General features: G+C 39.2%; 6 protein-coding genes across 6 annotated transcripts in view; 3 read left to right on the forward strand and 3 right to left on the reverse strand.

Annotated features, from left to right (window-relative positions):
* Nucleotides 1-776: 776 nt before the first annotated feature.
* On the reverse strand, nt 777-5,816 carry pcdh8.1 (protocadherin 8, tandem duplication 1). The gene is made up of 6 exons (XM_078262895.1): nt 5,768-5,816; nt 4,297-4,301; nt 1,888-4,167; nt 1,687-1,757; nt 1,310-1,443; nt 777-1,144 (listed from the first exon to the last, which is right to left on the reverse strand). Exons 1-6 carry the CDS (start codon nt 5,814-5,816, stop codon nt 777-779), a joined length of 2,907 nt encoding a protein of 968 aa, XP_078119021.1.
* Nucleotides 5,817-6,271: 455 nt separating this feature from the next.
* Nucleotides 6,272-38,618, forward strand: pcdh8.2 (protocadherin 8, tandem duplication 2). Its single transcript, XM_078262896.1, has 6 exons — nt 6,272-6,299; nt 6,532-6,639; nt 33,387-33,412; nt 35,342-37,557; nt 37,779-37,981; nt 38,305-38,618. Exons 1-6 carry the CDS (start codon nt 6,272-6,274, stop codon nt 38,616-38,618), a joined length of 2,895 nt encoding a protein of 964 aa, XP_078119022.1.
* A 317-nt stretch (nt 38,619-38,935) lies between these two features.
* cnmd (chondromodulin) lies at nt 38,936-43,096 on the forward strand. The gene is made up of 9 exons (XM_078262898.1): nt 38,936-38,944; nt 39,948-39,983; nt 40,089-40,199; nt 40,365-40,502; nt 41,073-41,213; nt 41,331-41,444; nt 41,575-41,728; nt 42,166-42,356; nt 42,869-43,096. Exons 1-9 carry the CDS (start codon nt 38,936-38,938, stop codon nt 43,094-43,096), a joined length of 1,122 nt encoding a protein of 373 aa, XP_078119024.1.
* A 6,810-nt stretch (nt 43,097-49,906) lies between these two features.
* Nucleotides 49,907-52,829, reverse strand: ednrbb (endothelin receptor type Bb). The gene is made up of 7 exons (XM_078262812.1): nt 52,413-52,829; nt 52,148-52,260; nt 51,762-51,966; nt 51,309-51,449; nt 51,079-51,212; nt 50,875-50,983; nt 49,907-50,002 (listed from the first exon to the last, which is right to left on the reverse strand). Exons 1-7 carry the CDS (start codon nt 52,827-52,829, stop codon nt 49,907-49,909), a joined length of 1,215 nt encoding a protein of 404 aa, XP_078118938.1.
* Nucleotides 52,830-53,716: 887 nt separating this feature from the next.
* LOC144525706 (glutamate-rich protein 6-like) lies at nt 53,717-60,324 on the forward strand. The gene is made up of 13 exons (XM_078262762.1): nt 53,717-53,978; nt 54,083-54,134; nt 55,153-55,274; nt 55,386-55,429; nt 57,254-57,364; nt 57,518-57,634; nt 57,798-57,958; nt 58,205-58,263; nt 58,393-58,538; nt 58,664-58,728; nt 58,853-59,008; nt 59,660-59,888; nt 60,070-60,324. The coding sequence occupies exons 1-13, from the start codon at nt 53,717-53,719 to the stop codon at nt 60,322-60,324; spliced, it is 1,779 nt and encodes a 592-aa protein (XP_078118888.1).
* An 8,229-nt stretch (nt 60,325-68,553) lies between these two features.
* Nucleotides 68,554-71,568, reverse strand: part of cog3 (component of oligomeric golgi complex 3) — a 12,555-nt gene continuing 9,540 nt past the window's right edge. Inside the window, exons 20-23 of the mRNA XM_078261979.1 lie at nt 71,070-71,145; nt 70,807-70,934; nt 70,061-70,159; nt 68,554-69,874 (exon numbers count right to left, since the gene is read on the reverse strand). Of these exons, the coding sequence (XP_078118105.1) occupies nt 69,845-69,874; nt 70,061-70,159; nt 70,807-70,934; nt 71,070-71,145 (333 nt within the window). The 3' untranslated portion in view covers nt 68,554-69,844. The remainder of the gene's footprint in view (nt 69,875-70,060; nt 70,160-70,806; nt 70,935-71,069; nt 71,146-71,568) is intronic.

Below are 71,568 nucleotides of genomic sequence, written 5' to 3' on the forward strand. Positions count from 1 at the left end.
GTCACAGTATTCAGAGAAAGTTACATGACAAAACTGTATTTCATCTTGTGTATATTTTGTCCCATTTCACAGTTATGTCAATATAGAAGAGCTAAACATTTGCCCCTCATAGCAACAAATGACAGTCAGTAATTTGTCAAGCAACCTAATATGTGCTGTACTGTGTTGTGTAAATGTTTGTAAATTATTTAGAAGAGTCGAAAGCAGCTGTGACAGCATTCAGCATGATTTTGTAGGAATAATGGTTTATACTTTATTTTCCACTTGAGTACCAGCTCTACTCTCTCATTTGCATGCAAGAAACTCAACCGCAAAACCTAGTCTTCAAAGCCAGTCTCCCAGGTAATGCAGCAGCTTGAGATTTTACATCTGATCATCACTGACTGGAGTCTAGATCATGTAGATTCAAACTGGAGGGATAGTTAGAAGACTGGAGTTTCAATCAGCAAGGGAATGGTATTTCATCTTCAAAATGGAGTATTTCTCAGTTAGACTGATGTATTGTCTGATCTAGCTATATTAGTCAAATCATTATATTTGAGAACATTGTTGAATAAATGACCTGTTTTATAATTTCAATTACATTTTTATTGGAAAAATGAACACCAGTGTGCATCATAGAATACAGTGAAATAATGTAACATGAATAAACATAATCAATTTGATAATAATTCCTTCCAACAAACAATATGTACACCTGTTGACAGTATAGTAATAACCAGTTTTACAAATATTTACATCTTCCAGGTACATCTTAATTAGTTTATCACACAGTTTTAAAAGATAGTTGCAACCTCTAATGCCGTAGCCACAGTTACAATTTTTGGACTGTGGCAGTGGATTTCAGCTCCTCCAACACTCGCCTCACGCTGCTGCTGCTGCTGCTGCTGCTGCTGAGGGAAGTAAGGAGGGAGGGTCCCGGCCCTGGAGAAGGTCTGTATGCTGCTCTTCGATTTTGGGCGATTCGTGCCATAACCAGAGTCCTTCCAAAAGTGGAGATACCCATGAGGATTGTTGAAGACTGGTACTGGGGAGAAGCCTATTGTGTATGCATTGTCTCTGGGGCCTCTGAAGCTCTGCGGTGGTACTGCACAGTATGTGCCTTGGCAATCCTCAGACAAGCTGTTAGCAGCGCTGGATGAACCTGAAATAAAAATGAAATAGATTTTAAAAAAATATATAAGGATTACAAAATGTCAATGCAGGTACATTACCGCTATTTGTCATTTATGTCATTCTGGTGAATAGTAATGTTTAATTCAGTAGTGTGTGCTGTCAAAACTTCAAAACTTAAGAGAGGAAAACTCACTTTTCATCCTTGGCTGGAAGGTGCTGAAGTTCTTTTTGCCTCCGTCTCCACTGATATCAGAGTCACTGTCGTTAAAGTCACTGTCCCCTTTGCCACTGTCCTTCACGCTCAGCTGGTCGCTGTTGCCAATGCCACTGCACATACAATCAACAAAAACAGTATGAGCCCCCACTGAACCACATTAGCTTGATTATTGATGTATTTTTTCACATACAAGGCATGTCTCTATCCTACCCATCTAACCTCATTCCACAGAAAAGCCACAAGCAGAAAAATGCATGCATGGTGCATGTTAAGTACCATCTGTATTCAGCTAGATTTGCCTGTGAATAAAGTATATTCTATCTGAGAAAAGAAATTACATGTAGTTGTCTTACCTCACTTGCAAGCAGTATTTGTCACCTTGCCACACAGATTTTGCTTGGAAATGCTTGGAGGGTAGGAACATCTAAGGAAATAGACAAAATGACAGCAGAGAGCTTAGTTCCCATTTCTGGCATAAAGATCAAGGCAGCACTTAGAAACATCACATCACAAAATAAAATGTGAAAAAAGAAATAATCTTTTAGTTTACTCACCTTTGTCTCAGAGTCTCCACTCCTCTCCTCATACAGGCAGGGGTCATCCAGAGACGAAGAGGTTCTCTCGTGGAAGAAGCCTTGTTGGCCTGTGTAAATGTTTGGTTCTGTTGAGCTGAGCATGGGCCTGCCATCAAACAGGCTGTGACACACTTCTCTCTTGGAGCCACCGTTTCGGCTGAGTTTGCATGTCACAACAACAACCACTATTGCAATCAGCAACAATGCACAGCCCCCGCTGAGCATAATAATGACAATTAGCGAGCCATCCAAGCCAAAGCCTTCTTCATCATTTGACCGCAACACAATAACGACTTGGTCTTCAGAGGGCTGTGTGTCTGAGACGATAAACCTAATGGTGGCACTGCTGGAGAGCGGGGACCTGCCATTGTCACTCACAGCGATTTTCATTTCCAGCACGTCTCCAATTTCAGATGTCAGCCATTGCTTTAAAGCAATCTCTCCAGTGTCTTTGTTCATTGTGAAAAGCTGTGGGTCACCTTGTACAATTTGGTAATAGAGCTCGCTATTCACTGCCTCGTCGTTGTCTTCAGCCGAGACGCAAATGGCAAGATAGCCAGCAGGTGCATTGAAAGGCAGAGGGATGTCAGCAGAGTCGTTCACAAGGACGGGGAAGGTGAAGTATGGATAATTGTCATTCAGATCCACAACTTTAATCCTTATTGTTGATGTGCTTGAAAGAGAGGGGGAACCTCTGTCTTCAGCTTGAATGACCAGTTCAATCTGCTGAAGAGTCTCATAATCAAAGGACCTCAAAGTGTACAAAGACCCTGAGAGTGAATCCACAGAAACATAAGTGGACATTAGAGATCCTCCCGGCACCTCTGAATCTATGAGTTTGTAAGAGACTTTGGCATTCTTTCCCACATCAGGATCTCGGGCCACAACTGTGGTAACATATGAACCTGGGATGTTATTTTCCAGGACAGAAACTTCAAATAGTGACTTACTGAAGAGGGGGGCGTTGTCATTCTCATCTGTTACACGGATGGTGTACTGTCTGACAGTTTTGAAGGGTGGGCTTCCAAGGTCCTCTGCAATCACAGTCAGGTTATACTCTGGGATCTTCTCTCTGTCTAAAGTAGTGCTGGTGATAATCATGAAAGAGTCCCCATATGCCTGCTGGAGGGTGAAATGCTCGTGCCCGAGCAGACTGATGCGCACGTACCCGTTGGAGCCAGAGTCTCTGTCCGAGGTGCTGATCAGAGCCACGAAGCTCTCCGCAGCTGCAGCTTCCGTGATGTAGGCGACTCCATCACTGCTGGAAGTCATCGGTTTGATGCTGATTTCAGGCGCATTGTCATTCACGTCCACGATATCTATCACAACTTTGCAGCTGGATGGGACAGAGTTCGCGCCCGAATCTGAGGCTTTGATGTTCAACTCGTATGACCTCCTTTTCTCAAAATCAACCAGCGCCTTCAAGTTCACGTCCCCGGAAAAAGGGTCGATGTGGAAAAGGCGTCCAGCTTCCGGTGATAGCCCGTCAGCAAACGCGTACGTCACCTCGCCGTTAACACCGTCGTCGGGGTCAAAAGCATGAACTTTGAGAACTCTGTGACCCACCGGGGAGTCTTCATTCAGCTCAACTTTCAGCGAGCTGTGTTCAAACGTCGGGCTGTTGTCATTGAAGTCCAGCACGCTGATATTTACAATCATTGACCCGGACTTTGCAGGCACTCCTCCGTCAGTTGCAGTGACTTCGAATGTGTAAGAGTCCTCCACCTCCCTATCGAGCTCCCTCACCAGCACCAGCTCAGCAAACCTCACTCCATCTTCCCGATCGCGCACTTCAATGGCAAAATTACTAGAGGGGGAAATGTTGTAGCTCTGAATGTAGTTTTCACCCACGTCCTGGTCGAGAGCAATCTGCAGTGGGAATCTTGAGTCCAGCGGGACATTCTCCACTATCTTCAGGTGTGTCTGGTTGCGCGGAAAATGAGGAGAGTGGTCGTTGATGTCTTTTACCTCGATCTCCACGTGAATGAGTTGAAACTTTTCTTTGGAGAAGGCCACAACGTCGAAGGTGATGAAGCAGCGCGGAGACCTGGGGCAGAGCTGCTCTCTGTCAATCATTTCTGCAACACTCAGAAGTCCGTCAATCTCCCTCATTTCAATCACAGAAGAGTTGTTTTCTTGCATGAAGCGGAACGATGTGTCGGGGTCATCAGCTGGATCAATCTTCAAATCTTGGGACAGATTTCCTATCTCCGTCCCCGGGGCATCCTCTTCATAGGTGAAATACCTTGTAGTTGTACACTGAACAGAGTATAAAAATAAAGAAAGCACCATGCACAGCCCAACTCCTGCAATCTTGCAAAATCCCATGTTGAGTGGTTACAAAGTGCTGCTAAAAAAAAGTCATAAATGATGCAAACAATCCACTACTTGTGCTATGTCAGGTCAAAGCACAGCTGTGTTAAACTCTGACTTTGCTGTGGGACTATAAGACCCGGTATATGCAAATAGCCTGCCCCATCGACCAATAGCCTTCCAGTGGTCCGCCAACAGGGGAACGTTTGGCTCTGCAGCAAACTGCTGTCCACTTTTGTGGGAGCAAATGGTTTATTAGATAAACTGATTGTGGAGCTTTAATCGAGCTGATAATAGTGTGACTTGAATAAATCTGCACAGGCAATTAATTAACTGACTAAATCACTTAGAGGACTGTATTAAATAGGACCATGTGCCATCAGAGAAAGAAGAAGTCTACTTTTGAAAGTAAAGTATTGATTAGGTGTTAGTCAGTTAGGAAATCATGCAGAAGCTGGGGTGAAAAAATCCACATACCAATTAAATTAAAACAAGCTGATAATTGCTGCAAAAGTAAATAAGTGCTATCGTGAGCACCGTTAGTACCCTAAATGTAGTTTTGCTTTGCTGTACTTCTAAAAATGAATGTAGGCTTCTTAAAACGGTATAAGTAGTTAAAGCACTGGTGGAGGAAGTTCTGATGTTATTTTCTGTTTAGTTTTCTTTCGTCTTTCGTTATTTCTTTCTTTGTTGTAGAAATTCTCAGTTACAAGGAAAACTCCTGCATTCAAAAGTGTACTTCAAGTACATGGATTATCAGCAAAATGTACTAAAGTATCTAAATAAAAGCACTGTAAATGCAGAATGACTGCTTTCAGAGTGCTGTATGTTACATAAATGTATTTAGTGTACAATAAGAACAAAAACTTTCCATTGCTGGATAGGAAATGCAAAATTGGAAACTGGAGAAAACATCTAATAATGGAGGATCTCAGAGCCTGATGACTTTCATTGTTATTCATAAACAATTATGTGTTATAATCACACATCTACATCAAAATCCTTACCCTGAGATTTAGGCTTAATAAAACCCAAACTATGAATCCATAAATATTTATTTATTTAGTTGTTGTTTTATCCCCACACAATCATATCTATCAATATAAACATTGCCCATAAATAATTTGCATAATAAAGGACAAGCAGAAATCTCTCTTTCTGTGCAGCTGTAGAAACTGTCTCATCTGTTCTAATGGTGGAGGAGGAATGTAAGTAGCTATATTCCGGTAAAGAAAACCCACAAAGCCAAGTGTCATTTGATTAGTATTGTGTTTTGGACACCCACACTGTTAATTACACATAGAATATCAGTGTGGCTCCATGTTAGAGGGAAATCCTGCCTGTGTAATCAAGACCATCTGTATTATAATAAACACTCAAATGCACTCAATTTACCCTTTTCAACAACAGTTCTTAAACAAGAGCCTTGGAAGTCAGAAAAACAAAGAAGTCAGGAGAATAAACTACATTGGATGATTCTCCCTGACACCTCAAACACACACAATAACACACACACACACACACACACACACACACACACACACACACACACACACACACACACACACACATGCAATCAAAAAAACAGCTCCCATAGTGATAACAAAAGAGCATGAGTCAACCAGACCTTTGTCAACCATATGGGTGATTAGCTTGTGCTGATTAAAAGGCGTCTATGGCCCTTCAAAGGGCTCTTCACACCTCACAAAAGTTTGAGTTAAATCTGTCTGAGCCCCCCCAAGAGGGCACATACAGGGAGGTGTGAAAAAGCACACAGAGCCACGCAGACCAGAGATACTTGTGACTTTGTCAGTGTGAGAGGTGATAAGGAGCTCTGTGACACACATGGATGGATTCACAGCCGGCAAAGGAAGGTATTCCAGATGTGTCTCTCCCCAGCAACGCTTTCCAGCTCCTGCTGGGTGATCCCAAGGTGTTCCCAAACCAGATGAGATAAATAATCTCTCAATGCCCAAAAAACCTCCAAAGAAAGACATCTTGATCAGATGCCCAAACCACTTCAACTGCCTCTACTCCAAGCTCCCTCAGGATGTCTGAGCTCCAGACCATCTCTAAGGGTGAGCCCAGCCAACCTACAGAGGAAACTCATTTAGGCTGCTCTCATTCTTTCTGTCTCTACCCAAAGCTCATAACCATAGATGAGGGTTGGAACGTAGACTGACTGGTAAATCAAAAGCTTTTAGCTCACATTACTGCTGACACCGCACAGATTCTCCTGTCAATCTCACGCTCCATTTTACCAAAAGCCACAGCCCTTCTAGCCTCCTGGTACCTGTTTGCTGCTTTAAGAGACTCCCTACGCCATCCAGTCCTCCGTCATCAGCATGACCATCTCCTTAGCAGGTTGTCAGGTTGCTGCCACCACAGGCACAAACCTTCTGACCACAACTCTGAGCAGTCAGTATTTCAGTAATTCCATTCAAAAAGTGAAACTTGTATAATGTATACAGTCATTCCACACAGACTGATATATTTCAAGTGTTTATTTCTTTTACTTTTGATGATTAGAACTGACAACTAATGAAAACCCCAAATTCAGTATCTCAGAAAATTAGAATATTGTGACAAGGTTCAATATTGAAGACACCTGGTGCCACACTCTAATCAGCAAATTAACTCAAAACACCTGCAAAGGCCTTTAAATGGTCCCTCAGTCTAGTTCTGTAGGCTACACAATCATGGGGAAGACTGCTGACTTGACAGCTGTCCAAAAGATGACCATTGACACCTTGCACAAGGAGGGTATGACACAAAAGGCCATTGCTAAAGAGGCTGGCTGTTCACAGAGCTCTGTGTCCAAGCACATTAATAGAGAGGCGAAGGGAAGGAAATGTGGTAGAAAAAAGTGTACAAGCAATAGGGATAACTGCACCCTGGAGAGGATTGTGAAACAAAACCCATTCAAAAATGTGGGGGAGATTCACAAAGAGTGGACTGCAGCTGGAGTCAGTGCTTCAAGAACCACCACGCACAGAAGTATGCAAGACATGGGTTTCAGCTGTCTCATTCCTTGTGTCAAGCCACTCCTGAACAAGACACAGCATCAGAAGCGTCTCGCCTGAGCTAAAGACAAAAAGGACTGGACTGCTGCTGAGTGGTACAAAGTTATGTTCTCTGATGAAAGTAAATTTTAGCATTTCCTTTGGAAATCAATGTCCTAGAGTCTGGAGGAAGAGAGGAGAGGCACAGAATCCACGTTGCTTGAAGTCCAGTGTAAATTTTCCATAGTCAGTGATGGTTTGGGGTGCCATGTCATCTGCTGGTGTTGGTCCACTGTGTTTTCTGAGGTCCAGGGTCAACGCAGCCGTCTACCAGAAAGTTTTAGAGCACTTCATGCTTCCTGCTGCTGACCAACTTTATGGAGATGCAGATTTCATTTTCCAACAGGACTTGGCACCTGCACACAGTGTCAAAGCTACCAGTACCTGGTTTAAGGACCATGGTATCCCTGTTCTTAATTGGCCAGCAAACTCGCCTGACCTTAACCCTATAGAAAATCTATGGGGTATTGTGAAGAGGAAGATGTGATGCGCCAGACCCAACAATGCAGAAGAGCTGAAGGCCACTATCAGAGCAACCTGGGCTCTCATAACACCTGAGCAGTGCCACAGACTGATCGACTCCATGCCATGCCGCATTGCTGCAGTAATTCAGGCAAAAAGAGCCAACTAAGTATTGAGTGCTGTACATGCTCATACTTTTCATGTTCGTACATTTCAGTTGTCCTACATTTCTAAAATCCTTTTTTTGTATTGGTCTTAAGTAATATTCTAATTTTCTGAGATACTGAATTTGGGGTTTTCATTAGTTGTCAATTATAATCATCGAAATTAAAAGAAATAAACACTTGAAATATATCAGTCTGTGTGGAATGACTGTATACATTATACAAGTTTCACTTTTTGAATGGAATTACTGAAATAAATCAACTTTTTCATGATATTCTAATTATATGACCAGCACGGATTATGTTGCCTGCTTTATCCTTGGCAAGACTACTAGGCAGTGTGAACAAAAACCAACAACAAATTGTTTAAACACTTTGCAGCAAGAGTAGTCCAGTTCATAATGTATGCCTTTGAAAGCTGCAGTGTTTACATATTGAACATGGAACGTGCTTCAGTCGCATCAGCAGAGGTGTAAAGTGTTTGTTCTCAAATCCACAAGGCATCAAACCAACAAGTTTTCTTTTTTTCCCCAAATGCTGAAGCTTGTATTATGTCACAAATCATTTAATCAAGTGTTATTCTGACTATACGCTAAACAGACCAATAGAACTTAAACCGTTAATCTTGGAAGTGCAACAGCATTGCATCATCACTAGTGGTTTTCAACATCAAGTGAGAAATCTTCTCATGTTGAGTTAAGTGTAAACCAGAAATGTAGCCTCTATCACTCATTAGTTCTTGGTTGTTGTTTTTTTCATTCTCTATCTCTATTTTATTAAAAACAAGATCACACTGAACATATGAACACTGAGCCAGAGTGGGATCAAACATAAGATACTTTTCTGCCATTACCAGACATACAAAGCCTTCAGCACAACAGTCCCATGCTGGCTGGGTGTTGAAATCCAGGATTTGGTGGCTACAAGGAGTCAGAAGGTAATGCAAAATTATTGGCCAAATTAGTTGTTTGCCACTAAGAGGATTACGCTTTAATCTTATCACGCACTTACCACTTTGTGTTGCCACGGTTTAAAAGGTAACAGCTGAGCAGCTGTAGATGAAAATATTTCAGTCTAAAATGAATGGGCAGACATAATGATTAAAACAGCTGCACAGGTAGTGATGACTTGTTCACTTGTGAGTTTCTTGTGTGTCTTATTGTGTTTGAGCTAACAGCCTCAATATAAAACCCCACCTTATCATGTCCAAAGTATTTCTCTGATCAATACATCACTACAAGGTCACCAGAGGCCTTAACCACAAACAAAGCCTGACTAACACAGGAGTGATACTTGTTTGTCACTTAAATCAGGTGATTAATGCAGATCACGGCTTCATTAAGACGTGTGTGGTGACAGTAAGATCATTACAGCAGATTAATGGGTTTGGCCATCTGTTCTCTCACAGAGGTGATTTTAATTAATGGTAAGAATATTGTTAATCTTTCCTTCAACATTACAGTCAACATTACAGTAATCACAATGATGGTCAGAAATCAGTCCAATGTCAGTCAGGCTTTGACATCATTTGAAGGCTGTTTGAAGATTCTCCACCCCATGCCACCAGGTAGGAAGGCAGGAAAAGCATTTGGTGACGACTGGGAGCAGTAATCCTGGCATATGCCACTGGGAACAAATGTCTCAAATGCCCACCTTTTGGATAACAGCCACCATGTTACCCACTGCTAGAAAATTGTCAGCCATTTAAGATGCTAAAAAGGCTTTTTGACATGTTTATTGTTTTATATTTTGCAAGTTTTACAGTCAGAAAAGTCAGTACAGGAATTTCTAACAATGTTAACATATACAATTATAATGATCAACAGGTGAACTCGGAACATTAGAGTTGTATCTATGAGTTTTGGTTTGTCTGGAGTTATTTTGTCATAAAACTATATAAATCATTTACCTGTTAATATATACACAACACACCTAAAGGCAGAGTGACACAGATACAGGGAACCATATACATACATACAGGTATGCACATAAACAAAATAGAAAATGAGCATGCAGCACAATCAAGCTATTATGCAGAAAACATGACAGAATAAAAACACTAATCAGCTTTGTTTCCTAAGTTCTGGCTCGAGTTTGAGACAACAACAGATACTGCTGTGTGTCATGTAACACCATCTACTTTAATGCATGCTACTTCACAGATACTGCATGCAAGATGTACAGTAGTGTGAACATTAAAACAATGCATACATCTTGGGTCATTCCATTTGCATGATTTAAAAGTTTTTTACACTGACAGAATCTGAAAATCAGCATTACATCATTCTGTTAGCTATTCCAAAACGTACCCCTATAATTAAAAATGTTCCAATTTCTGCTGCTAAATACTTAAATGGGCTCTTTTGATAAAAAAACTATAACATTGAGAGATAGACTTAAATTCACGACACTGAGTTTATTGAATTTATAGATAGGCACATACTTTTTTGCTAAGGCTGGATAGCCATTTTCAGGCCAGCACCCTATCAGTTTCCCCATCTCACTTTAACCTTAGATGCTCTAATAAACTGGGGGTATACATGTCACTACTCTGGCCGTGAGGGTCATGTGGAGGGTTTAATCTCAGCCATTTGGGCTGTCTGAAAGGCAGATAAAACAAGATTATCCTGGGCTTGGTATTGGCCTTTGGTGAAACGAGAGGGTGGAAGCATGTGAGTAGCAGCAGCTGTGGAGGTGCCAAATGCTCAGACTGGCTATGGTTCTCTGTTGCTTTTGGCACCTCCTGCAGCGCTACAGGCACAGATAACCCCCCAACCACAGCTCATCCTCACAGCTCTCCAACCGATTACAACTGGCCAAATGTTTAACATACTGTCCCTAATCACACTTCACATTCTGTCACAATATGCTCCTAAATAGCTTTAAGGGCCATATAAATTGCATAGGTACATGTAGCCTTGATGTTATTAGGTCTAATTGCGTTTTCTTTCTGTTAGTTTCCTGTTTTGCCTCAGCTCTGTAATTAATGCATTCAGATCAGTACAGGAGGGATGAAATCTCTTTTGCACACCAGCTACTGAATTTAGGTCATGTGAGGAGCAACGTAAAAATATATGTTTGTAAAACAAAGATCAATTATGGAAATAAATGCATAACATAAGAAAATCATAAAACTGCCTTACTATTTTATGATAAATTAATTAGACTATTAGGGCCAAACATGAATAATACAGGGTTTCCCTGTAATAAGATCTCAGTGGACTCGACATGTTTTAAACAAATGCAGAACATTAATATGGATGTTGTGTAAACATATTTCTAGGTTTTTTTCATGTTGGCCACAAAAGGTCTATTTATAAGAGTCTATTAAGAAATTTTGGAAGACAGATTTTGTTGTTTAAATCTCCTAAAAGCCGAGGCAGATCAAAAGAGGCATTAGTATTCACAGACAAATCATGTTTGGCTGAGGTTCCTCTACCCCCACTCAACTCCAACCATTCCCCACTGTGTAACTAATGCTCGCTGCCTGAAACGATTGGAACAACAGTTGCTAGCTTCACTTCATTATGCAAAAGCATTTTTTGAATGCGCTTTGGCCATATGTACCATCAGGTATGCTACTGCTGCACACAAGAATATTTGTCATTAGAATGTAAGCACTGAGAGAAAAAACAAAATCCTGCTGTTAACAAAATACCTGCTAAAGGATCATAACGACAAACAAAGCAAAACAGGTTTCTGGAATTGAGGCCAGTCGTTTCAAAATGGGGAGTCGACCCTAAAGGTTTGGATTAAAACCAGGGATGAGAGTGCCATCTACAGGTGGAAACTTTGCCTTGTTAACATCAGATGACTTGCAAGCAATAGGAAATCCTTAAAGCATGTAAACGTTTTCACAAAATACTTTTAACACACACACAGATCATTAACTCTCTCCCTTATGAATGGTAAATGAATGTTTGAACCACCTGTTTAAGGGAACACGCTGACATAGGATCTAACAGGCCAATTAGAGCAGAGACTAGCAACCTCAAAATAGTTCATCCAAACAATTATATTCTACTAGAAATCCACTCTCCTCCTCTGAGTGTGAAGTGGCCTTGGTGTGCTATATACTTTCTATTGGTAAAGGACTCTGGGTTTCAATCCAATTATGATGACTACTTCATATTTCATGCTTCCTATTACATTTTACTGCCTGCACATTAACTTCCAGTGATATTCTGTGTGTGATGTTTGCAGGCACATATTTGACTTGACATATCCCTATCCAACTTTCACTTTGATTTATATTTTCCACGTCACCATTGAAATGGTCATTGTGGTTACTGCTAAAGAATCTCCTTTGTTTCAGTGTGTCCGCAGCAAGGATGTCCACGCTTGTAATCCATATTTCCGTGGCATGTTGGCTGTTACTATATCAGGTGAGGTAAATAAGAATTTGCTTCTTAGTCCAGGCTGTGAATAAATTTAATTCTCTCTTGGACGGTTATATTATTCAAAGCAGGGAAGATTAAGTATAGCCTTCTCACTTGTGTGTGTGTATGCGTGCATGACTATATTTATATGTGCCTCCATGTGTGTGTGTGTGTGTGTGTGTGTGTGTGTGTGTGTGTGTGTGTGTGTGTGTGTGTGTGTGTGCAGGTGTATGTCAATGCTAATTTGTGCTTTTCAAGGACCAGGTCCCTCTCCTCGTCTTCCTTGAATATGTTTCACATCTCCATATTGCCATCCTAGGATGTCACCTCCTTGAAGCAATTTCCTCTCCCCCATTATCTGATGGGTGAGAACTGTTTCCCATTGGCAGGTGCAGCAGACACTTCGGCTGGGCAGGAGCTGGCTGTTAAACATGGGACTGGCTTCTTACCAAGCTCCAGTCTGCCTGGTCCTGACAGCCCCCACAGGGCTGGCCACTGGGGGCGGACTGTTGGGCCAACTGGCCACTGAGGGGTGTAATCACTCCCTCTGACATATTTGGCACAAGCTATCCATTTGCTCCACAACAGAAAGACTTATGTGAGCGTAATGCTTAATCCTGTTAGGCCAGGAGATGGCAACATTGAGGTGAGAGATAAACTTTTGAAACACATCAACCCTGTAATGGATCATATCATATGAGAGGCTAAAGAAAGCAAATAAGGATTAAAGAGTCATGACAATATATGAAAAACCTTATGAAATAACCAAATCCAATAGCAGAGTAGAGTATTTGCAAGGAATAGTCCTCTATTATTTTGCTTTAATGTAGATGATAAATGTTCACCTTGTGGAGAAAATTGTGTATAAGTTGTTTACATAAATTTATTACATTATATTACAACAGGACATACAATATAGTATACAATGTGATATAATAAAATATGTCTCACAAATTACAGCTGTAAGTAAAATTGACACTTTATAAGCTTCACAAATATTGTATAAAGCCTGTTGCAGGGCTATTACATTTAATTGCATTATATTTAACAGCAAGTGGACACATACACTGTGTATACTGTAAGGGTACACATTCACAGACAAAAGCGTTTTTAAATGGAAATGGTTGAAGATGCAGAATAGAGACACTCCTTTATTTTCAGCCTTTACTGGTAAGAATTTACAATTAGGAATGCACAATTGCAACAAAGGCACTGAAAAGGATGCCTATGGTGTATAATGTGTACGCATGCGTGGAGCAGAGAGATAGATTAACATTGAGGGGCATCAGCTTAGAGGATGTTTTGTTTCCCTACTGTGTGCCGAGTGCAGAGGGGAGTTAAGGGATTCCAATCTGGTCGTCTAGTCCTGCGGTGCGAAGAATGTTTGGAGTGTGCTTGGTGATAGCGGACTCCATTACGGGGCTGAGTCTCAGGGTAGCCTGCCATTGTGCTGGCAAGCAAGGAGGTTAATCAGATCCCAGCTCCATTATGAATGCTTGCTATTTCTAAGGGTTCTATGAATAGAATAGTGTAAGCTCTCGTAAAAGTGAATCTGGGCTCTGTGCTTTTACAGAACAAGGCCTGATAAAGAATAGTGTTGGTTTACATTTGAAGAGCGTCCACATTCTCTAGAAAACCAAAATGAGTGTTTTATGGGGGCCTAGTTACTAATTATCTGAGATTAAGAAATAGTCTTTCCAGCTCTGCAACGATGTTTCACATGTCTGCTTTTGTTTGCTGTAAAGGGCAGATTATCGTAATTGATTTTTTAAGTAATAAATTAATTTCATATTGTTAGTCAATGACATCTGCTCGCACAAATTGGCTAGTATGTTATCAGTTTCTCCTCCTTACACGAGACACATTGCTAAATGTACTTTTTAGGCTTTCTTTTGTTTAACTAATGGTTTTATTTTTTCGCAAGTTATCCTGTCCTTTCTGTCTTGTAGTAGCTCAATTAATAGCTTTGCTAACTTTTTAACCCTATTCCTACTTTTAACCCTTGGCACATAAACGGAAACACGTGGTCAGCAAAGTGTCATTGGATACAGTCGTGTTTTGTTCCAGGATACTGGAATGCACATGATTAGCACTTACATTTGGTTTTCTTGAGCCACTTAGAGCCAAACTCAACAAAACATCAGTAAAGGAAAGCACCTACTTGATAACACCACTGCCATGCCTCTAATCAAACACTCAGCTCTAAATCTTTTAGATTAGGAGGTTGGTGAATGGTGCTGTCCTGCAGATTTATGACAGTGTACCTGATGTCCTGTATGCACCTGAGCTTTCGAGCCACTGACGATCGCCAAGGACTATGGTTAGACTTTCTATTGTTTTATTGCTTTTACTACTTTGTTCATGTGTTTTTGGCCATTTTTCCATGTCTAAAATACAATTTGAAGAGTGCATTATAAATAAAAGGGCATTAAAAAAGCCTACAATTACATAATGTGCTTTTGGGATGGAAAATATTTACCATGAATCACAATTCAACTCACAATGTAGCATGTCTGAGTAGAAAATTGAATGAAGACGACAATAAGACATGACTTGAGGGAATAATACAAACAGGAGATTCAGCAGTCTGCCATCAAGACAACATGCGCAAACTGTGATTTAGAGAGCAATAAATGTACGCCTAATAGGACAATTTCACATTTCACACAATTTGTAGAAAATCTAATTTCTTTGTGAAGGCACAGAAGCTAAAATCCAAGCTTTGCAAAACAACAGAGCTCTTATATGGGAGGAAATGTTAGGCTAGACAGTCCTATTCTCAGCAAAGAGGTATTTAAGTAGTGAAGATGAAGTGAGATGGAAAATCTCATTTCCATAACAGAACAGGGAAAACAGTCTGGCAGAAGGTGTTTTTTTTTTTTACTGTTGAATTGTCAGCGCAATCATGGTTGAACCAGGGCAGCAGACTAAAAGGAGTGGGGGTGGGGGGAGGGAGGGGAGGGGGTCGAGCCCTCTTTCCTAAAACACATACAAATGAACTTGAACAATCTCATGCTTGCACATGCACACACACACACACACACACACACACACACACACACACACACACACACACACACACACACACACACACACACAGCAGTAGATGAACGTAGATTCAGGGATGCACAAACAGTTCTTAGTCTCAGAGGAGCAGACAGTGAGCACATTATGCAAACAGAGGCTTTGTGTGTATGGCGCTGAACGTGCCTGTATGTTGGAGAGAGAAATTAGACTGATTAAAAATCAGGGGAAAATCACAAACTGTTAGATGGATCTCCTAGGGGCTAATTATCATGTTGAATTTTGAGCCCAAAACACAATGTTTAACAAATCTGGAAATGTAGGTGCATTCATGATTTGTTTTCTGAACTCTGTTTTAAACGTCAGACATGTTTACATTTGAAATGCAAACCTTCGCTGCATAAGAGTAATAGAAATGTGCAATGCATTTCAGCGCCATCACTTTTTGTTTTCCACACACAATCAATTTGTGTTGCAGTATACGGAAGCTGAATGTGTAATGCAATGCTCCTTTGTTCCTTTGGACTATGAGTTTTAGGCATATGGAGTGAGGCAGAGAGTATGGACAAAGAGCAGGAGTCCGTCTGCAAGAATGAGATCAACTTTCATGTTAAAACCCCGGTAACAGTGAGATTACATTTTGGTGCTTCAGCAGCAGGCAAGGAACAATTGTTAGCGTTTCCATTGTGAGTTATGTAATAGAACGACTAGAGGAGCCTGCAGAAGCAAAATTTAAATGACCCTCCTCACAAAACAGAATAAATATTTAATTCAAGCCGAAGAATGGACTGTCCCACAATGTTTTGTCCTTGACCATAAGCTAAGCCCTGAAGATATTAGTTCAAGGCAGAGAACAATAGTCAGCGCATGATTCGCTCAATTCTGTTCACCTTATAAAAGGAAAATCTGAACAGCTCCCTACTTTTCAATCTATCATTTATAAACTTTTGCTTTTTAGTGCACTTACTATCAACACAGTCAGCCAGCCCATATGAATATATTCAACAACACACAGAGATAGTCACCAGGGAGAGAGCTGTTTTATGTTTGGAATACAGGCGGAATTCTGGTTTAAGATTTAAACCTTTTCCACAGTCTGGAGCTTTCAGTGCTCCTCGGTGGGACTTGTCAATCCCTCCTTGTACTCCTCATGTTAACAGAGCAATGGTGACCAGTAGCTTGAATAGCCATGACATGACAATCCATTGCACAGACATATAAACCCCAGATGAGAAAGGCTATCGACTTCCAAACATAATACATTCAAATTTTGTTTCAATTATCCAGTGTTTTAGACTAGAAATTGAATGCATTTACGGTAGCATTAATAATAATATGCATTCATTCTAGTTTTGCTGCAACAGATACAGTGCAGATTTCATTCCTGAGAACCCAGCTGTAGTTTGCAAGTCTACAGCAGTATGCATTGCAGAATAACAGTATACTGTGTGTTTTAGAGCACTATTAATTCTCTGGTGATGTGGTAGAATACTTGGTTTGTATTTCCAGTGAAAATCTGATGTTTGCAGTGTGGGATTTATTCGCTGGGAGCTGGTGTCTCTAGTTAAAGCTGTATGGCCAACAGGGCTCACATTGTGTGGGGCGCCAAATGTAAACATTTAGATACAATTTTATAGCTGATATATTTTGATTATTTAGCTCACTTTCCTCACATTTAGATATTTGTTTCTCACATTAAAACATGTTATATGCAATTTTCAACAATATGTTTATGAACATAAAAATGTTAAATGTTAAATCTAAATCTAAATGTTGAATTAGATTTAGATTTAACAATTAGATTTAGATTTAATCTTTAGAATTGACATTTAGATTTAGATTTACCATTTTGATTCAGATTTAACATATAGGTTTAGGGATTGTATCTGAATTTTTACATTCGGCGCCCCATACACATTGAGCTTCAGAAAGAGCCACGAGCAATCCAGCAGCTCAGCGAAGCACACCTGTTCCTAATCAACCTTTTTTGTGTGTGTGTGTGTGTGTGTGTGTGTGTGTGTGCGTGTGCGTGTACGTGTGCATGTCTGTGTGTGAGTCAGAGTAGAGAGAGGGCTAAGGTCCAAACCAGGGACAAATGCTGGTACATAAGGCTGCTACAACAAAATGTTAGACTAGTTAAAAAAGAATTGAGGTAGAGGAGCAGTGATTGAAACATCAGTAGCATTAGCCTAATACCCCTTGATCCAATATATCTAAAAATATAGTCGACTGAAGTGTTGTTACAAGCAATTTTATTGATTAGATGAAGATAATCTGCAGGTTCTGCAAGAAAAGAGGCAAGAAAAGGGAAGACAAGCAGGAAGTGTACCACAATGAATCAAAACCTCACACCTCTCCTCAGTAAATGCCATGTGCCACACATGAATGGAAACTGTCCCCAGTGCATCCGCAGTCACCACCAGGAAAGACAACAGAAGAACCAGTCTTAAAATATTAAAAACCCACAGTGCTAAAAAACAATCTAGCAGATAATAATCTGCGTTTGACTGGGAATAAAAGACAATGACATTTAGACAGGCGTACAGCATAAAAGTAAATTATTTCACAAGCCCTCTGGCTTGTACATACTGTCTGTTTCACAGATATTCACCCAGTCCAGGCAGCCACAGGTCTGCATGTCCTCAAAACAATTCATAAATCGCACACAAGAAACAAAACAATCAGCCAATCCATGCTTTACATTTGCAACATATTAGGAGAATATTTCATGTTTTACCTCCACAAAACACCACATGACTTAGATACCGACCTGTACAGCTTTTTTTTTACAGATTTTAAATTGTTGCTACATATCACTCAAAGCCTCCCAGCAAATAGTTTTTATCAGTGTAAAATAAATGTTTACCAAGCTCTCATGAGGCTCCATTAAACAACGACTTACCTACTAAGCTATGTGCATTGTGTAAACCCAGCTTTCTTACGGGAAGTACAAAGGTTTGGGTTCACTATTCAAACTTTGCATTTTGGATTTATGAAACATCCTGCAAAACATTTCCCTTCCCACAGTGAGTGTCCTTCACAAATTTCTTAAATTGCATGAAAAGAGGTCTGCTTTGTGTTGGCTTTATCTTAGTCTATATCCACGAAGTTCCACTTCCGGGATTGCTCCGGTGCGGCCGAAAATTCTGCCGGATCACCCTCTTTTTGCCCGGATGTCCGTTACCTTACGCTTTCTTTGTGTTCGAATTTTAAACTCTAACTATGGTTAACTGCTCCTCAGATCTCTACAGGGTAAATCCAGACAGCTAGTTGCCAGATTCAACTAGACTATCTGTTGAATCTGAGTTTTCTGTTGCATGACTAAAACTACTTTAGAATGTACACATGTGTGACTGTGTGAATGTGACAGGTCGTCGTTGCAAATGAGAAGTTGTTCTCAATTGACTTATCTGGATAAATAAAGGTTAAAAAAAAAGTTCCGCTAAAACAAGTTCCTTCCCGAAGCTTGTTTTTATCCCATCCCGGAATGCTGTGTGACTAGCTTTATCCTAACCTGGCCTTTACACTAGATCTTGTGTCAGTATACCCAACATATACAATTAACATATTTTCTCATGTCCCAATAGTGGTATTCAGACATAAAGATAGTTTTTTTGGACATATTATCCAGAGTAACATAGGCATCTGGAAATTTCTTATTATATCATTATATATAGATATATTGTTTTTATTTGTATTGTCTGTGTTGTCAAAAGCCTGTTAATGCTAATTCCTCTGTGCCATTTTCTTCCACTTTTGTGTTTTTATGTTCCCTTATTAGAATACATTGATACTTTTTTTTGAGTCAATCCTACATACAGGTACACCGCCCTGGTGCCCCAAATACTTGCTAGCGCACCAAAGATGTGGATGAAAATAACCCCCAAAAAATCCACCATTGACTGTGGTTTGAATTAAAGTTTGCTAAAAACTACCATGCCCAGCTGTTTTTGTGTCATTTTTGAGTGATCCAAGCCTTTAAAGTGCCACACAATCCTTTCAGTTCATGTTTGGCAACACGTTTACTTTGTACAAATACTCATGGCAAATTTCCCCACTGTTGTTTCCTACCTGAGCACTGTCAGAGCCTGTCACCACAAAAATCAAGCAGAGAACTCTCTTGCCAGCCTAAATCACTTTATCTGATGCTCCCTCATGTTCAGCGTCTCTCTCTCTCTCTCGCTCTCTCTCTCTCTCTCTCTCTCTCTCTCTCTCTCTCTCTCTCTCTCTCTTGGTTGTATGTTTCCATAAAAACTGCTGGACACCATGTCATCTGTGTGATTTGGACACACTGTCAAAAGTGCTGTGTTAAATAAAACAATTCAACCAAACAAAGTAATGACAATTCAGACTTACAAAAAATACGAATAAGAATAAGATAAGATTTTGTTGATAAAGGACTGATCATCTTCAAATCCTTGTTGGTGTATGTGTTGATACACTGAAAAAAGTGATTCTGAGCATTTGTAGATATAACATAAATTAAATCTGTGAAATTAACAATACAAATCTCAGTTTGTATCTTTACATGAAAATGTATCGTTTGAAATTCATCTGGATTTGTTCATAATACAATAAAATTGTGTTTTTTTTTTTCATTTACATGCGTTATTTAGTTATCCCAGTCGATTTTCTCAAGTACAAACACTCAACAAACAATAAGCTTGTTTCATTTACGCTGTTCCGTAATACCGCGAACTGGCACGCAGTCACGCACACCCGTTCCCTCCTGATTGAACAGCAGACCGCATTTCCAGAGGCTGAGTTTATGGTTGAGTCGGCTGAACGTTAAGGTAAGAATAAAGTTTGCCAAGTACCTGGTTAGATTCTAATCTAACCATGTACTTGACAGTAGGCCTGATATCTATATCAGGTCTACTGTCATCATCTTTTCGTTTAATTTGAAGATTAGCAAGTGGCTTTCCTTGAGGCCTGCTAGCGTATTAGCAGCTAGCCAACTAGCTGCTAATACACATCAAAATCGTAATTTTTAAAATACTAAGTAGGCTCGACACAACATGACACGTTGCCTGTAGTATTATTAGGGTCCCTACACATGAACATGTGTTGTATGTGTACCCTGGATTTATTTAAAATGATGTAAAGATAACGTATGTTTGACGGCAAACAAACCATGTAGCTAAACAGGCTAGAAAAGTTAGCCTATCGTTATCAGCTAACAGGTCAGGGTAGCCATTTGCTGTTATTGAGACAGCAAACAATTCAAACGAAACATTAATATCAAGTTTTGTCTTATCTAAGACTACAGGCTGTTAATAAGTTTGTTGTACTTGGAAGTAGCCTACCACAGCAACAGCTAGTTTGAGAAGCTAAGAGCAGGAAAAATATTCAGTGCAACTTTTGAGATGTTAAAATCTTAAAAGCCACTCTTCAGATCATAATGGTTTGGAGGTATTATGCAGAATGTGACCCATAATGTATAAATTACTCACTAATGTTTATATAAATTTCCTGAAGTTGTTTAATAAGATAAGGAAAGTCCAGAAATTTACATGTAAGTCTATGAAAGGTAACGTCTTTCTGCAACCAGTTCTGCAACCAGCAGACTAATTTATTCTAACAACAGAATAAATGTACAATGTGCTTCAGAAAAGGTGTGAATGCATGCAAAAACAGAAATAATCTGGAAAGAAATACAATTAACATCAGATAAATGATAAATGTGGAAGACTTAAAATAAAGAAGTTATTTTGGCCTTTTTATATTATAGTGTAGTTTTGGTTAATTGCAGTGGTTAGTAACTAACTATGACGTATCTTTACCAGCTGTCTCTACAACCACACTGGATGATGGTATCCTTACCAGGTGACTCTACAAGTTTGTTTTTATCTCTTACACTCTTACAAGGTGAAACTGATGCAACGCTTGAAAAGGAGAGAGTGGAGCTTCTCTATGAGTACCAGAAGAGAGACAATAACAAACTCATTAATGAGAAGATGGGAAAAACCATCTCACTGCGTCGAAATTATGTAATCCTTTAACCACCTGTGATCGACCTTAAAGCTCGATGGCCTGCCTTGTTTGAGTGTTCCCAGGTATGTTGAACATTTTGATCATGTCTTCTCCAATACAGGGTGTTTTTTGGCAATGTTTCAAAGTGAATACAGCTATTTTGAATTAATCATTATTTCATTGTTTGATAGTATCACTGCCATTATCCTGTAACCTATGTGACACTTTCTGAAGTGAAAGATATATTTACCTGATGAAGCTGCCAGAATGAAAGCTATTCTTACCTGATTACCTGTGGAAAAAATTATTCAGTATTCTTAAACTTCTAATTTCATATTTTTGTAGGACAGCAACATTGAGTCCCGAAGAGAAGTTGTGACCAGAGGCCTCAAACTCTACCTTGGTGGAAACACTGGAGAGTTACTGTTACTGTTACTGTTTGCTGATAATTTGACAAGATTTTTAGGAGATTTTAAATAATGTGCCTATGTAGAAATGGGATTTTATTTGATTCATTTAATTGTATTAAAATGCCTTGCACATGAAGGACACTAAGTACATTGTTACTAAATTACTAAAAATGCTGCAGTAAAACATGGAAACTCATCACAGATATCTAGAGACATGTACAAGAATATCCTAGGGTTTGATTCACAATTGGATTTGATTATTTTTATGGAATTTAGAAGATTGGAATATATTGGAATATGATTTTGCTTTGCTATATGATTATTAAAAATGCTGTAGTGAAAGAACAAGAAAGTAATGACAGATGTATAACCATTTATATAAGTATGTAGCTAAAAGAACCAAATATATGATACTCTTTATATAAAGCTGCATTGCTTAATTGAATGAGCGAAAGATGATTTCTCCAACAATAGGTCTTAAATTGACTTAAAATGGCCTTAAATGGCATATAATTGTGTGATACCTGTAGACACCCTTGCTAAGCTACAATACTACTCAAAACTACCACATAACAATCGGATCCTTTGTTTGGAGAGAGAACAAAGAGTTATGCATCCTTCACATTACTATACCATAAATATGTTTTATTCTCTCTGGTGTATTTCACAGGTTTTCAATGACGACGATGCTGCTGCCGTCCAAGAAGCTCTTACTACATTTGTCCTCGGCATCTTTGTTGTCAGCAATCCCAGGGATGGTCTCCCCAAGCAAGCTGGAATAGCCGTTGAGGGAGCAGAAGTCTTTTTGGTATCCCAGATGTGGCACATGCTTGCACCTATATGATGGGCCTTATCTATGCCTTGGAACTAAGGTACCCTAATAAACTGAAATACACATTTGAGGTCTTTCAGAAGATCTTCCTAGAGCTGGAGGATGCAAACAAAAAAATGTCCTCAAGTCCTTGATCTCAAGGTCTGTTTGCATGCTTAAAAGCTATACAGATGGTGTTGAAGGTGTAGGATTTGAGTGAGCTGACTCTTATCAAGTTTTACACAGTTCTTCTGAGGTTGTCCCAATGCACTCTCTCAGGTTACACTGCTCCTTTTTTTATTCTATGATGTTGGGAAATAATTAATTTGATAGTGTAATGTGCTGGCGCATGCTTTATTATGTTACAGTGATGCTCATAAGTTTATGAACCCATGCTAAAGTTGACTAAAAAGAGGAATAAAAAATCATCTTTTGGAAATTGATCTTAATGCCTTAATTTAAAAAATGAGGGAAAATCCAACCTTTAAGGAAACCAATTTTTTTTTAATGAATAATGTGTCTAAATAAATTAAATAAATGTTCTTCCTTAAAATACAGGGGGCATAAGTCAGTACACCTCTATGTTAAATTCCCATAGAGGCAGGCAGGTTTTTATTTTTAAAGGCCAATTATTTCATGGATCCAGGATACTATGCATCCTGATAAAGTTCCCTTGGCCTTTGGAATTAAAATAGCCCCACATCATCACATCATCACATCCCCTTCACCATACCTAGAGATTGGCATGGGGTACTTTCCATAAGATAATCTCTCAATGCAAATCAAGCCAGCTATTAGGCTAACTGAAATAAAACCATGCCAATCTCTAGGTATGGTGAAGGGTATCTTCAAGTCAACTTTAGCATGGGTTCATAAAGTTAAGAGCACAACTGTATATGTATTGTGAATTTTATGTTCTTTGCACTTTAAATGGTGCACATAATTCAGCTCCAGCTGGAGTAAAGCATTTAAAGTAACCTGGACTCTATTTTTCAGTTTTTCATGTACTGCCACAAGAGGCAGAGAAACCATGTAGAACTGTACATTTCTTCACTACAGTTTTGAATTTTGTAAGATGCTGGATTTTGGTGTGTTTTTTTTGCTTCATCAATGTATCTGAATGTAGCTGTGGATTTGAATGTAGCTGTTTAAAAGTTAGGATTTAATTTTGTTATGGTGTTCTAACCTCTAAGAAAGATATTGTCAAATAAATTTGTTTATTTGAGCTAAACGACTTCCAAGTCTTGTTTTGGGTTAAGATGCATAATTATACCTGAGATTGTTTGACTCATGTGGGTGTTGTTCATAGTATCCAATGTTGGGGCTGCAACCCATGATTTAATCTGTCGATTTTCTTGATAAATCGTATTTGTAGTTTGGTCCATACAATGTAAGACAATGGTTAAAAATCAATCACTCTTTCCCAAAGCCCAAGACGCAACCTAAAATGTCTTGTTTTGTCCTGATCATCAAATGCTTCCTAATTGTTGATGATTAATTTAGTTGTTAGCAACTAATTGATCAATCAACTAATCGCAGCTCCTGTCTTTTTATCAGTATGGTAGACACTTGGCTCCATGGCAGCATATCTTGACATGTGATAAGAGGATTGTGATTTCTAACACATAGATGACACATACTAAACTTTTTAAGTAGACCAAGCATGATACAAAATATTGTGCCTGATCTACTTTAAAAAGGTAAGACAACTTTTTGCATCAGATTATTATGTAGATAAAGCAAGGCTAGTCTTTGCATAGGCTACTTAATTTCTTGAATATAAGAAATTAGTTTTTGAAGTATAGTCTACTTAATTTAGTAAGTAAAGTCAACTTAATTTAGTAAGTAAAGTCTACTTAACTTTGTAAGTTCAGTCATTTGCAAAACTGACTTGACTTTACTTGAAAAAGTAAGTTGACATTACTTGATAAATTAATGTTGACTTAACTCATTTCCTATACACAAGAAATTAAGTAGCCTATACAAAGATTAGCCTTGCTTTATTTATATAATAATCTGATGCAAAAAGTTGCCTTACCTTTTTTAAGTAGATCAGGCTCAATATTTTTATCAGTGTAAAGCACTCTAACTGGGCTGAAGGAATGTTTGTATAAACTTATATCTGTGTGCCTTCCGATGTTTTCCCTCTTAGCTTTTTGAAGAGCAAGCAAATCTTCTCAACACCACAAGACATTTCAAATAAATTCTTCATTGGCCTGTCAACATGCTTTTCCTCTCCCCTCAATACCAGCAAGAGACTACCATGATCTACTATGAAATGGCCTCATTGTGCAGGGCATCAAGGATTTCTACGGCTCCATCTCCGGGTGTGCTCTGAACTGTGAATTTCAGATTCAGACAGCCCAAGGCCCAAGGCCATGAGCCGCTAGTGCTGCTGAAGCACTCTGTTGCTTCACACATCTGAAATTGGCTGACATGTTTAAGTGTGCTGCACCTTTGCTCAATCTCTGTGTGATTGCTCTCTGGAAACCATGCAAAGCCAAGTGACTCAAGACCTACATGTGTCAGGGCAATGAAGTTCTCCCTTCTCTAATTTTAGTCTGCATTTCCAGAACTGCCATATACACAGATTTATGGTTCATACAGAAGGGCTGTTAGACACATCAGCATGTAACATGGTAATCTAAGAGAGGATATTTGACAGATAGTTTTCCATTCCGTCTCAGTATCCCAGCGTGCTTTAATCCCTTAATATCTTACCAATAACTATTAAGGATTTAATGTCACTCCTACTCTGTCGGGGTTTGACTTGATTCTCTCTCAGTTTTCCTGAACCCAGGACACAGCTGAGACTGACTGAACCCATGAAATCTTTAAAGTCTCCACTCAGGTGTCACAGAATCAGCCTTGCAGAGACGGGATGTTCAGATGCTGAATAAAAGGAAGTCAAGGTGACCATTTCACCCTGAGTCAGTATATCCATGTCAAGTTAGCCTCTTTTGACTCGTTTCTGTGAAATATGAGAATAAAAAATTAGGTAATATTCAACTGTCACATAGTAAATGATAGAAAATAAATGACCTTAATACCTTGTCGGAAATAAAGTGTTTTTAAATTCACTTTGTTAGAGATGCTATTGAATGAAGCTTTGTCATCCTTTGTATTTTAGCTCAGACTGAAGCCAGCCTCAGTGTAAAAACATGTTGATTACAGCAGCTGAGATAGATGGAAAAATATACTCCACATTTTAGCTCTCCTCAAAAAACCTGCAGTTAATTTTTCATAGCCATACCTTTTAAGAGACTTGTCAGTTTGATTTAATGTTCAGCTGACAGTTATTGGTTTTTGGTGTTTACCTCTTATCACTTCAGAAAACTGGGGAGGCCAATTTATACTCTGGATGCACATAAAGCGGCATAAAAAATTAAGATCTTGACGCCCTTGAAACATTATAAAAGCTTTCTATAATGCCGCTCTGTGTGTAATTGTGTTGTTCTCTTGTTGTGTGTGTGTGTGTGTGTGTGTGTGTTAAGAGGATGGCAGATGTTTGTGTTTTCTCTATTTAGTGTTAAGACTGACATATCCCCACATACTGTAGATATGTTTCAAATGTAATTCTTTTTCTTCCTACTGTCTCATCTGCAGCTTCACTCACACACTGGACAGTTTGCACTAGAGTGATGGAAGTTCAGACTGGATGTTGTTGTTTTTAGTCCCATTACCAATGCCCAGAGTTTGCCTTTGTCAAGTTAGAATTTTACATAATAACAACCAAGCTGCAATACGTGTTCATTGACACATATGCTGGCACATTTGATAAAGAAAATCTTTAAAAGGGGGCTTACAGTGAAGAAATTGTCTCAAGTGGTTCAAAGGATTTAAGTAGAAGAAGAGAGGATTGATGTTTGCGCTGCAAGCCCATGAGTAGAACTGGCCCAAGGTCTAATCAGAGACCAACAACACACCCCTCCCCAGCCACCCTCCCCCCACACAGCCACAGGATTTTCTCTCACTATTCAGGGTCTGATAGATGAGCCTCTCTTTGTATTTCAGCCATGCACTTTCTTAAATCTTAAAAGCCAATTCATCTTGGGCAAATGCAAGATGAGGAGAGAGTAAACGAAAAACTTCAAAAGTCATTTTTTCACTCCTTGCCAGCACTCAAGTGTCATTCACAAGCTCTCTAAGCTCTTGTCTCTCATTCATTAGTTGTCCCAGCTGCTTCACCTACATCACGTGCCTTGACTACAATCGAAGTTTAGGAGATTGTAACTGGGCCATTCCCCTCTGTCTTGTTTTCCATGTTGATAAATTCACAATAGATAAGGGATAGTCTGCACAGACTTACAGTATATTGTGGGAAAGATATCACAAAAAAGGGGGAAATGTGTTTATGTTTCCTGATGGACTGGATTAATCTTTGCTTCTCAGGTACAGTGCTTTTCAGACATTCAGGCAAATTAGTTTATCTACGCTTGCTGTCAAATCGAATTCAAGCATTTAGCGGGCCAGACAAATAACCAGCGTAATAATTCATCCCTTTTTCATGCAGTAGGGCATCAGAGAGGCTGCTGTGCGGACAGGCTGTTTGAAGTTTAGGCGCTTTCATTACACACATGTCAACAACATGTACATAGTTTAATGATCCTGTAGCGAACTATGTGGCAATTTTTTTACACTTCCAGTGGCAAAATAAAAGACTATTTTTCCAAGATTATTTTTTTAGCCAGCAACACAATATACACCAGAGTATTTTTTAAATCCCAGTGTTTCACTGAGCCCATGTGTTAAGAGAGAAACGGTGTCATGTTTAATTAACAAATTCTCACAGTGAATGTGGACACCTTGTTGACACATCCATTCCACATGAGCTATTGCTGATTCCTTTGAATGCAATTTACATAATTATACCTCATCCAGTCCTGTAGAGCACATGCCTCAAACACCATGTTGCTCGCAGCAAAACAGCATGAGGAGAAACAGCCATATTAACGCTTGTGGCAAGAAAACACTAAATGTTGATGTGCCTCCTCCATCTGCATTGTATGAGACATTATGGTCTCGCTGCATTACAGATATGACCCACAATCCCCCCATATGTGCACACACAGACACACACACGGCACCGCCTCCTCTTAAAACATACACACAAAGAGAGAAAATCTCACTGCCTGAGAAAGATGACCTACATTTCAACAATGCTTTTCACTTACTGTACATATTTAAGTTGATGTGCCTCCAATATGCAAAACCCATAGTGTATCACCTTATTCCAAAACATAAATTCTAATTTACATTCACAATATTGCAAAACAAGACTCACCACCAGTGAATCTATAAGCTCTAAGGTAACATTCAAAGTCAAACAATATCCATCTCCCCCAAAGAACAATGAAGCATGACAGTCTGAATTGCCAGATCGTACTGTCAGAGGGCTCCTCCAAAGCTCTCAGCATTGACTTTCCCTCTGAATCTTGTCTTGCTCATCTATTAACTTTGTTTATGTCTGCTATGATACATGTCTGGAGAGACACCTTGAACACTGGGATGCAGCTCTCTGTCCAAACATAAAGAGAGGAATGAAATATTCATCTGCTTGATTGTCTCCAAACTCCTGGAGAAGAATCAATAAAACATAGCATTGGCTTCTTTCTGAGTTTAAGACTTCCGATGGGGTTTGAAATCCCCATGTGACGTTGGAGGCTTTACTCTCGCATATGAAAACACCAGAGTTTTATTTTGATGTTTGAATTAATCAGCAGCGAGCATCTTCTGAACAAAAAGATCTGACGTTGCCTATGGGATCTGTAGCCATCTGAGATTTCACAGCCTGTATTTAAAAGCATGTTTTGAAGAATGCACTTTAACAGCCCATAATGAGCTAAGATCCATAGTGCCCCTCATATCTGGTCTACAAAACTCAGTCAGTCTTTTTTTCCTTATATAGGCTACCACAGATTTTGAATGTCCTAATCTATCACCTCGGTGATATGATATGAAAATGACTGACTCAATAACCTCACTGCGTTGTAGGTTTAAACACAACTTTCATGTGAAGGTTAAGCCCCTGTGAAGTGTGTCACTTGCAGCAATACAATGGGGCAATTATGCGGACCAGGTCAACATATGTACCAATGGAACACAAAGGACAAAGCTAAATAGGAGGTGACTGTGACTCCATTACCATGTTATCTTAGAGATTAAAGAAATCCTTTCAGTCCCAACTCTATAAATAACAGTTTAACAAAGACAGAAGACAACAATACTCTGGATGTGTTAACATATGCATTAAAGTGCTCATATTATGCTCATTTTCAGGTACATAATTGTATTTAGAGGTTGTACCAGAATAGGTTTATGTGGTTTAATTTTCAGAAAACACCATCTTTTTGTTGTACTGCACATTGCTGCAGCACGACAGCAAAGCACACTGAATCTAGCTGTCATACTCTGCATAGCTTGTCAGTTGCAGAGTATGAGGGTGTGCCACCCTAGCAGCTAGGTGAGCATTATAACGTGTGTTACAAAGTGACGCACGTTCGTCAAGGAAGTAAAGGCTGGACTACAATAGAGCTGTATGGAGCAGTTAGTGAACAGTGTTTTCTCTGGAAGATGGTAAGTCCCTTTGGGGTGGACTTTGGGCTTTTTCACTTTGTAAACCTATAATGTGCACAAAAAGATATATAACACAATAAAGGAAAGGGGAAAAGCCAAAAAGCACAACATGGGCACTTTAACTGCAGAAATAGCTACTTTTACTGTGAAATGTCTCGATTACTTCAGGCTGTTCTCGTGAACCATATGCACGTATAGCCACACAAGGTAATGCAATGTTATTCATATGTATTCCACATATTTATTACTGTAAGCCCAACATTGACGTTTTCTGTAAGGTAGCACCCTCTATTGTCTGTAACAATTAAGGCCGGAGCGTCTGGTACAAGACATCGAAAATCCACATTGGCAGGAGGCTGGATTGATGGATGGGTCCCAAAACACAAGGCTTTCAAGCAGGGGAGCGGTGTTCATGTCCCAGAAGAAGTTAAGGGGTAAACACAAGACTTTCACCTGGGAAATGGATGTCTGTGTTTTCTAATCTTAACCAGTCGTATTGGTGGCTAAACTTACGTACAATGTCTGGTGTAATCGTGAAAGGTCGCTATAATTTCGTAAAATATCATATGAATTGTTGTGTATATTTTTCCGTACGATATCATATGAACCCGATAATGTGAATACGTTTATGGGAAAAACACGATTGTACATACAAACACATACTCGCTCAATTGCCAAGAGTTAGATGAAAACATCAATACCACTCTCATATCTGAAGCTAAATATGAAGCTACAGCCAGGAGCCGGTTAGCTTAGCTTAGCACAAAGACTGGAAAAAGCCTGGTTCTATTTGAAGGTAACATAATCCACCTACCAGCCCCCTAAAACTCATTAATTAACATGTTTAATCTTGTTTGTTTAATCTGTACAAAAGACAAACAACGCCAGGCTAGATGTTTCCTTCTGTTTCTAGTCTAAGCTAAGCAGCTGCTGGTGGTAGCTTCATATTTACTGTACATATATGAAAATGCTATTAATTTTTTCATCTAACTCTTGGCAAGAAAGCAAATAAACACATTTCCCAAAATGTCAAACTATGCCAATTCCTCCTAAGCAGAAAGTACACTTGATTGAACCGTAATATAACAAGTAAAGTAACACTTTTCAGATAAATATCATTGTAAAAGATAACGCTACAAACAGAAACTAATTTTCATTGTGATCAACAACTCACATTTGTGTTCTTTCAATACCAAGTGCTATTTTGTACAAATGTGGAACGACTTATTTGACTTTGAATGAATGTTGCACATTGATACTTTGTAAATAATAACACATTTCATATGCTCTATTATTTGGATTAATTTAATCTTTTTTATTCATTGTCACAGTTGTGAGAGATGTAATTTTCTGCACCCTCAGTACATGCCTCATGGGACCAGTGCAGACAAACTATGGACAAAAGAAACATTGTGTACTATCACCCTGACAATGACTCCTGACAGTTAAACCTTACTTGCTTCTATATTGTAAAACTCTGACATGGCAAACCTCAGGATGTGGGAATGTACTAAATAATCTTTCAAATGATCATGAAAAAATTAACACAACTTCCAAAAAAAATAATTGTGAATTTGATCCAAAACAACTTTCTGGGTAAAACACTGCGAAAGTATGACATATTCACACGTTTTTTTTTGCAGTTCTGTTAAGTGTTGCATGCTGTCTGTAGAGGGCATATCAGACTCGTATAGGCTCAGAGAAAATTGCCCTTTTCATACCACCTTACCTTCATACCAGCTCTCACCCTACACATTTTGTTTATAAGTATGTGCTAATAGCTTTTGCTAATGTTTAAAAAGGCCCACTTAAACTTAAATGTAACTCAAATGTGAATGTGTTTTAATGTAAAGTTGAACATGGGTAGAAATAAAAGAGGTTTGAGGGAGGGAGAGAGAGACATACATACAGAGAGAAAGAAGAGAGTCTGGATTCTCTGAGACATGGAATAGACTTTTGAGTTCTTTGAGGCACGTGATCTCCCACTACAGCAACATTCAGTTGAGCTGAGCTCCACCACAGTATAATTTGCCTCTGATTTCTAATCTTTGGAAAAGAATGCGAGACTAAGTGCCTTTCACAAATGCAGACTATCGTGGCATTTCTTCAGGCACATTATGGACCAGAGTGATTAGAGACATTAAAATGCAAAGGCATCCCTTGATACTGAATGCATTTACAATCCCATTAAATATGGAATTGTGTCTGTGGGCCAACAGTAAATTTTAAATATCTTTCCCCTTAACAGCTTTTTTATTTCTCTCATACATTTTCCGTTTGCCGCTTGTTTCCTTCACTCTGTTGTTGAATCTGTTTGAGGCTGTGAATAATTTGCCAGTAACTTTCATGGAAATAGCTACACTCTACACAATTATATAGCATTAATCATGGAAATACTATCATGATTTACCATCAGCATCATGCAGACAGTTTTATGACCGATGATTCTGACAGTTGGTTGCTTTCACTGTGAACAAAAAACTAATTCTACAAAGGTATAACATGAAATAGTAATATAATACATCTTGAATTTAAAGGATGGCATGCAGTATTAAGTCTCCCTGTGGAAAGAACCTTGAGCTCATGTATTAGAATTTTTTTTTAAGTATCACATTCTGCTGTGTTATTTTCATTTTTAACTGCTTATCTGAAAATCAGACATACACGCAGCTTGAATTTCTGACAGGTAATAATGAGCAGAAAATCCATTGTTTGCAAAAACATTCAATTTATTTTATGTTTTTTGATCAGGGCACAATTCAATTAAATGTAATATGTAAATAAAGCTGTACAACCAACTGCGGAATTTGCACACCACAGTGAAAACAAGCATCTGCTGAATAACCTTCTAAACCATAAACAACCATTTACGTATCATAAATTCACATAAACTCCTTCGCGTCCCAGTTCAAACTAATGCTGCATTATAATAATCCATCTATCAGCACAGCCATTTGACCTGGTTTAATGTAATCCAAAGAGAATCGCCCACACTGAATCTATGATCACCTCTGTTCTCATTAAAGAAAAAATGAGGTTACATAACATTAGGTTCCAAATTGAGCTGAAAGAAAGAAAGAAAAAAACAAGTGTTTATCAAACTGAACTGTCCTCAATGGTTTCCACTCATTTCTTTGCTGCGTTAAAGAACATTATGCTGTTGTGTTTTGCCACTTATAAATACTAAAATGTGGTGATGTCAGTTGTACAAATTTGCCCGGGCATGACAAGACCTTGTAGAATATTATCACAACAATGCAGATTCTTCTTTATTTATTATTTTGATTAGGATAAAAGTTCTGCTGTGATATAAACTCCACCAATCAATGTTAGATGTATTTCAACTATCATAGCAGAGTTAAGTTTGGATTTTTTTCTTCTATCACCTTACAAAGTTTTTTTTGGGGGGGCTTTTCCCTTTATTTGTAAGTGGATAGACATGAAAGGGGGAGAGAGATGTGGGGTGACACGCAGCAAAGGGCAGCAGGTCGGCTTCGAACCCTACCGCTGCAGGACTCAGCCAACATGGGGCGAACACTCTTACTGGGTGAGCTAGAGGCTTCCCCATCACCTTACAAAGTTGATATGGCGAGTTAGCATAAAACACTTGCCTACTTACACATCCAGCAGATATAGAGCAGCAGTCACCTTCATTTGGAGTCATGTTTGTGTGTTTTGTGTTTTGTTTTTTCAATTTCACCCTGAGTGGAACACTGCCAAATTTAGCCTCTTAATGACAGCACAAGTTAAAAACACATCACATGGACTCAGGTGTAAATTGGGACCTGCACAGAAACCCTGTAACAGAAAAAAGACTATTACTAACTTAGACTAATTGTTTTATACACTGAAAGCTTACAAATATAGCTAGCATTATTCAGCATGGAAAGAAAATGATTTAAGAATAAGACAAAACAAGGTGACATCAAATGTCATGCATTTTAGTGGGAAGCCTGAGTGTTGCTGGACTCAAGCTTGTAGGAATCTCAATATTCTTGGTCAATATATCCAAACCTCTGCATGCTAATTACACACATTGGTGTGAATCTGATTAGGTGATTCTAAATATCAATTATTGTCTGGAATTGGAGCATTTTTCATATATTATCTTATTCCAAACATGATCTAAACATAGTGTATCGCAAATGAGATAACCTCTGCTTGAAGAAACAAATACAATCTATCACAGTTATTCTCTCCATTAGCTGGAAAGCTTATACTGTAATATTGCCCACCTACCTTTTGTGTTAACTGCAGCCTTTTCCCTTTCAATGTGTCTCTGTGGGCTTTTCACAATGTTTCAGATCATTACTGCTTTATTGTTAGTGTTGTGTTTCAGATTATTGTTAGTGCTTTAACCACAGCTCGCTGTGAACTGTATGGCTGACTAACGAAGTGTTCTGAGCAAAATACACACAAGCTGTCAACAACTCTCCTCCACACCCTATTAAGATATATGGTAGATGGAGAAGTTGGAAGTAAATAGAGATAAATTGTGAGCAGAGGCCCCAAACATGTGACTTCAGTATCCAGATGCTGGGTAGTGGAACAATTATTCTCTGGGTTTCTATTCTATGTAGTCTCCACAGCAGATGAACAACAACACATAATTATAATGGAGAGAAAAAATCTCTATCAAATCTAATAAGCTCCACTAGAGGTTGGACAGAACAACTAAACAGAAGGAATGGGCATGGACACGTGTTTGGTGGAAACTAAATCAAGTCCTTAGTGAAGATTTAGAGCTTTATTTTTAATATTACTGCTTAAATGTAGCTTACACTGCACTGTCAGCTATTATGTTTCAAAAAAATGGGAAATTAGCTTAACCCGGGTTGAATATGCCTGTGCCAACACCTCACAAATATTACAAAGAGGGGGGCATGTGTTGCAGTCCATTACAGTAGTCCAAAGTGCCAGAGAAGTGTCGCTACAATTCTGTGGTTGGATTTTGAAGAGATTATTGTATTGTGACCAACTTAAGAAGATGTATAGAGTCCACTACATGGCCAAAGCTATGTGGACACCTGAACAAAGCATGCAAACAACCAAGTGTTACATCATTACACAAGTGATTGTTGAACATGTAATTCCAAAACCAACAACAACACAACACTATCTGCCCTTCTGGGAAGAATTTCTACAAAACTTTGGAATTTTTGCTCCTATTCAGCTGTAAGAGCATAGAAGAGCGATAGGACCTGCAGTCATCATCCAATTCCTAAGCCTACATATATACATGTTTCCCATAAATCAGGAGAGAGGCAGGATGTAGTCTAATCTAATGATTGGAAAGATAAATCACCTTTTGATCTCATAGATGAGAACATTTTCTCAGTGAGACTCTTGAAAACATCGCTTTATTCATTTGCTGTTTTTACATACAGGTTACAAAGTGAGATGATATTACTGATCATCTTTCTTTTTTGTGTGTTAATAACAGATAACCAGAAAAAAAATCAACTATTGCCAAATCAAGACATGATCAAGCATCATTCCTCCTTCAGAAGTGTTGTGGATGTTTTAAATAATTAAGCTATTTTTTTTTTTATTTTTTTTTTTTTAGAAATAAGATGCACCCTGAACAAAACCTTGCCCATCTCACCAAACAAAAAAACAACTGAGCTTGCCTTGTGAGTGCAAGCACACGTTCGCACGCACGCGCCCACGCTCAGGCACGCTCACTAGACAATAAACCAAACATCAAAAGAAGAAAGAAATAGGCTTTTGCTATATAAAACCATCACTCTGTAATGGCTGTGAAAAGACGATAAACAGAGCAGGGACTATCTCCAAGCAATGGCATATCGTTCTCCCCGTTTCTTCTATTTTGCAACTTTCTTAAGTGTACACTCTCAAAAACAGGCTTACAGTTTTGTTTTTTTTTTCATAAGGGGTTATTTTTAATTCTAAAGCGAGGGATTGGTCACACTTCGTCTCATTAGCATGAGGAGCCGTATAAACCCCGCCACTGCAGAATTTTGAGCTGTGTTGAAGGCGAGGCAACAAGCGTATCTGACTGGCTGCGCGCAAGGAGCGAGTAACTTTCACTTCCAGCACAGTTCAGTTCATACAAGCGGGAGCTGCATGGAGAGCTCACTCCAGAGGTGAACTGCTCTCATCTGTTCAGCACACAATGAGGCTGCTTACCGAGGGAAAGATTACTAGGAAGATGATACGGGGCAAATGTATAACTTATTGGCACCGGTGGATTTTTATATTCTCAATCTATCAATTTTTATTTGCCTCACCGGCTCAGTCCGAGGGAAATACTATTCGATACCAGACTAATGAGGAGGACGCACCAGGTACAGTCATCGGAAACCTTGCCAAGGGCATGTCCTTGAGTCCGTCTCATTCCTCCAAGACCAATTTCAGGATGATGAAACAATTCAATGATTCATTCATCAGGGTAAGAGAAAGCGACGGGGAACTCACTGTCGGGGAACGAATTGACAGGGAAAGAATCTGCAGACACACTCTACAGTGTCTCATCACTTTTGACGTGGTGAATTTCTCCAAAGACCGCTACAGATTGATTCACGTTGAGGTGGAAATAAAGGACATCAATGATAATTCTCCGGAGTTTCCAAACAAGGAATCTGTAGTGGAGATCTCAGAGAATGCAGCATTGGGATCCCGTATCCCTTTAGACCCAGCTGCTGACGCTGATGTCGGGTCAAACTACATCCAAAGCTATCAGATTTCTGTCAACAGTCATTTTACCATTGATGTGCTCCTGAGAGCGGATGGGGTTAAATATGCGGAATTGGTGCTAATGAAAGAGCTAGACAGGGAGACTCAGTCATCATTCACTGTGGAACTGGTCGCCACAGACGGAGGAAACCCTTACAGATCGGGGTCAACAAAGATAACTATCAAAGTGACTGACTTTAATGACAATAGTCCCGTTTTTGACCAGAATAGTTTCTCAGTTAGTTTGCCAGAGGACGCACCGGTTGGCGCTGTTATACTGGACTTAAACGCCGTTGATGCTGATGAGGGTTTGAACGGAGAGGTCGTCTATGGGTTCGGAAAACAGGTTTCTCATGAGATCCGAGGACTTTTCCAAGTGGATAATAAATCAGGTTGCCTGACGCTCAGGAGCCCAGTGGATTTTGAGGACAAAAGCACATATGAGCTAGACGTCCAAGCGACTGATCTGGGACCCAACCCGACCCCCTCCGTGTGCAAAGTCATAATTTATGTCACAGACGTTAATGACAATGTCCCAGAAATCAGCATCACCCCGATGACCTCCATCACGACAGGCATTGCATACATCAGCGAAGCGGCAGACAAGGACAGTCTGGTGGCGCTGATCAGCACCCTGGACAGAGACTCAGGTGTTAACAGCCAGGTCCACTGCACATTATACGGTCACGACCATTTCAAACTCCGGCAGGCTTACGAGGACAGCTACATGATAGTTACAGCAGCAGTCCTAGACAGGGAGAGGATTAGTGAATATAACTTGACGGTCATGGCTGAGGATTTTGGGTCACCTCCGCTGAGAAAAATCCTTCAGTATACCATTAGACTCAGCGACGAGAATGACAACGCCCCTCACTTTACTAAAGCTGTCTATGAAGTTTCAGTGGTGGAAAATAACGCCCCGGGCGCTTATATCACCACAGTCGAGGCCAGTGACGCGGATCTGGGCAATAATGGCAAAATTACTTACAGACTTGTGGACAGTGTTATCATGGGGTCCCCAGTGAACACATTTGTGTCTCTTAATTCAGTGTCTGGCTCTATATATGCACTGAGAAGTTTTAATTATGAAGTGATGAAACAGCTAGACATACACATCCAGGCAAGTGATGGGGGGTCACCACAGCTGCAGAGCACAGCTGTCATCAGACTAAAAATAGTCGATCAGAATGACAACCAACCTTCTATCATAAATCCACCCCTTTACAAAGGATCTGCTGAGGTTTTCCTGCCCAAAGATGCACCTTCAGGTTATGTGGTATCCCAGATAAAGGCCACAGATGCTGATGAAGGTATAAATGCACAGCTGTCCTATAAAATCACAGAGGGGGGACACCTGGGTTTCTCTATCAACAAAGACACAGGGAAGGTGCATGTGAGCCGACAGCTGATGTATGATCTCACAGACAATGTCAGAGTCACAGTGTCGGTCACTGACAATGGATCCCCGGCGCTTACCTCTACAGCCATTATACACTTCAGCTTTATAGAAGGAACTCTACCCAGTATGCCTTCCTTGCCTCAAAATGGCAGTGAGGAGCTCTTTGAATGGGACATGTCCATAGCCATAATCATTGTCCTGGCAGGGAGCTGCTCTCTCCTCTTGCTGGCTATCATTCTCATCACAACCATTTGCAGCAGTCGGAAAAAAGAGACAAGGGAGGGGAGGTGTGATCAAAAAGAAGACATACCAAATGTGGAAAAGGTGGAAAGTGGTCATGTTGATTCATTGATTGCCAACCACAAAGGCAAAGTGTTTGATGCCCATCCATTTCCAGAGAATCCTCCATTGGCCAGCAGCAACACAACAGAGACAGGCTGTGAGGATGGCAGGCAGACAGCAGGCATCTTTGAGTCAAACAACAGGGTGATGGAGGGTAAATTAAAGGTAAGTCATTCTTTTTTTCTGAATTGTTTATTTATCACCAAGTTTATCGTCTTTTGAATCTTCACTTAACATTTGTGTTGAATGTTTTGTCTTCGAAGGGTTACTCTACTCTTCCGGGATATGGAAAAGAAACAGTCAGACCAATAACGATATGGAAGGGGAATTCATTCACCACAATCTCTGCAAGAGATCCCCACATCAGTGGCAAGGACAGTGGAAAAGGGGACAGTGACTTCAATGACAGTGATTCTGACATAAGTGGAGATGTGCACAAAAAAGAGTCGCCGCCAACAAACAGTGAGTGTCACGAAAACATTATAAGAAATAATAATAAAATAGAAATTCAGAGAAATTAGTAAAATGAGACTGGATACAAATATGAAATCCACGCAATGATGTGACATGCATTCATTTTTGCTTCTTGTAGTGGGGTTTATATTTTAATCTAAGCCATGCACCAGATTGTACCCAGTTACAACAATGCATTTTCTAATACACTGGACACATTATGATTGATCTTACCTGGGCTCACTGGGGTCTTTCAACACCAAACACCCTCAACCAGGTGAGCCAGCAAATATATTCGTATTACACCCTGACAGCACTGCTGTTTTCCACAGGTCTCTGGGCATGTACAAACGAGTGCAAAGTGTTGGGACACTCGGACCGATGCTGGAGCCCTTCAGCTACAAGGCCCAATACAAGCACGGCCTGTGGACCGCATCTGTCAACTTTCAACAAGACTGCTTCTCTTCCCAGGAACACCGGAAGGGAAAACTACTATCCAGCACACATACCCAAAACCAACGGTCTGCAAAGTGTATACGAAAAAGTCCAACACCAGGAATTTGATTATATTCTAGTTGGTCCATCGACACCGGCCAGAATACAGGAAACAGATGAGATGTCCATTCCAGAGTACACAAACTCTTAAAGATCAAAAATACATCCAAAGTGATCCTGTCTTTATACTGTACAGTACTTTTATCTTAATTGACTCTATGTTGGATTGTTGCAGTGTTTTGTAGTATGTTTTGTGTCTTTTGGCTCATATAAGACTGTTCATTATATTATGTGTAATATGCAAGATTTTGTACATTAATAATATATTTTTCATAATGATGTAATGTAAAAAAGATTTTATTATGAATTTTCAAGAGCATGTGTTACTATTTAAGGGGCATGAGCTATGGACATTTAGGCCAAAAGGGGCCTTTCCACAGTGAAAAACAATCAATATGAAAGATTACCATGTTTGTGGTAGGTTTTGTCACATTGTTGCACAAATAAACGTTAAAAAGTTAAAAGCTAAATTGTTTTGCTGTTTAACCACAATTTAATAGGTGAGCTATCTGGGCTTACAGGACACAAATGTAATCTTTTATGAAGAATACAACCTATTGTTCCGAGGAAATATTCAGAAAAGCACACAGAATAACCTCAATTAGCCAACTGAATGCATTTTATTTGCATTAAAGGTTTATAAGCCACAATGAATAAAATGTGGTCCTCCAACGATCACAGTTAAATTGATAGCAAGCATACAGCAATGTCATATTCTTTTCATGGTACACAATATAGTTACCGGGCTGCCTCAATTTGCATGCAAATATTGCAATTTTGATCAAATGCTCATACAATTACATATTATTTTCCAAGGTCAAAGAATCTCCGCACCCTTTCTGATTGCCGCCCAGTTTACCAATAATCCAACAAAAATTGGTTCAATCTGTTTCCAAGCAACAGCAGCAGTGCACATTTGAATCTTTTTTCTTTATATGTGTCTTCTTTTTAAGTCATGATAAGGACCGAGTAACCTTGAACACCATTGTCAAATCAAAAAAAATTAGTAATTAACCAAAGGTTATGTCTGTGTGTGTGTGTCTCTTATTGATGGTATTGCAAGGCATTCCATTCTTGTGGCATATTGTAGGAATATAAAGACCTAAGAAGACTCACTTCTGCATGCAAGTTTGACTACAGGGAGTGCAAGTCTGTTCATTTCACACCTGTAACCACAAAAAACTGAAGGAAATCTGCAGTATTCATACACATTTATGATGATTGACATGCAACTATAAGAGGTGGGTTGATTTAATGAAAGGCATGAAACATAACTGACTTATATGTAAGTGCTTATATGTTTTCATCCTCCTTCCACACTGACTGAAAGATTAGTTAACAACCTTTCTACCACCCATTATATTACTGCCTATACACTAGCCAATCTGAGCTCAGAACTTGTTTTAGTTTGGTACCACAGGATGGCCACCTTGCTTTAGACGACCTGGACCTACAGGTAACATTCAGATGAAGAATTTAGCTCAAACATTTTATATCAACTGTGAGTCATTCACACTGAAATGTTAAAAAGCCTCCTGGTGGATAACCTGATTCTCCAAAGAGAAGCAACAGTATTAGTGGAGGAATTAAAGAGGGCATCACGAGAGAGACAATGGAAAAAGTCCAAAATACCATTCATGGATCTGGCTGTTTTGAACACTGTACACCTCTGGTAAGGCAGGCTTAATACATTTTTGATCAGAAATATAATTGACAGCAATGACACGTAAATTTAACTGTAAACTCTGCCAAACTGATACATTTTTCAAGAATGTTATCAGTTGTTTTTGTTTAGTGTGCATCATTTCTTACTTTGCATCTTCTGAACTTTGTGAAGGAACAAAACAGCACACCGACATCTGCTGCGGTCAGTCGCCTCCTAAGATTCGGAGCCGTGGCTCTTATTGTTGGCGCAGTGTTGATGTTGTGTGCATCCATGGCTGCTCTCTACCTGTGGAAAGGCAGCGATAAAAATGTAAGTGTCGACTGAGGATTATGCTGTAGTTATTCAACGCAGTTATTACAGTATCCCTTCAATAACTGATATCTAAAGTGGAAATAAGGTGGGAAATGGATTCAAAGTAGATCCTCTGATAATAAAAACGTTTGAATATAGGCATTATTGCACAAGAGGTATTTATGTAAATAGCAGAAATACCCTATACATAATCTTATTCATCATCACATTTCAGACTGTGAAATTGCATCTTTAATTATGTTACAATCCATGCAAACAACATAAATTGCTCAATTTTATATAAAATAGTTATGTTATGTTTATGTGTCCTATTGAGCTCACCTGTAAAGCAAACAGTCCCACCAAGGTCTGCAACTGCATCTCCTGTAGTGCTTTGCTCAATTATAGTATGCTTAAAATACAAGGGATTTCTGTAAGAGAAGCAACACCAATAATTACTGTGCAGGATGCAGCATGAACATTGTAAAGCTTGTTTTTCTGTATCTCATTTCTATTGTGTTTGCCACAGTGTGATTTACATAACTTGACTAATCAGTAATTTTAACGTTCCACCTTGAATGCTGCCAGGTTTATAATGTTCGTTACAGTATGAGCATCAATGGGGAGGTGAGACAGGGCTCCGTGGAAATTGATTCAGACAACAACGTGGAGAGATTTAAAACTGGGAGTGGAACTGAGGAAGCTGTGGAGATTCATGACTTTCAAATTGTGAGTGAATTTGTCCTTGTTCTCTCTTCCTGGGGTAGTTCAGCTGAGACTTTCTGTATGCTTAGCGAAGTAGCAAAGCTGTGAGTGTAAACATGGCAACTCTGTGATTTGGTGCAGGGAATAACAGGAATTCGCTTCTTTGGAGGAGACAAGTGCTATATAAAATCCCAAATCAAAGCCAACCTTCCACACATGGGAGCTCACAACAAAGAGTCGCTGATGCTTGACCTGGTATATTCATACTACTTGATACAGAATGTTGCAAATTGAAAAAAAGAAATTACAGTGTTGTTAAAAGCAAACACATCCTCTGCTCATTTATTTTTCTAATTCAAGGACATTATCTTTTTCTTCTTGCCAGACAGATGAAGCTATTCCAGTGAGTTTTGACGAGAAGTTCCTCATATGGGTTTCTGCCCAGCAGCCGCTGAAGGACACCAGCTTTCTGAGCAACAAAATTCGGGGTCTTTGCGGGGAGCTTCCCATTTACTGGCTCCAACCTATCTATCCTAAAGGTTTTGCCTTCTTCTCTTCTTTTTATATATTATGTATTGATTCACTCCACCCATGAATCTATAAAACTGGCATGCTAACATGGTCTATTCTATTTAAAGTATTGTACATTCTATCATAGTTCATTCAAAGCTTGATTGTGATTGCCCTGCTTATCTGCTGACACACTTGTAAACTGTACAGTCGTGTCTGAGAAGTTGGTGAAACACTTGATGTCTTGAACATACTCTACATTTAGAGTACACCAAAAAAGGCTCCGGTCTTGTATTAAAAAAGAATGATCTTGAAATATGCAAGAGTGCTTGAAATCACGGCTGCTAATTTAATTATTCAGGACATCTGAGACAGCCCCAGCTATGTAGGATTGAGCTCTGAGGACATGTATGGCATCTTGTGGATGTTGACCCAATACTCTTGCCTCTCGTGGCTGATGTAACAGATGGGGAGAGGAGAAAAAGAGACACACAGCGAGCCAAACGGCAGTTTAACATAGAGGAGTTTGAGGCAGCTGCTGAAGAGAGGAACCCGGTGAGTCACGCAGAAGATGACACCTCCAGAGTGGGGGAAGAAGAGGAGGAGGGAGCACAGTCTGCTGCGGGGTCAGCATACAATCCCGAAAACCCCTATCATGTGAGTACCAACTTCATCAACAACACTGTTTATGATAAACAAGGCTCCAGAGCTGGTGAATATTTGATTAACTATCAAGAGGCATATACTGAGCCCCGAAGCAATCCTTAAAGTAATACTAGGAACTAAAGTTTCTCTGTTTTGTCAACACTTTTTTCAAATGACTTCATAACACCACGCATAAAATGCCACCCTTGTTAAAAATGTATTGTCAAAGAAATAGAAGTACATGGTGTGGAAATGTCCTAACCTCTGCCAGCTGATATAGTACTGCTGCTGCTGCTGTTGAGTAGGTGCCATGTTAGTAGTTATGATTACAGGTCACCGGGGTAACAGCTGCAATTCCAAATTGATGAACTTGTGAACTGAAGTGAAAATTCCCATTGCTTATAAAAATTCATGTTGCCATAGATGTTTGTTTGAGTGGATGAGAAGTTTTTGAAAACATTTGCATTGCAAATGAGTACAAAAAAAGATTGCTCTTTAGAATTAACATTGCTTTAAAACTCCAGCGCAGTGGAGGTGCCGGAGAGGAAGGCGCCATGACCTTTGACACCATGTTAGACCACCAGGGGATCTGCTGCTCGGAATGCCAACGCAGCTACACTCACTGTCAGAGAATATGCGAGCCTCTGCATGGCTACTGGCCGTGGCCTTACAACTACAGAGGATGCCAGGTAGCTTGCCGAGTCATTATGCCCTGTCGCTGGTGGGTGGCACGTATTTTAGGTGTTGTGTAAGAAAACACGCTGCACTTGTGAGAGAATATATCTTTTTTTTGTTAGTAAGACCCCCAGGGTCTCTAAACTTTCAGTTTGTATGCAGTTATGCATGCATATGGGTATTTTCTGAGTTTGACTGTAAATACTGTTTAGCAAGCTATGCATGTTAGCATGAAATGAAGATCATTATGTATGATTATCTGTACTATGATACATATACTGATAATTGTCCTCCATACAAAATATTTTACATATAAACAGGTGCTTTCTTTTTGGCTACTTCTTTTCATATAGCAAAAGTGGAATACATAAATGCCATATTCCTATTTACAGCAACAGACTTAGAAATGAGCACATTCATTTCGGCATCATGTAATACTAAAGCTTTATGTGCTGTACTATGTTTAATGGAAGGTATGGGACAGAGTCCAAAGGCTCAGCAGATCATGTACCTTTCCTGACTGAGTAGGCTTTAATAAATTCTAATTACAGTATATGCTGGCTTTGATGTCAATGTTTTGTTTTTGACATCTTGTTTCCATGGTTCCACTGGGTGCTTTTCTGATAAAACTGAAGTGACAGCAATGGTTGCCATAACTTCCATTCACAGCTGAGAATCAGTTTGAGGGCAATGCAATTTGTGCACACTGACATCTGCATTGATGTGAACTAATGTGAGATGAGTGTCATGGCACTGATGGAAAATATTTCCATAAAAGTGACATTTTTATTAAATAAATAAATCTATATTTTTCTATAATAAAAAAGAGAGGAGTGGATGCTAAGCTACCAAATAACATGATCACAGAGACCTTTTTTACACAGCTGTTATTTTGGCATGTGGTGTCGGCTATTCTGGATACCTCAAAATCAAAAGAAATCAGATTACAATCTCTAAAGCCATATGCCAACTTTCTAAATAATTGAAAGGAGCCATGTTGCGACCAAGACGATTTCACAGAGGGTGATCCAGGGACATCAAATTACAACAGATGTGATATTGCACCATATCTGCCACTAAAGCCGCATTGAAACTCTGAAGCAGTGTGAGCAAACAACACAAAGAGATGCTTGTCGCTTTGCTTGGAGATCTTTCCTGGTTTTCATGGGGGTAGAGGTGCTTATCACATCTGCAGTGCTGATAAGACGGCCTCTGTGCTTCCGTAGGCTATATAATATTAATCCCTCTCCCACGTCTGCAGATGCACTTAAAGGAAGGTGACAAGCATGACATATCCAGGACCTCCTGATGGCTCGTGCTCTGGAGTGCAGCCGCTAAAAGAGCCCCAAGTACCCTCAAGTGATGTAAATTTGCAGGGGGAGTCCAATTTCCATCGCAGCACTGTCACTGCCATGGTCATTAGACTAAATCATCCCGCTGTGTGTCACACAGCTCATTTTAAAGTCCCCTCAATAATGGAGTCATACTTGGACTGCAGATTGCAGCACAACAGTGGAATGTCTGACCTGACAGCAGCTGGAAGAGTACCGTGCACATTATTTCATCTTTAGAAATCACAGGCAGACAGTGTGTATGGATGTAAGAGATAACTTGAAATTACTAATTAATTGAGAGACCTTTGTATATATTAGCTCCAGCTGTTTTTAACAGGACTATTTATATGATCTCTAAAGTTAGTAACTGCAGCTAAAATATAAATTTGATGTGTGCCTGTTGCTTTCTGCGGTTTCTTTGGGTTTCAGAATATGTTGATACAGCAGTAGAAGACAAAGCGCTCTGAGTCTAAGCTAGACAAAAGGAAATGAAAAAACAAAGCAAAAAGCAAAAAAACATAGCACCACAAGCAACAACTCAAAATGCCATTAAACTGAGAAAAAAATACATAGTTCAGAACAACAGCAGTTTTGTTATCCTGAGGGCCTGTTTCTAAATAAAAACTTGTTTCCTTTTGCCATTCCTCTCCTAAGAAGAGAAATGTATTCCCATTGAGTGGAGAAGATGAATGTGTTGGAGAGCAGCTTCCGTGTGTGAGACAGTGGGGCCTTTTTGTTTGTCTCCCCCCTGGGGCCAAGCTTACCCTGGGAGCCCTGCAGACCAGGGAACAAACAGAGCTTTGTGAGCACTGACCCACTGTGCCCAGCAGCCAGACTGCAAACCTCCACTCCTGTGCTAATAGGAAACCACAGAAGAGGAGTCCGCAGCAGCCAAGGGAGGGGAAGCTATCTCGCATCCACCTGTGCTTTCATCATTGCCCATCAAAACAAGCACAGTCAGGCAGGGGTCTGTGGTGCTCTGGTGACCACTGAATCAAACACTTTTTCACCGACATCCTCTTGGCACCAACATTCACCAGAATACATGTGGGATACCTTAGCTGGTGATTTATTTAGTGGCATGGATTTGTGCTAATCAAGCCCATGCACTCACTGGAGCTGCCTATAAATACGTCAATAGCCTGTTATAAATTTGCCTGTTGTTGCCCAAGAGGCATTAGAAGTGTGAATAGAAGTGTGAAGTGAACCACTCTGGTAAACGTGTCCTACATTTGATTGCATGTTTTCCATTACATCCAGACATGAATGAAATAAACAGTAGTGACAGTCCATTTTGCACCTTAACCAGAACACAGAAACCCTTTTAGGCTAGCTCATTATGTTTTTTCTGCAAGAAAGCACTGCAATACGTTTATAGATGCTGGCGTCGTGAAGAACCTGTAACCCGCAGTTTTGCACCGGCAACAACCACCCAGGCACCGAAGATTTGTCTTTTCTTTTCTCCTGAATGGCCAGAAATAACACGGCTGAACGAAGGGGGGCTGGTACAAGGCTTAAATGCGTTTTAATCCCATGGTTGAGTGACCACTTGCAGTTCTGCCCAGTAGTCTGACTCTGCCTGCCATTTGAAGTTTCCTTGTCATTGGCTGGTCTCTCTCTCTCTCTTTCTCTCTCTCAATGTGTTTTATTGGCATGAACAAAAAAATTGTTTCTCTCTCTCTCTCTCTCTCTCTCTCTCTCTCTCTCTCTCTCTCTCTCTCTCTCTATCTATCCTTCTCTCTGTCTCACCTATTTAGTATGCAAGCCCCAAATGGCCATTAATTAAATCCCTGCTGGTATTGTTTAAGGAAGTCTGTCTTGTTTATTTCACTGAGTTAAAACTGTAAATATTGTCTATAGACCTACCTGCACATAGATAACACGTTCTATGCCATGAGACATTATAGCAATTCTCCCAAGTGACTTTACTTTGCACACACTGCAGTGTTTTTTCCTGTGTATTGCACTTGGTTGCATGGTGTCCTTGTTACATTCAAATAAAAAACCTGTAGTGTGGTGTAGGTCTAACTTGGACACAGTGCTGGAATCTGCACCATTGTTTTCTTAGTGACACACTGTATGTGACATTAGTGGACTGGAGGCATCCAACCTGCAGTGGATGTCAAGAGTTCCTCACCAGAGGTGGACAGTTATCTTTACAACACAGCAGGCATGGTTCTCTGTATAACCAATGCAAATACAATACTTCCTCACCCATATAATTTCTTTTTACCCTGCCAGTGAAATATAATTTGAAAAACCATACCATGCCTGATGGGCTCAATATTAGAAGAATCTTTTTTTAAATATGGCATTTGTCAAAACTTTAGTCACCGTAGGATGTACCCCAGAATGTACACGTCCTCTAGTGGGGTGCTTAAAAAGAGCTATAGATAGCTCAAAGCAGATTCAAATCAAGACTTCACATCTACACACTGTATCTGTAACCTCCACAAAGCAATGTCGAGAGGCTTGTCACATGAAAGCAAAAGTTGTCCAAAGAGTTGTGGGTAGTACTGACAAAGTTTATGGGAAAAAAGTAAATGTGTTTTTAATCCTCAGCAGCACGTGCAACAATGAGGGAGCCTGAGCCCTTAGATATGCCACCCTGGGGGCAGGCTCTATACTTAAGGCTTACAACAGCCTCATTATCTCCCTCAACTCACATCAGATCCTAGCAGCAGTTTGTCACAGGCAGGCTCCTCTCTGCCAGTAGGCATCAGACCAATCCTCCTGCAACACTACTGTACATAATTGCCATATGGACAGCATTTTGAGCCAGACTGAAGACTAAAAAGCCCTCCAGGCAGATTCCCCAGATAACTAAATGAATATTTTATCTCATTTCCATCTAATTTGCACCACATTATTATACAGAACTGAAATTTTTAATTAATTGATAGAACAGATCAAACACAGGTTTACACTTTGATTTTCGAGAGCTGTTATTTTGATAATTTGCATGGCTTTTTTCCCCATGCCAAGCTCTTTAATCTCCCAGAAATTCAGCATCTCTATATAGAAACACTATAATAAAACATACAGCAAATTAATAACTGTCAGCGCACATGAAATGCTTGTCTTGGTTGTGTGAGTAGTTCTAGTGAGAAGTCCATTTACCTGCCACCCAACTGATTAATTAATTTCACACTGTTTAATTAAATCCACAGTCTGGGGAGTCTGGGCAGCACCGTGGGGAGCCCTATCTAAGCCTTGTGTGTACAGAGATTACCAAAGAAGGTCTCAGACACCCGCTCTTTCGCTAATGTTGACACTGACGTCAGTCTTCTGTGGATACCGCATAATTGTGTCAGTGTCATCTGGCAGTTGTTAGCCTTTACTGCTGGGGACATGACAGCATTGCACCATTTGTCGAAAATCATTCGTACATACATTAACTAAGGAGGCTGGAGCATTTGACAGCATTTTACATTTGATAGTATCTGACAGAAGCGTCTGATGAAGTGTGCTGCTACAGTATGTAAACCTTGGATTTAGTCAGTTAACTGTACAAAGACAAATTAAAGCCATACTGTAGTGCCATAAAAAGTCTAAAAAACACAAAATATGAAAAAATAGGAGAACCAAACGATGTACATAAAAATATACATGAACACATAAAATACATGGACCATCTTGTGCTAGATCAAAAACTGTGCAAATTGGCTTCAGCGCAAATGAGCATATTGAACTCCCATATCCTGTCCAACACTGTTGTATCCAACAGTCAAAGCCTTAGAGACACAGAGACACTGTCTCTCTTATATCAGAACAGAGAGAGGTGCATTAGTTTGTAGCGCAGCAGGCAATATGACTGTGTGGGCTGGAAAGCACACATGTTACTCTCTCTGTTCTGTTGAAACATATTTTTGGCATCTCTAATCACAAACACATATTAAGTCAGATTGCTTTTTTGTCTTTACAGTACAACTTTAAAATAATTTGATTTGTGGCTAAATATACAATTTTTATGGACTACCATATATGTCAACACTAAAATTTGAAAGGATTACATTGATTCTTGCTAATCTGTCATAATAACAAACATAAACCTGACTCCAAATGGCAGCTTGCTGGTTTAATGTGTTGTGATGTGGAACCAGCATTTTCTTGTGCTCTCTATTTGATGTGCCAAGAGCTATTAGATAAACAAATACTTAGCACAATGACACTCACATGAAAAAAAAGCCATGATATAAAACAAAGCTAGTATTTTTATTATATACATGGTTTCATTTGAAATGATGTAGTTGAACTGTAAGTGCAGGACTTCAATTATCTAAGGTTTAAATAAAGTATCTTTCATGCACACGTTTATGCAACATGTAAATTACTATGAGATGGATGTTTGATTTGAGCTGTATACAGTACGTTACTGGAAAGTTTAATTCGCTTTAGTATAAATTTAGATTTAAAAGATTAGATTTAAAATTTAGAAAAATATGACAGGTTCATGTCCTTATTACACGTCTCTTCTATATATGCAAGACAAACATCACAAGTATTCATACGCTTTTATACAAACAAACAACTGAGTCTTCAAACAGCTGAGGGTTGTGCTCTTTACTAAGACAAGTTAAACTTTTAATAGGCATTCCAGCGCACAGCATCAAGACAGTTTTGCCGACTGATACAGCATTAGCTGGAAGAACAGCGCTCTATTTGTGCTTGCCTTGTCCTGTGACAGGAAGACCTATCAGGTGCTCATCTCTACCACCCCCCCTCCCATCCCTCCCATCCCTCTCTCCTCCTGACCTCATTCTGTCATCTTCGTTTTCCTTCTTCCCCACTCTCAGGTCTTTTATAAAGTGTCTCCATGCATTACACATTTAACAATGCATTAAAAATAGGCCACCATCAATCAGTCATTCAGTGGCGGAGACGGAATCTACTTGTGGCACCAATTTGATATGTTTCTCAAGGTTCTAGAACAAAAAGGAACACTATAAACTCTTTGTGTATGGGGAAACTCAACATAGATATAAAAAAATAAAAAAACACATGTATGTGCTAATAATACACCGTAGCCCATAAAACACACCGTAGTAATTTTGAATTCCAATTTGCTTGATTTCGTATGGCACAGTGTCTTTCCAGAATAAAAAAAATACATATGCAGGCGGTAAGCCGTGACAAGATTTCTGTTGATGGGTGCCAGGTTAACATCGTGCCCAAAACAGTGATTTGAGAACTGCATGCATGATACAGGATAGGTGCTAGGTAAAATCTGATGTAATGGTTGGGAGTGAGTCAAGCCCTGGAGGCAAATAGTCAGAACAGTCTGATTCCAGGTTGCTCATACTAAAGCAGATGTTCAACTGACAACAACAGTACAAAAGATAGTGCTGCATGTAAGTATTTTATAGTATTAGGTGGCATGTCAAGGTTACTGAGCTAGCTGCTTTGATAGCCATATATATATATATTTAATAAAGATATACTAAAGCACTCACAATGTATTTTCACTGAGTTTTGTTAACACAGTAAGTAAGGTGTTCTCCTGTTCAGATAGAGGTGTGGAGTCTGCTTGTGAGCTTTGAAGTTGCAGCTCTGCTATGAGACTTGATCCTGCGTTCTGGACTTTAAAACAGACTGTGCCTCGTCTTGGGGAACAGCTTGAAGAGGTAGACACCGACTGCACAGACATGCCTGAAGGACCACACACACACACACACACACACACACACACACACACACACACACACACACACACACACACACACAAAAACATTTGGTCAGAGAACAACAAACATTTATCATCAGCTTCACATGCAGAAAACAGCACATTATGGAATTTCCATGGTGTGTGGAGTATTCACACACAATGGAATGCAGTTTTGCCTATTTGTATGTCTTTGAAAAATGACCGACAGTAAAAGCTGTGTTGCTTTAGTACAGAAAAGGGGTGTAATAGAAAGCAGTTGTCTTTTATTTCTCTGTGTAGAGACATTTGTTGAAAGCAATCTCAAGTTGGATTGTCTTTTAATCAAAGAAAATGGGATTTATTAAAAGGAAAAAACATAAAATGTAACAAATAAAATGAATATAAAAACCATTACTGCAAAGGGAGAGTAGTTCTTCATGCACCGTGGTGCGCACAAGCTCGATGACAGCCAAAACAAACCAAAGTATGTTTAAGACATGTCCTTCTGAGCTTGTAATACAATAAAGGCGTTTAAGAAATTCTCCCTTGAAAATTGCCTTGAAGCCATGTTTTCTTCTTCCTCGTAACAAATCATTCTCATTCAGTGACAAACTGTCTGGTAGATTACCCAGTGTCTGTTTTCTTTTTTCTGACAATGTTTTTCCAGACCATTCTCACTTATTACCCCCTCGGGTCGTTGCTTGCTGCAGTCCGGCCATTTTACAGACATGACTCCATATGTCCTTGATGACACATATAATTGCTCATCCAATGTGGATCACAATCCTTTCACCCCCACCAGACTTGTCTAAAAGTGAATAGTGCCCTACATAGGAACAACTGGAAAAAACAAAAAGTCCATGACAGTGTATCTTACCTTGAAACATCCTTTAAATCTCTTGCTGACTGTGTACAATGCAATAGGGTTGATGCACGAGTTGAGTGATGCCATATTAATGCCAAAATAGTCCATGACAAGAAAGACACTGAAAAAGGGGAAACATTAGGTATATATTAGACATAAGAGCACAGGACAGGTACTGAACAATGACCTAAAAGGTACTGAATTCTTCATGCTCACCTCAGTAGTTGACACCTATTAGGATCTGTCTCATCGTAAATGGTTAATTTCAAGATTCTACTTAGGTATAGAGGCAACCAACAAAGTGCAAACACAATCACCAGGCAGAAGACGGTTTTCGCGACTTCTCGTCTCTTAAAAAGGAAAAATATGATCAATATTAAAGTTGAAAGTCAAAATATGAGAAATGTGAAAAAATGAAGTTGCAAAATGTGCTTAAAACTAATAACCTGCTTGGTGTGGTCGCTTATTGTATTGTCGGTATTCCTTAGCATTTTCCTGGTCATGAGTGTGTAGAAGACGGCAGTCCATGCCAGTGGCATGCAAAAGTAGAAGCCAAAGAGCCACCAGTCCTTTACTGATTTATAAAACTGTTGATTAAACATGACAGAAGCCCAGAGTCAGTTGGTACCGCAGATGACATGATATTCCCTGGTTGTTACGTTACAACATACATAAAACAATATACGACATACACATATAGGCCTATAGGTTTACAAGGACATGAACAAGAATGTGTAGGCATCTGTTGGATGAAGTTATGAGAAATAATATTAGAGCCATTATTCATTTTATTTCCTGTCAACACTTAACCTAACTAAATGTTGCTGTATGTTGGATATGAAAAGACAAATCAAACACATGTTGATCTGTTTATTTTAGCCGGTTTCATTGGGTATTACCTGCATGAACGTTGTGCTTTGCATGGGATGAAGCAGACAAATTCTCAGATGCTTGTCTTTATAGTCCATTGTTATCATATCAAAGCCGACAACTTCAGGGACAGCAAACAGGATTGAAATAACCCATATCAGAGTTATTTCGATTGCTGTCCAAACTGGAACCCCGATGCCTTTGATTCGATTCCAGGATACTACAGCTCGGTATCTGCAAAATCAATGGGAAAATGTTATGGCTTGGGGGACTTTTTGTCTGTAACATTAATTCTTTTTAAGAACATTTCAAGGGCTAATGCTAAAAAAAATGTGCCTGCTTGATGAAATACAGATAGTAGCCAGCGAACACTATTTTCTTGTAGGGCACAGGACAGTGCTGCTTATCTCCATACCTGTCAACACTTAAAGCACATAAGCTCAACACAGTAATTCCAACTGTGGTTTTCTGTATGAAGGGGACGAGTTTGCACAGCACCAAGCCAAATGGCCAATCTTCTGCCATGAGCTGAAGAAAAAACAAAAAACATTTTCAGTGGAAACAAACCACCTATAATCAATTCAAGGTGAGATTGAAGTTTTAAAGAGAGCAGAGAACAGAATAAGGTGCAACATTGTTTTCTCACTGTAACTGTAACACAGCACAAGTGTATAACTCACCCTGTATGCGTTGATTGGAATGTCTATCACAATGTGGATTACATCCCCCAAAGCAAGACTCGCAATGAGAATGTTTGGTCCACTTCTCATGCATTTGTTTACATATATGATTTTCAGTAAGGCTGAATTGCCCACTATTCCAACAACAAAAACAACAACAGACACCACAGTATGGACATATTTGAAGGCGTCTCTGATTCCAGCTGACTCCAAGCACATAGGAGGGTGTGGGGTTTTCGGTCCTGCTACCTGAGGTGGATAAATTGAGCTGTTGGATTTCTGTTTTTCCAGTATTAAAAGACCAGGGGAGGCGGTTTCAGAGAGTTCAATTACAGAGAATGGTTCTGAATGCTGATCACTGGCCTCTCCTGTGATGAGAATATTCCCCAAACAAAGAACGAGAGCAACGGTCCACATTGTTGATGATTTTCTCAAAAGGCCCTGAAATGTTTTTCGCCGGCACTGGAGTGAAAATGAGAGTGAAAATAATTAGCACAGGATTTCAGCCTTGAGATTTGCATCAAATCATTTGGGTGAGGTAAAGGATTTATTTAATTCACTGATCAAAAGGCAACAATAAATAAACAGCACTGATATAATATGATACACTGAATTGTGCCAGCTTACCTTTAGATGTGCACACACAGACTGTATGAAATGAGTCTCTATAATACCTACAAAATAGGCTGTACGTTCATCACAATGGACTGCTATACTACTACTTTGTTGCAGCGCCTGCTATAAATGTTAGAACACAGCAGAGGGAAATCAGGGTTTTATAGACTAAGGTATGGTTGTCAGCGTTAGTCATCGATCTGTCAGCAGTGACTGTAATTACTTGACACATCATCCTCAATGAAAAGGATGGCGTTGAAGTGTATTGTCTGTTATCACAGAGTGAGATCATTTTATAGGCTTCAGTAGGGATATTATGTTGCAGTTGTTTTCCACTCTCGCTCTAAAAAGTTGGCCGCTAACTTGTGTGACATAAAACTTTCACAGAAAATCTAAATGTAGCGAAATGTCTATTTTAGTAAAGACATTTCTTTTTTTGCTTGAAGCCACAGAGTCTCTATTACTAAACTTAGAAGTCATCATTAGTGAATGTAATGGGAACAGGAAAATTGTCTTCTGCAACTATATGACTATATGATTTTGGATGTACATGAGTTTGATGCAAAACTACTGCCAGGCAACTGCACTTGAACAATAACAAAAATGATACAAATGGAACTGTGCAATATTCAGATACAGAGTGTCCTCTAGAGATACTGCTTCAGATGACATATCACGTTTTTTAAAACATGAGTCAGTCTCCATCCTACCAGAGAGATTCTTCCTCTGCATCTCCTGAGAGTCCTAAAGAAGGTGACATCTCCCCTCGACAGCTTTATGACAACCTGAAGAGCCTGGAGGAGCACGAGACATGTGATGACCAGAAAGATCCCATTGCTAACATCATAACTGACAACTACTCCAGCTCTCGTTTAAACACTCCGCTAGCGGCAAATGACCTTGGAAAGCTACGTGCTGGCATTGTTCTACAAGAAAAAGCGATTAAGAAAAGTGAGTTGGTTGAGTTGGATGTGGAAAAAGTACTGTGTGACAATTGTTCATAGCCAGGCTATCTATGTACTCTACACTTTTGCAACTTTTTTTCTCCCCTATAGGTAATTGCAGAGAACTGAGATGCTTCAGTACATCGCCTATAAAAAAGAAGCCGTAAGGATCATTTTTTATTTTAGTGTGCATGATGGAAAGTCCTATAAACATGACAATAACATTAATATAACATTCCCTTAAGCTTTTACAGTGTCTTTTTTAGAAACCATATAATTGACCTTTATTGTTACATTTAATCTCCTGCAGTATTTTGGTTACTTTTTGATTTGATATGCTGTAAAATTGATCAGAAACCAGTTTATGATGCTTGACCTTTGGTCTACGCTGTTCTTTGATGGTCATATGATATTTTGCTGGGCAAAGTAAAAAGCTTTTCAGCCGAAAAAATAAAATAAAGCACTGCCACTGCTATCTGAATTATGTGTATAGTGCTCCATAAAGCTACCATTACTGCAGCGGCATTGTCGAAGTGAATGCAGTTGCTTTTGAATACATGGATGGTTGGGTGTGTTACAGTTGTAAATTACCCCCTCCAATGGATAAAGGTGGTCAAAGATGTGAATGTTATTCAGTCTCAAAACACTAGTCTTAAATTGGGTTATGACATTGGCTTGAGGAGAACAAAAAAATCCATAATTTCTATCCCAGCATGCATTGGGTGAGTGATATCCCTCTTTGCCTCTCTTACCTTGTTAGCTACTTTTAGCTCAGCAGGAGCTATTTTCACCAAAAAGCTCTGATAAAACCACTGTATACTACCTAGCCAGCAGCAAATGACTGATAAAGTTATTGACTAACTAGCTGATGAAGAAAGTCAACAAATATTAACACCAAGCTATTTTCTTAAGAGTTGACGAAGAGCAAAACAGAGCTGAAAGGAGAGTTAGTATTGGACTTACATTTGTCAGGTGACCAGAGACATTACTTGCTGATGTTGCTCCATGTCTGCAGAATGTGTAAAGAGGTGACTGCCAAAACAACTTGATAATATGTCAGATGTGTCTTTTTTTAGCTTGTTGAGGACAAAAATCTATTACTGTAGCTCTAAGATGAATTGAGTCGTTCTGGTTGAGCATTGCTGTAATTCTTTGTCTCCTGTCTCTGTTCTTCTGTGCAGTCCGGTCACACCAGAGTTCATGGAGGTGCTTGCGTTGGATGGAAGATTAATTACTTTGGTGAGCGCTCAGTGCCAGACAGATTGGGAGTGGGTGGAGCAGAGTCGCTCTTTCAGCTGTCAAGGTAAGCCATGTCATCAGTTTGGGTGCGAAGGGGTCTCCTGCATTTCTGCCCCACCCTGCCTCTCATGCCTTAGACATCTGTCAAGTTCCCAATTATTTATCTCTTGTGCAGTTCAAAAGGAAATTGAAGATCCCCAGTTGTTGCAGGCAGAGGTGGTGAGCATGGACACTGTCGCTGATTCTTCTGAGGTAACTTGCTCATGACAAAATGTGTGTTTTATGCATAGTCAAGTAAAGTTAATTTTGTTTATACAACGCAAAATGTGGTGGTAGAAAATAAGTACATTTTGATCACATGAAACATCATAATAGGTACAATTTAGGTGAAATGTATTAACATTTACTCAAATACTGTATTTAAGTATTTAAGTTTTGAGGTACTTCAGTAATTAAATTGTATATTAGGCTACTTTATACTTCTACTCCACTACATTTCAGATGCAAATATTGTAGTTTTACAGTATCCCTCTACATTTATTTAATAGCTTTAGTTACTAGTTACTTTGCAGATTCGAATTATTATTACAAAATCAAGAAATAAATGATATATCACCTATCAGTACATACAATTAGCTAGATAGTTAGTTAAAGTGAATCACCGTTACCAGCTGCAACAGTAAAGTGATGCTTATAAATTAATGTATCAATAATCACAATACAAAGATGTATATAATTCTGAAATGGGCTATTCTGCATAATAAGTACTTTTAGTTTTGATACTGCGTTACAATTTTTCATTCATTTAAATTGCTGTAGGTAGGATTGTGAAGATCCAGGATTTAGCCAAAGAATTTCTGCTAAAGCCCAGTCTCCTAAGCCCCTCCCCCCACGAGGGAGAATGAATGCATGTGCATGAGCAGTGATTGACATGCAGTTAGACACCCCCCCTGGCCCTGATTGGTGAATCTGAACAGGGAGCGTTTTTTTTAAATTACCTGTTTCATGTAGTTCTACTCAAACATAGGGTCAGTTTCAGCAAATATGACAGAAAGTTAGTTTTATAAGTCTTACATACTGTATCTTTAAATGATGATATACCTTTCAGCTACAAAATGAATTGTATTAAATGTCACTGTAGACGCTAGTGGAACAACACCACTCTACAAACCAACAATAACTTCCATTTCTATAGACGGCACTTTGCAGTAAGTGCATACAACTGATTATCAATTATAACTATAAAAGCTCCTTCCTCAGTGTAGTCTCACTAGAATTAACCTACAAGAGCACAAACACTCAGACAATTAAATACAAATGACCAACAATAAGTAAAAAGTCTATGACCACCGCGGCAGGTACAACAAGCATTATTAGGCTATATAAACTAAATAGCCTGACACTTCTTTTAAAATCAATAGCAGAATACAACACCACCAAAGCAGACAACACAGAGACATGAGGGATGTGATGTGCCACTCGTTCCCAGTACAACCAGTGCACTCAGCCACTCTGGTCCCACTGCACTCCTCAGTTTTCAAACACAATGAGCAAATGAGGCTCTTATCTGCAGTCACAAACAGCAGAACGTCCTCTCCTCACACACCTCACTGAAGGTAAAAGTTCCTCAGTGAATGTTTTTTTTTTTAATTAAAGGGAAAATAATCTCAAAATACATTGTAACACATAGAAAATGTTCCCATGTTTAAAATTCAGGCTGACCCTGACTATGGCATGTACAATCACAAGTAGTTTTATTATCTCACTCCTATATTGAAAAGTTAGCAGCCCTGGTCAAAGTACGCAAAACCCGACTTTGTTACTGTAACAAAAGTAAAATGTAAATTTTAAAATCACAGTTTTTCTGCCACGACCGTGAAAATCACAAATTTGTCTACAAAGGCATTACAATATGTCCAACACACAGATTGTAAAGACCACTAAGGCAAATGTGCAAGGATATTTTATACATACTGTATAGGTATGTAGCTTACATTCAATAATCTGTAAGTGAGTCTTGTTTTTTTTTTGTATTCACATCAGGAGCCAGGGAATGAAAAGATGCCAAAAACAGAGCATGATATACCTTGTCTGGGTTCACCTCGTCTCATAGCATACAAGCCAGAGCCAAAACAAACTCCTCATGTTGAAAAGGTACTGTCAACTTAGTTCTGTATCTCTGTATTGCCCAAAGTGAGGAAATGACAGTGATGGCCTTTTTCATTTTTCCACAGTAATAGCTGCGAGTGGAGGCTATAATATCAGAGGCAAGAGGTGATTGTGAGTCTGTTTTTTTCTGCACTGTAGGTTCCAGAGGTTGAATCTAAACAGGATGTGCTTCATGCTCAGTGTGACTATTGCCAGCAGCTCTGTCAGCCCTTTATACAAAGTGAACTGTTGGAAAATGAAACTGACTTTGAGAGGGTGAGTGTAGCTTGTTTAACAAATACATCCATTCAAAATAATTACTGTTCCGATAACCTTGAGAAAATTGTCTTCATTTGAGTTGGGAAAAGGTTCATAGTGGAGAAGCACTGTAAGTACAAAAGACAAAAATGTGTATTGTTGTACATTTTCTTTTATTTAGCTCTTTTGTTGTGAGCTAGCTAAACAAATGAGAGATCTTATAATGGGAGAGAGAGACAAATTGGCAGAGGAGGAGTCAGATAGGAAGATTGATGTGAACCCGCATGTCCCTGTCATGAGTGAGGAGGAGAGGGCAGCTGCTAAAGAGCGGGCGAAGGAGAGGTGAGTAACATGCTTGTACATGTACATGTTGGTAGGATTAAGTAGAAGGCTACCAAGAACTGTACCGTATTGCATATTGTGATTGTACTATATTGCATGGCAAAAAGAGCTCTATCTCTCTTTGTGTTTACAGTAGCATGAACTATGAGGCAACATCTGAATTTCATTATCATGCCCTTCAGGTTTTGGCATTGTATTGTACATTTTTCCCACTTCTGCGAACAATTATTTCAATTTCCAATCTAGGTTGAGACTTTTTCAACTCCAGAGAAAACCTAAAAAATACAACTTGAATATAGACATAAGTAAGTATGCAACCTGGGGGTGTCTAGACAAATTAGTACAAATGACGAAGATATGAAGTGTGCAGTCTTTCATGCTTCACATTTAAAAAAAAAAAATCAATAAATGGATATTCTCCTTTTTCTGCTCAGGCCATATTGATGCCAAACATAACACCTCCCACAGGCTGTCAAAAAAGATTCCCTGCATCAATAATGGGCCTCACATTCTTCAGATAGATATCACCAAGATTACTGACTTGTTTGATCTACATGAAGAGACACATGGTGAGCCAAAGGTATGTTTGAACGTATGTTTTCATAATGACATTGCTGTTTACCATAGCATCTCCTAAACCAAAAGGTTTTATCATCAATGTATTTACCAGAAATGTAATAAATAACTGACTATTTTGCGTCACAGCTCAAGTTCTACAAAAGTGGGAAAAGATTTCTCATCTTGTTTCCAGATGAAACAGGAAATGTTTTGTATCCTTTTAAGAAGTGCACAACGTGGAAGATCAAGGACTAGGTCAAAGTACTTAATGAGAGGGTACACATTTGTTCCCTTTGATAAAAGGTTTGCAGTGTTAATGATCCTTAATAGACAAAGTTATCCTTCTGGGAAAGCAGCCATTATAATATCATCTGCAGAAGATGCTGACTTCACTTACATTATCTTGGAGGACAAGGACGAAGCACCCAGCATCAAAGGCATTTTCACAAATAAAGGCGACGCCACATGCTATCATCCCAATGGAATGATGTGGTAATTGTTACACCATAATAACTGCTATTATAATCATTTAAACAAAGTTCTTACTAAAGTAAGGCCTTAAAGGAATAGCTTCACATTTTGGGAAATATGCTTTTTGTTTGATGAGAAGATGGATACCACTCTCATATTTGCACAGTAATATTTAGCCACAGCCAGCAGCTGGTTAGCTTAGCTTAGTTTAGCATGAATACTGGAAAGAAGGGCAAACAGTTAGCCAAGCTGTGTCTGAACGTAGCAAATTTTGCCTACAAGCACAATTGTTATATCTTGTTTGTGTGAGCCATACAAAAACCAAAGTGTAAAAACATAAATTTGCAGGGAGTTATGTGCCAGACTATTTCTTGCCTGGGAGCAGTTGCCAGATTACAAATAGAGATTACAGGAAGTTACTGATCCCAGACAAAGCTGATACATAACTCCCCATTATTAGATTTTTTTTTTTTGTACGGCTTAATTAAAAAAGATATAACATATTAATTAATAAGCTTTAGAGGTGCTTTGTATCTTGGACACCAAAATGATTGAGACCTCTTAGTTTTCCTAAATTACTTTTTGACCAGAGATACTTTTTTTGATGAATCTGCTGCCCTCATACTACAGGTCAGGATGTGTATTTTGCTAATCTCTGTGGTGTGTCTGAAGGTTGAATCTGACCCCTGTTGGAGGTCTCTGCTTCAGTGAGACAGGAGCTTTGAGGAGGCGCTGGAATTGGTTGTATCGTGCCCCGCATGTACGTAACCTTCCCTTCAAGCCGCTAACCTTTACCCTGGGCCAACACATCAGTGTACGCATACACTCACAACAACGCATGTACATTACCTTTTCGTGCCAGCAGAACAGCGTGCACTTCAATGTGGGGTCAAAGCTTAAGGTAGGTAATGATAAATGCACTTTAAATGCATATGTAATATACAATGATTTACTGTATGCATTTGTCTTACACATGAAAGATATGGGAGCCTCCATGCCAAACTGCATGCAGAAAATAACAGTATGTATGTGCACAAAAGATATTCTAAAAAGGGACAACTTGTTTTATTTTTTTAATACAGCTCATTTATCCAGAGAGCCATGACGAGCCGGGGCAAGATGCTCTGCAGAGATATACCAAAACGAAGAGCTCAGAGATTTACTCTCTGCTTGGCCAGATGCAGACCTGCATGTCCCACCACTCTGCAAGCCTGAGCAACATTAAGCCACATTACTGTTTCATTGCCCAGACGCAGCGGCTTAGAAGACAAATGGAAAAGGAGAAGTCACCCGAAAAGATAAAGGCCAATGTAAATAAAGAAAAAAATACAGAATAGGCAAAAGCTGATATCATTAATGGCTGTGTTACAATTTATAGCCTTATATTATTTAAAAACATATTTAGTATCTGGTGCTTATAGTCATTCATGGTTACAATCAGCATGTGAAGCTTGAGCTTTATAGAAAAAGATTAATGGAAGTTTGGGTAAATTGGTTTGGAGAAAATAAAAACTCTCAGGGAAGAAGCCCAGGTTGTGTGTGTTTCTACCTTAAATGCCGTATTTAAAAGATCACCGGGAACAAATTAATTCCGGTATGTAAGATTCAATGCTTAATAAATAATAGCTACACCACATAATTGACTGATGAACTTCAACATTTCAAGAAACCAAAGTCATATTTCTACGACCTGACTTGTCCCACAAGTTGCACATACATTCCTTCTACTTTATAAGAGCCCCAAAATGTCAGCAGCCACAGACACTAAAGCCATCAACATAGTAGTGAAATGTTTATGTTTACCTTGTTCAACTTTGTTGTCCTTGTTTTTAGCCGTGTATTTCTCTGTATGTACTTTAAGAGCAACAAAAAGCCGAAGTCAAATGTATTTTGTATTTGTTCAGACTTACTTGTCCAAAAAACTGATGATTCTGAACACACAGATTTTAACATTTGACCCTCTTATCCTTTTCTCCAATCAATCTAATCCCACTTCTCATCTCCCAAAATCATCACATGCATTTTCCCAGTTGAAACACCATTTTTCCTATCATACCTTACTAGCGGTTCCTTGACATTTATATGAAATCACTGTCTATCTGCCAACATGCATGTTTATGTTACTGTAATGCAACATAAATAACCATTCAGTCAGATGTGTCTCCAATACCAAACCTAATGCATTACTAAAAAGATTGGGTCCCTTGAGTAAAAAGGCATGGGATCAAGATTGTTTTTTGATTGGATGTTCTGAGTCTGTATACTGTTTTTAAATCTATTCATGATGTAAACACAACATAATGTATTTGCAAATGCTAAATTGCATACATTAGTGAACAATGATTTGTGGTGCAAATCTTAACAATATACCAACATGACATCATGACTTCGCGTAAACATACACTCCCACTTTCTTAAGCCAAGTGGCTTTTGAGCTATCCGCGTGTATGTCTACGCTGTACACAGCGGACGTAAACATACATACCACTTGGTGTGTTATCACAAGAAAGCGACGGTTGAGATTAGGAAACATGACATGCGGGACACGATCCCCGGTCTCCTGGTCTCCTCCTGTGTTTTACCCATCCACCACCCCGACCAACGTCCCTACACGGATTTCCGCCCTATCATTCTACTCACAAGGTAATGTAAGTTAATGGAGGCCAAACGGCGTTGATAAATATGCTAAAAAGCAAGTATGCGTCTTGATAACACACCAAAAACGGCATACGAATTGGCGTGTCATACATACGCCACTTCATGAGATCAGTCTGGATATACAGATTTTAAGGGGTGCTATTTTTTCCATCTATTGCAACTTCATACCACATTGCAGGCATAACTTTTAATTAAAATAATCATTTTTTTAAATGAATTTATATCCTTTTTCTATACCAAAGGTTGGGGGCTATTATGTCGTTACTTTTGAGAAGAAGAGACAGAAAATAATAATCCCAAGATTCTTGTGATTAACAAACAATGTTAGTATCATCCCTTATCAAAACAGAATACATCATGGTGTATGCATCACATAGGCTTTTCAATCAACAATGTGTCAAAAGGCACAGTGCATGTACAATGAAAACAGATCTAGGTTTAGAAAGATCAGTCAGATCTTCATTCCGATGCATTTTCAGTTTAATTGTAGCTTATGGTAACATTCTTTTAATCTATTATAACTAGTCTATTAGTCAATTGCAGACTACTGTAATTATTTATGTCCATTACTTTATATGGTCCACTAGAAGGCTGTGAATTAGTGTCATTACCAGACTTAATTATTGAGCTCATAGAGCACTTGGATGTGGGTATGTGGCTGATTTACACTGTCGTGATTCTTTGGTCTAAACTGGGCTTTACACTTAAGATTTTTACATGAATTTCAGATTGTGAAAACACACTTCAGAGATATCAAAAACAGTTCTCATCTTGTTTCTCTTGCTTTCTCTCAGTCAGATTTACATTTGCTTTAGCATGAGCATAATTACATACAGTATTGTCCAAGCACAAGGTTTGCAATGTCTGTATGATAATTTAGATGTTTTAAAGGAAAAAAAAGAAAATTACTACCCAGTATAAGAAAAAAGTCAAACGAATTGATAACATTAAAAAACTAAAAACACTTACTGTATGTATATATATATATAAATATATAAATATATATAAAGATATATATATATATATACATATATAAATATATATATATATGATAAGCGATGTAATGTTATAACCACATACTTATTACACCACTATGTAATTTCACTCAAGACAATATTGCGCACTATTAGTTTAAGTACACTGGTCGTGGGTACTGTATGTGTACAGCTTGCCTTGTAATTATGAGTTGAATTGCTCCCATAGGCTATAGTTCTTATTTTCATTTATATTCAAATTTTTATTTGATATACTTGTAATTATTTTATTTTACTTTTCACTATTTATCTATACTCATTTCTGTCCTTGTGCTGCTGCACAATTTCCCCTCAGGGGATCATTAAAAGGGTCCTAATCTTATCTTCAACAACTGAAAGTAATGGCAGTGGTGAAAACCATAGAAGAAAAGAGATCAAACAACAAAGAACATGAGTTCAGTTTTCTCGCTTATTCTCCCATTTCTGTTAATTATTCTGCCATAGAAACAGTTTCTTATTTTTCTGTGGTTGCTATGGTACAATAGGAGCAAAACATTCTGTATCTGATTCAAAATGTTTTGTTTATTAATTAATTAATTTGTGGTTTCTCTGCACACCTCTGTTTCACAATGAGTCAAGGATACCAAGGAGAAGACTGACACACTTGAAACATTCGCCAGGCAAATCAACTGAGATGGCTTCGACTACAAATCCTGGACTTGTAAACAAACAGAGGTTTGAAAAGAAATGCCACAAACTGACTTTAGTCACAGAATCATAGTGATACTAAGCAGTGCAGCCAATGGAGATCCAAGACAGAAATCTTGATTTTATGTGATATTGTCTTACCTTTTAAAGGATGATGAAAAGAGAAAAGCTGCACGTGTCCACTGTAGGCCTTCTTCAAACATGAAGTTGAATCAGCATCTATTTGACAACATCTTGCTTCCCATACAGTAGCTAGTACTTATTGCAGGGCAGTTGTATTATATTGTGCAGGTGCTTGAGCTATTGCATCCACCCTCTGTACGTATGTTGGCTTATTAATTTGATAATAAAGAACTGGTTCCAGTTTAAGCTCACCTGAATATCTGACGATCCATGCATTTGACGGGAGAGTCGTCACCAGGATCAGCGTTGGTACACAGACTGACTGGAGACATGAGGAAGAGTGCAGTCAAGGTACTTTCTTCACATGTCATGCTAATTATGAATCTCTGACCTTGGTTGGTAAATGGCTGGGAATATCTGAGATCATTCTATATATTTGTTTTTGCATTTTCAGACTATAAATACCCAAACCAAGAAACATCAAAAGCTCCTCACAATAATCTGGGGTTACTATTTGAGCAGGTCAGTGTGTTAAAATGTAGTAAATATACCCAGAAGATGGTTCACAACGACAAACTTGCAATGAGGTATTCTTGCTTGTAAAATCCCCTTCTCTCTCTTAGTGATGATGTCCTTGACAAAGTGAAAGAGAGGACACTCAAGAGTAGGAGAGGTTTATCTGAACTTGACTATCTTTGTCATTAAACTAACATTTGAAACATACTTTGTAGAGAGACCTTAGAGATGGGGTGAATATGCAATTATCATATATAAATTATTTTTTCTATGTTTTAGAGATAATTTTATTGCCAAAGAAATACTGAAGGTTTCATAGCCTTGTCTATCCTTGTCACAGTGTAAGTTTTATCTTGTGAGAGATGATATGACATGGTATCCAGAGACATGGCTTTGATTTATTCATGAAGCACAAGTTAAAGACCTCAAAGAAGTTAATAAATTATGAAGTGCCTTTGTTTTTTCTTCTCAGAGCATTTCTAAAAACATGAAGTCTGAGTTGGAGATATCCCCAGATAATGAAGTGTTGGATTCGCTCAGCAAGGAAACTCCCCAAACTCCTGCAGCCTGCCAAGGAGAAACTGAGGAGTCTTTAACTAACCTGGACAAGGTATGGAGGAAAATTCCAATTTTAAACTGCTCCTCTTCCTCTTCTCGTATAAATATGAATTAATTTATGGAACATGCAATTAGTCTGCGTTTGTCTTGTGTCAAAACTTGACTGTCACTGCTGCAGCTTGTTGCAAAACATGCCAGACTGTAGCACGCTTTTTGAACACCTCATTAACTGGAATATTTGGATACTATGTATTTGTGACAGTGTCTTTTTGAGAAAGAAAGTAGGATTTCTTTTTCTTCTTACATTTTCAGATCACATCATCAAGTGGATCAGACTCATCAGAGGAGTCGCTGCAGACTGTGTTAAACATTTGCTGCTTGCACTGCCAGCAGCTGAAGAAACCCCCAGTGACCAGTGATCAGATAGCAAACAGTGTTGACCCAAAAGAGGTGAGAGTGGGTGTGCAGCTAACACTACTGTTGATATGGTGACATGCTCATGTTAAATAAAAACTGACGGAACTGGAAAAAAAAAAACTGTGACTTTGCTCATTTTGCTGAATGAAGAGTTATATTCAGTGTCAAGTGTGCAGCTTGGACTTGAGATGAATATGGAAACAAATAGCCATGAAAAATTGAATCACCTAACTGACATTTAAATCACTTCTGAATACTTAATGTGGAAATTGAAATTACACTAAGTTCATGGCATTTAACTATTTAACAACCATCTGAATTTAGGTGGCCTGAATTATTTTTAGCAAAGTTGGTCTGTCAACCACTTTGGTCCAGACAGAACTGCCTCAACAACTACTGGATGGTTGTCATTAAATTAGGTAGGCAGAGGATGAAGCCAACTGACTTATGTGATCGCCTGACTTTCCTTGTAGTGCTATTATATATATAGAGTGAAACATCTTGATTACTATTTGATGGACTGCCGTAGAATTTTGTACATATATCCATGATGCAAAGAAGATAAATCCTTGACTTTGATGATCTTCTGACTTTTCCTCTAACACAACCCGTTCTCACTCCGAACTTATAAAATACGGACACTTGGGCAGTGGCTGTCAGCGTCAGATACGACGCAAAAAGCACCCTTCAGCGTGTGTGTAGAACGCACCGGGGAGAGCAGCAGCTACACAGCGCTTGAAGATGACGTAGCATTAAGAGCGACAACGGTAGCGAGTAGTATGAAAGCCTGAAAAGCCTTGGTTCGTGTGGTGGATGGGTCAAACAACACAGGACTTTCACCCAGGAGTGTAACGTTTCCTAAACCCAACAGTCCCGTTCTTGTCCCGCGTGTCATGGAAACTTACCTTTTTATAAGCCCACCCACGACCTTTTCCTTAACCTCTGCGTCAAAAGTGACGCAAATAGTCCAGACCAAGCGCGTTTAGATATGACGTTAAGGAGACTTTTAGCGTCAATAACAACGTCAAAGGCACCGGACCAAGCGTCCGTATTTTACGCAGTGGGAGTAAGAATGTGTTGTCTAATGCCACCAGCAGGTCAAAATTTAAATGTGTCCAATATTTTTAGTTTATGACATTGCCATCAGCCTCAGCTTTATGTTGTGCTTTGTGCTAATTATGAAATGTTGGCATGCTAACAGGCTCAGGCGCACTGCTGAACATGACTATGTTAGTATTGTCATTGTGAGCATTTTAGCATGTGGATGTTAGCATTGAGCTTAAAACACAGCTGTGCCTAAGTATAGCCTCAGATTCGCTAGCATGGCTGTAGACTCTTAGTCTCAAAGTAGTTTTTAGAGTTTTCAAATGCAGACGTTCAATCAATGGTTCATGTTACAGAATAAGCAATCATACCTGGATGGATCAGATGTTCTTTCAGCCGTACTCTGTGATCCGAACATCTGACCTGCCTAAAATACAAGAGGAAAAAGTATCCCTGGTTGATCAGATTTTATATTGAATTTTAGTGTTGAAATATCAATTTAAGCAACCTGATTATTGACTTAATTTACATCACAATTTGACTCATTGAGCAACGAATATTGAATATTTTTTTCTGGACATGTGAATTTCTCTGAATTTGTAAACTCTTTGTAAAAATCTATTATTTTTCAAGAACCACTTAAGAATGACATACTTCCCATTAAGTCCCATTTTGCAATTAGGCTATGATTTGCTTCTATAGGAGATGAGTAATAAGTAATGAGTCTTTTTTTTTTTCTCTTTCTCTCTTTGTGCCAGTTTTTCTGCTGTGAGAAGGCATGGAAGATATCCCAGATTTTGCTGAAGAGTGCAGCAGTTATCAGTAAAGAAACTGTGACTGATAGGGACCCAGCGATGCAGAAAGATGAAAGGTCAGGATCACTCTTGTCCATTTCTGGCTTCCACCATTACATGGTTTTCAAATTAAATTGATATGCCATTGAATCTCAGATGCTACATTTTACACTGCAGGTTGAAAGGTTTGGAATTTGAAAGCTTCTATCATCAGACCCCGAAAGCAGGTCTCTCACACACACTCTCTCTCTCTCTCACACACACACACACACACACACACACATTTTCCTCTTGTTCATCCATGCCACCTTTACCTATATTACAGCACACAAACTAGTGTCTGCCACTCTACATAATCGACTCACTGAAGATGCTTTGACTGTCATGAAGGAAGTTTCATTCCCTGAAATAGAAATTGTGGATATTGAAAACACTTTTTCTTTCAATGGAGCAAATGCTAGACAGAAGGTATTGTCATCTGTTAAAACACCGTATCATGACTACAGCTGAGAGTATAGAAGCCAACATTAATTAATACATCTGTTTGGTTCAACAGCGGACGACACCACTTGTCAAACACTACAACAATGGTCAAACATTTATTGTGATTTTCCCAGATGGAACTGGGCAGGTGTGGTATCCTTTAAGGTGAATCAAACTGACAGGATATCATAAAGACTTAATGTTTGATTTTTCACCTTAATCATATTTAAAAGCTATCCGTCAGGAAGGCTGGCTATTCTTCTGTCCGCTTCACAGTCTACTGACTGGTGTTGTGTGCTGGTCCTGGAGGACAAACATCTACAGCCTTGCATTCAGGCAGTTTTCACCACCAGAGGAGAGGCTACCTGTTATCACAACAATGGCAGCATTTGGTATGATTGGTTATTTAATCATTCCTAATATCTTATTTCATAAATATAACTGACATAAAATATGCATATTATGTTGTAAAGAAAATCTATTTCATTATCACCAGCTCAGTAGAAGCAGACAAATATGACTGTCTGGGTGAGAGACTAAAACCCCAGAGGGTGTTATTGTTCACAACCTGCTTCTCTTTATTAGGGTGAATCTGACTCCATGGGGAGGCACCTACTGCAGCGACACAGGAGATTTGAAGAAACACTGGGGCTGGCTGGACGATAAGGATCATGTTCATGCTCCGCCGTACCAGCCCCTTGGCCTGACAATGAGCCGTAACCTCAACATTCGCATCCAATCCCAAGAGCACATCTGCATCACTTTCACCTCCGGCGAACGCAGTGTACAGCTTAATGTAGGGACAAAATTGAAAGTAAGTTATTGTAGCATTCATTTAATATTCATTTGTAGCAATAGTAGAAATACAAGGGATGACAAAACGAGACCCAATTTTAGGCCAAATCATTGATTCTGCTTTACTTTAGAAATCCTTGTTGTCACAGCCGAATCAAGGCAAAGGTCTAATGCTGCCGGGGCCTGACATGCTTCAGAGGTATCTGCAGCAGAAGACTAGAGAGATCAATGTCCTGCTCCAGAACATCCAGTCCCTCATCACCTTTCAAAAGACTGTCAGTCCACAGAAGGTCAAGACCCAGCAAAGCCTCATCTCACAGATGGAAAGACAGCGGCTGCCAATGAAACGGCAACAGTCTGCCAAGAAGACCCCCTAAAGCCGATGATGTCCTTGAATGGCAGTTTCTCATTTGTGTGAAGTGACTCGTACTGTAGTGTGCAGAGAATTTGAATTCAATGACAAAGTGCTTTCTAGCAATAAAACCAAAGAACATCATTGACCTTTTTTTGTTTTTAATCAGAAGGTTCATAAATAGTATGACTGTACATCATTTTACATTGGACACACCAAAGCAAATGTCACATTGCCAGTGTCCTGTTACTTTTGTTAACTCTGCGAAGACCACTAGGAAACATACCCATAAATCATACAGTGCAAAACTGCTAAGGTCGATTATTTTGCCCGAGTAAAAGCATATTAGTTGTAATCAACCTATGTATAAAAGAAAACATATATAAAACATAAGATAGCATTGTATTTTGTTTACATATTTGCAACAGAATAACAGAAACATTCACAAGAGGGAACGTGGAAGAATCTTTAAGAAAACATCTGACAAGTAAAGAACAGCTGACTGGATTTTGCTATGATCAGAAGGGAAAACCTGCTGGACCTGACCGTCTTATAAGCACATCAGGCCATCATTGAGTTCAACCTAAATTTTACAAAGGCTGTTACATTTTAAAATAGAGGAATAAAATATTTTGCAGCATTTTTGTCTTACAATCCTTCCAAACCCATAGAGAGAAACTAGGCATCTGAATGCGAGCCCCCTTACTGGCCATTAGCTACCTGATTGATGAACGACGCTTTGGTGCCTCTATTTACACACCCAAAGTGTCCTTGTATGAAGACTCCTAATACAATTCCCCCCCCATCCCCCATTAGTTTTCATTCAAAACAATTTGGTGTTAAAGCCATACTATGTAACTTTTCCCTCTTCGGTCCCCCTACAGGTTGTCTCATTGGAACTAAAGGGAAAAATGACATTGTATGCCTTTAAGAGAGAGATGCAACTGTGATCACAAATCCACCCTTATCAAAATGGATTTCTCCTACATGAAAGCAACCCTTACCACAACACCACCACCTTCAATGTAAGTCAAACAAAATCAACTCTGTACCCAAAATAATACCCTCCACTTCCCAGTTTGTTATGGACATCAAGGTGAATACCTGAACCTCAACATACTTGACTCAAGAATCTTTGGCTTTCATTTTTTTCGCCGTCAGTTCAGAGCTCCCGGTCAAGCGTGTAGCGCTCAATGGTGTTTTTTGCCTCCAACGGCGCCTTCCAGGCAGCTAACCCTAACCCCAAACATAACCATTGCCGCGCTGCCTGGAAGGAGACGTTGGGGGCAAAAAAAACACCAAAGACCGCTTGGAGCTCAGGTGCAGCTTCTCTGGTCATCTCGAATCCTCACAGCTCCTGGTCATGGTTGGAGTTGCAACATCCCATTGCTATCCAGAGAGGGTTTCACCAGCACTGCCAGGCCGAACTTGGACATTACTTATTCACAGACAGCAGTAGGTTAATCTGAAAGAGAAACGTAAAAAAAAAACAAAAAACAAAAAAAAACGATGAGGGCTCACCGTGACTTAGCTGGCATTCGTTATCCAACTTTTCTCCACTAAAGTTGCTCTCAGCAGTTTTGGATGTTGCAGCGGTATTATTAAAACTATGTCAAGTGCCCTTGGGCTGTGCTAACACAACAGTACTAACCTGCTCCATCGATGGACATGCAATGATTTGAAGGTCCTCTCCGCTGTATTCCTCCTGAAGCAAGGCATGCAGTCTTTGGAATACCTGCTGGATGTTATTCTGTGGGAAAAGCCATCCTATTACTGAGTGCTGGAGGGAAATTAATACTACATTTCCATCTGGCCAATGTCCTCTCACTATCTTGTTTCCATGTCAACCGCAGAATTTTGTTTCCCCTCTCATTCAGCGTCACCTGGCACCTTGATAAACAGTACGCAGGCAGCACAAAGATTTCTCTATTAGAGTTCAATCACACTGTAATTTATAGCTAAAGGCACAATCTCAAAGCCAAATTTAAACAAAAAGGTCAGCCCAAGACTAAATTCAAATCGCTCTAAAATTGATTGACAGGTATTTTACTACAGTGACTAAGCCTTACCAATGAATAAATGTAAATCATGAATGATTTCTGATGCTGTGAGGGGTTTGTTTACATGGTTATGTCTGCACACACCGCTGCACAATAGGCCTAACATTTCAATATATATGAGGGGACAGAAACACAAAAGGACTCCTCAGTGATACATGTGAATAACCTCTAATTGACCCTTTTTTTAGAAAATTTGTGATTTGTCCTTTCACTGCAAGTGCATGGTATTCCTGTTTTGTAAATACTGTATGAAACAATTATTTGCGCTTTAACAAGGACTTGCAAAAAAAACTGACTAATGCAGCACATGCTACAACCTAGCATTTCTGCCACCCACCCGGACAGGCTTGAAAAGGATGAACTCCGTGTCTCTATTGGCTAAGTACAAGGACATGCTCTGTAACGTGCTTGGCAGCTTGCTCTTCATCACCCGGTAGGTAGCCATCACTATATCGTTGATCTTTGCTGAAAAGAGAAAAAAAAAATGACTGAGGAAAAGCAGGGGGAAAAAAAACACATCGCCATGCCCTCTAGCATTTGCTATACAAGTTTTGATGAATTACAGTGTGATGCCAGTGGCAGTTCTGAGACAAATCTTACCTGGCTGTGCCCAAGGTTGTTGAGACAGACTGTACGTGGGACCACCTTCGATAGCCATAGTTTTAAGAGCTGCAACCTGAGTTCCCGTGACAGTCAAAACAAACCATTACAATCTGGAAAAATCTTAAATGGCACTGGTGTTACTATAAGCCGTGTAAACAAGTACAAGAATCTGTCATGGAAATTTTGCTAACTCTACGGAGTCTTGAATTTGATAAAGAGTAGTTATTTAATAGAAAACTGGAGTGATGTGGGCAGAAAGAAAAAAAGACCAGCAGCGAATTATTGCTGCACAATTCCTGCTTCGAAAGATTTCAAATCACACACACACAGCTAAAAAACCCAGACATTTTATCTTCAGTTGTCAGTAACGTGCCAAGACCTTCAGTGATAAGTGAATAAGCACATGCTTTTTTTAAAAGGTTTTTAAAAGTGAAAGCTGAAAAAATGAAGGTCAGGATGAGCCGTCGTTGCCTGAGGCAAAGTCTGCCTTCTAACT

The sequence above is a fragment of the Sander vitreus genome, chromosome 11 (genome assembly GCF_031162955.1).
Source record: "Sander vitreus isolate 19-12246 chromosome 11, sanVit1, whole genome shotgun sequence".
In the NCBI taxonomy this organism is placed as follows: Eukaryota; Metazoa; Chordata; class Actinopteri; order Perciformes; family Percidae; genus Sander; species Sander vitreus.

What these genes read in the sequence shown, in the direction of transcription:
- pcdh8.1 (XM_078262895.1), bottom strand. Translation starts at nt 5,816, where the DNA reads ATGGGAGCTGTTTTTTTGATTGCATGTGTGTGTGTGTGTGTGTGTGTG. An exon ending in AAATACTGCTTGCAAGTGAG is followed by an intron (nt 1,444 to 1,686) that starts GTAAGACAACTA and finishes TTGTATGTGCAG; the next exon opens with TGGCATTGGCAACAGCGACC. An exon ending in CTTCCAGCCAAGGATGAAAA is followed by an intron (nt 1,145 to 1,309) that starts GTGAGTTTTCCT and finishes TTTTTATTTCAG; the next exon opens with GTTCATCCAGCGCTGCTAAC.
- pcdh8.2 (XM_078262896.1), top strand. Translation starts at nt 6,272, where the DNA reads ATGTCTGAGCTCCAGACCATCTCTAAGG. An exon ending in ACTGCTTTATTGTTAGTGTT is followed by an intron (nt 33,413 to 35,341) that starts GTGTTTCAGATT and finishes TCACCGGCTCAG; the next exon opens with TCCGAGGGAAATACTATTCG. An exon ending in CACAAAGGCAAAGTGTTTGA is followed by an intron (nt 37,558 to 37,778) that starts TGCCCATCCATT and finishes TGTTTTGTCTTC; the next exon opens with GAAGGGTTACTCTACTCTTC.
- cnmd (XM_078262898.1), top strand. An exon ending in TTGAACACTGTACACCTCTG is followed by an intron (nt 40,200 to 40,364) that starts GTAAGGCAGGCT and finishes AACTTTGTGAAG; the next exon opens with GAACAAAACAGCACACCGAC. An exon ending in ATCCCGAAAACCCCTATCAT is followed by an intron (nt 42,357 to 42,868) that starts GTGAGTACCAAC and finishes TTAAAACTCCAG; the next exon opens with CGCAGTGGAGGTGCCGGAGA.
- ednrbb (XM_078262812.1), bottom strand. Translation starts at nt 52,829, where the DNA reads ATGTGGACCGTTGCTCTCGTTCTTTGTTTGGGGAATATTCTCATCACA. An exon ending in AAAGCACAACGTTCATGCAG is followed by an intron (nt 51,450 to 51,761) that starts GTAATACCCAAT and finishes TTTAATCAACAG; the next exon opens with TTTTATAAATCAGTAAAGGA. An exon ending in TAAGCGACCACACCAAGCAG is followed by an intron (nt 51,213 to 51,308) that starts GTTATTAGTTTT and finishes TTCCTTTTTAAG; the next exon opens with AGACGAGAAGTCGCGAAAAC.
- LOC144525706 (XM_078262762.1), top strand. Translation starts at nt 53,717, where the DNA reads ATGAGTCAGTCTCCATCCTACCAGAGAGATTCTTCCTCTGCATCTCCT. An exon ending in AAAGAGCGGGCGAAGGAGAG is followed by an intron (nt 57,959 to 58,204) that starts GTGAGTAACATG and finishes TTTCCAATCTAG; the next exon opens with GTTGAGACTTTTTCAACTCC. An exon ending in CAACTTGAATATAGACATAA is followed by an intron (nt 58,264 to 58,392) that starts GTAAGTATGCAA and finishes TTTTCTGCTCAG; the next exon opens with GCCATATTGATGCCAAACAT.